General features: G+C 31.6%; 5 protein-coding genes and 2 pseudogenes across 41 annotated transcripts in view; 2 read left to right on the forward strand and 5 right to left on the reverse strand.

Annotated features, from left to right (window-relative positions):
• Positions 1–76, forward strand: part of LOC140176882 (uncharacterized) — a 14515-nt gene extending 14439 nt beyond the window's left edge. Inside the window, exon 3 of the mRNA XM_072208441.1 lies at positions 1–76. This exon is cut by the window's left edge and continues 209 nt beyond it. Coding sequence (XP_072064542.1) covers positions 1–76 — 76 coding nt within the window.
• A 4334-nt stretch (positions 77–4410) lies between these two features.
• Positions 4411–4728, reverse strand: LOC112729443 (uncharacterized). Its single transcript, XM_025779637.2, has one exon. It carries the CDS (start codon positions 4726–4728, stop codon positions 4411–4413), a length of 318 nt encoding a protein of 105 aa, XP_025635422.1.
• Positions 4729–17395: 12667 nt separating this feature from the next.
• On the forward strand, positions 17396–21549 carry LOC112728389 (uncharacterized; annotated as a pseudogene).
• A 6816-nt stretch (positions 21550–28365) lies between these two features.
• Positions 28366–36429, reverse strand: LOC112728390 (disease resistance protein RPV1). 4 transcript variants are annotated; one of them, XM_072209783.1, is made up of 8 exons: positions 36355–36429; positions 35984–36057; positions 35826–35899; positions 33670–35346; positions 30956–32081; positions 30567–30866; positions 29032–30472; positions 28366–28724 (listed from the first exon to the last, which is right to left on the reverse strand). In XM_072209783.1, exons 4-7 carry the CDS (start codon positions 34152–34154, stop codon positions 29066–29068), a joined length of 3318 nt encoding a protein of 1105 aa, XP_072065884.1. In that variant the 5' UTR covers positions 34155–35346; positions 35826–35899; positions 35984–36057; positions 36355–36429; the 3' UTR covers positions 28366–28724; positions 29032–29065. The 4 variants fall into 4 exon arrangements, with proteins under 4 accessions (XP_072065884.1, XP_072065885.1, XP_025634275.1 ...); XM_072209784.1 differs by lacking the exon at positions 36355–36429 and adding an exon at positions 36145–36163; XM_025778490.3 differs by lacking the exon at positions 36355–36429 and having other exon boundaries at positions 35984–36127.
• LOC112730606 (gibberellin 2-beta-dioxygenase 2-like) lies at positions 35215–56738 on the reverse strand (annotated as a pseudogene).
• Positions 56739–60898: 4160 nt separating this feature from the next.
• LOC112730607 (gibberellin 2-beta-dioxygenase 2-like) lies at positions 60899–69224 on the reverse strand. Its single transcript, XM_025780676.3, has 4 exons — positions 69178–69224; positions 65837–66232; positions 62575–62944; positions 60899–61153 (listed from the first exon to the last, which is right to left on the reverse strand). The coding sequence occupies exons 1-4, from the start codon at positions 69222–69224 to the stop codon at positions 60899–60901; spliced, it is 1068 nt and encodes a 355-aa protein (XP_025636461.2).
• Positions 69225–71941: 2717 nt separating this feature from the next.
• The window catches only part of LOC112728392 (uncharacterized), a 4508-nt gene continuing 4360 nt past the window's right edge, over positions 71942–72089 (reverse strand). For all 34 annotated transcript variants that reach the window (XR_003166230.3, XM_072209798.1, XM_072209792.1 and 31 more), the window contains one exon: positions 71942–72089. This exon is cut by the window's right edge and continues 303 nt beyond it. The gene's annotated coding sequence lies outside the window, so the exon portion shown is untranslated.

Below are 72089 nucleotides of genomic sequence, written 5' to 3' on the forward strand. Positions count from 1 at the left end.
CCACCATCAATTTCCTTTTATTAATCCACATGTCAATGAATTTTGTGATGTCTGTCACATGGCAAAACAAAAGTGATTGTCTTTTCCTTTGAGTACAAATAATGCATCCAAACCTTTTGAATTAATACATTTAGACATTTGGGGACCTTTTTCCAAAATATCAATACATGGGCACAAATATTTTTTAACTATTGTTGATGATTTTAGTAGATTTACTTGGATAATCTTACTAAAATCAAAAGGAGAAGTTGGCACAAAAATTCAGAACTTCATCGCCTTAGTCAAAAATCAATTTGACACCAATGTCAAAACCATTAGATCCGACAATGGCCCTGAATTCCTTCTTAATGATTTTTATGCCAAAAAAGGCATTCACCACCAAAAGTCTTGTGTGGAAACACCACAACAAAACGGAAGGGTAGAACGCAAACACCAACACGTACTCAATGTCGCTAGAGCTTTAATGTTTCAATCAAACCTCCCTCCATCCTTTTGGTCCTATGCTGTAAACCATGCTATCTTCTTAATAAACAAAGTTCCCTCACCAATCATTCAAAAAAAAACTCCATTTCAACTCCTCTTCCACAAATCACCTGATTTTCACTCACTCAAAGTTTTTGGATGCTTATGCTATGCCTCCACCCTCACCAACCACCGTTCAAAATTCGATCCCCGTGCTAGAAGAGGTGTTTTCTTAGGTTTCAAAACCGGCACAAAAGGTTTCATCATACTAGACTTAGACACCCGTGAGATTTTCATCTCCAGAAATGTCCAATTCATTGAGTCATGGCTCCCTTTTCACAAACAAACTCAACCTGACCAAAACCCCTCCAACCCTCCCAACATCCTTCCCCAATCACCCACCATCTTTGAAGAACCAATCCACAACCACCACACTTAGTAACATCCCAACCTTCATCAAGCACAATTCAAACACCCACAATGTCTCAAACCAACAATGATGGAACTCCCCTCCCCCACACAAACACAAGTCCAATTCCTTCTTCAATCATTTCCCCAGCCCAAACCACCTCGTCCACTCTTCCCACAACCCCAACCACACTACCCATTCCCGCTGCACCCCGCCGCTCCAACAGAACCCATGCCCCGCCGCGCAACTTGGCAAACTACTATTGCAATCTCTCTCTCACAATGCTGCACCAACCATCTTGAAGATGCCAGCATCCAATCTCACACTCACTCTCGTATACACGAGTCTCACCCCATCACCGACGCTTCCTCTTCTCCGTCTCCACAAAACCCGAGCCACGAACATTCGCAGATGCCAAAACTCAGCCATGTTGGCGTGACGCCATGCGAGCTGAAATTTTGGCCCTAGAACAAAATCAGACTTGGGACATTGTCGACACTCCCGCTGATGTGAAGCCCATAGGTTGTCGATGGGTCTATCGCATCAAACGCCAGCCCGACGGCAGCATTGAGCGCTACAAAGCGCGACTGGTGGCAAAAGGGTATGCACAGATTGAAGGGGCGGATTACCTCGAAACCTTTTCTCCGGTGGTAAAGATCACCACCATTCGAGTCCTCCTTGCTCTCACCTCCATCAATAATTGGACACTGCACCAGTTAGACGTCCACAACGCCTACCTCCATGGTGACCTCCTTGAAACTGTGTACATGAGCTTGCCACCTAGTTTGACACCTTCCAAGCCTGGTCAATGTTGTCGTTTAAGGAAGTCTTTGTATGACCTTAGACAATCAGGAAGACAATGGTATGAGAAGCTCAGCTCCTTTTTACTCTCGTGTGGATACCAGCAGACCCTGACGGATTACAGCCTATTCTTCAAAGTATCTGGTAAAGCATTTACTGCCCTCCTTGTCTATGTTGATGATATAGTTGTCACTGGTAGCTCTGTTTCTGAGATTGAATCCATTAAGGCTGCCTTAGATTCTAAGTTCAAAATTAAGGATCTTGGCACACTTAAATATTTTCTTGGCATTGAGGTAGCGCATTCTGCTGCTGGCATCTACCTTTGCCAACAAAAATACTGTTTAGACATTATCATTGATGCTGGTCTTACCGCTGCCAAACCCTCGTCTACCCCAATGGATGACTCCATTCGCCTCAGCCAAAACACCGGAGAACCCCTTGATGATATCACTGCCTACCGACGGCTCATTGGCCGCCTCATTTACCTCACCACAACCAGGCCTGACATTACTTTTGCTACTCAACAATTGAGCCAATTTGTCCATAACCCAAGCAAAATTCACTTTAATGTAGCCCTCCGCATTCTCAAATACTTAAAAGGATCGCCAGGCAAAGGCATCTTTTTTCCAAGGGACTCCCCCCTCCAAATCTCTGATTTTAGTGATGCCGATTGGGGACGCTGCCCCGACACTCGCCGATCTACCACAGGATATTGCTTCTTCCTTGGAAAATCTCTTATATCCTGGAAAACCAATAAATAGGACACAGTATCTTGTTCCTCAACCGAAGCGGAGTATCGAGCTCTCTCTACAACTACCAAAGAATTACTATGGCTACTCAACTTGTTTCAGGCTCTCAACATTAACTGCATCCGCCCACCCGTGCTATACTATGATAATCAAAGCGCCCTCCACATCGCTGCCAACCCTGTCTTCTATGAGAGAACTAAACATCTCGAAGTGGATTGCCACTTAGTTCGCGAAAAAGTTCAAGCTGGACTTTTGCACCTCCTTCCAGTTTCCTCCTCCAACCAACTTGCGGATGTCTTCACCAAAGCACTGCCACCCCGCCTTTTCACTGTCAACATATCTAAGCTGGGATTGAAAGACATCTTTCAATCTCCAGCTTGCGGGGGGCTAACAAACCACACCACAAGGCCAGTACAAGACAAAAAGAAAGAATCACCCAAAACCAACCTACAACTTATCAGCACAATTCCACCTTTATCAGAAACTGTACCACCATAATTCTAGAAACATCTTTTTTGCCTTGCTGTACAGAAAAGATGTTGCCAATCATAGAATTACCCAAGTTTTACCATTCAATAAGAAGAATATAACATTCTTTTCACTCATTGGTCATTGTCTTTTGCTCTCTCTATTTTTCTACACTTTTAGTATTCTGTCTTTGACACATAATTGATGAAATTGAATTTTCTTATTATTAGAATAAATAATTTCGTACTGCCTATATTCTATTCGGAATGTAAGAAATATTGCCATATGCATAGCTTAAATGTAAAGAGTGAAATTATAGGGATCTCTTATTGAAAAAGAAAAAAAAAAGAATCTAGATTGTAATGCTCTTAAAGATTTAGATAGTATACAATAGACTTTTATTTATAGCCTGTTGTCTGTTTCTGTCTATGAGACTTGAGTTGTTGAATCATGCAAAATAATTTCTTAATAGATAAAAATATAAAGGTAAGCAGTTGCAAAAGCAGGGGAAAAAAGATTAATAAAAAATTTACAAGGATGCAAGTTTAAGTAAACTAACAATGGTAATTAATTGAAGCAAAGAGAAAGATCGGTTTAAACAAGAACGCCCTACAATAATTAAAAATATTTGCGAAAGATTGATAAGCATTTTTTCACCCCTAATGATGGAAGTAAGGGGGCATTAATTCCATAATTTTATCTTCTTCCCATGGCCACCCAGGTTCTTGCATGACCTCCAATTATCGAGTTGGAGTTTTGAATTTCCTCTAGTCTTCCAGATCATCTCACTTTTCAGTGCCTGTAGATTCATCAGCCTTGTGATGGAGTTACGATGAGCGTTCAACCTCAGATCCAATTCAAATCTTCCTTGACAATCAAAGCTTTGAAAGTTTGTCCTAAAATCTTTGAATCATCAACTGCATATACTATTTGCTACAATGTTTGTCAATCGTTGTATATTCAACCATACTAAATATACATTAAAATCAATCATTAAAATTAATTATTAATATAAAATATATATTTAAAATAAATTAAACTACATATGTATGTATTGATATAAAAATACATAATATATAATTGATTTTAGTAAGTAATTTGAATATATAAATAGCATTTTTGTTATAACATTAGGTTACCCATCTTATAGTTCTAGCTATGAAACAAAACATCTTCTACCTCACTCTAATCGACAAGTTCTAGTGTTCCACAATCAAATCTTTATCTTTTATACATTCTTATATTATTTGATGAAACTACTACATAGATTAAACTTTCTTTAGCCATAACCATATGTATGCTCTGGCTGCTGCTTCCACAAATTATTCATAACTTGTATGCAACACTATATAAATGAAATAATAATATGTTGCATTTTATACTCACCTCATCAATACTAAAAGAGTTTCACATTATATATAGTAGCATATAAAACAGTTTAATGTTCAAATGCATATATGACGATTATTACAAATTTCCTATTCTAATAACAAAAGAACACAACTAATAAGACTACAAATATTATGGAGAAGAAGAAGAAGAAGAAGGTGTAATCTTGATGACAAGGCCAGGAAAGACATCATCAGGGTCATGGATATGAGGGTTGTTGTGAACGATGTAAGGGTCACCGCACTTGTCACTTATGGTGTGAAGCGTCTCCCCTTCTCCGACCACATAGATCTCCTCGCAGGGTCGTCGGAGAGTAATAATAGTGCTGCTATTGTGTTCATCAGTGAAGATGGTTAGCATGATTAGGACAGTGGAAGAAACAAGGAGAAGAGCACAGTACCATGAAGCTTCTTCAGCTGTGGCGTTTCCCTTTCTGGACTTCAAAGCCATTGATGTCTTGGTCACTTTTTCACAAAAGAGAGCAAGCTAAGATCGATAGTTGGAACTTGGAAGTTATTAATATTATATAAATGAAGATGAAGATGAAGATATAAGGATGAAATAGGATAAAGAGAGAAAATAGGGGGCACGATGCTTGTGAGGGTCAGTTTTGGCGGTTATTCCGGACAATACAGGGGGTTGTGGAACAGAGCAACAACACATGGAAATATATATATATATATATATATATATATATATATATATGAATTAATTTTGATAAATAATGTTACATAAATTAGTAAGAATCCCACTAGGGAGTCAATGGAGAATATGTATAATGTATACAATGAGCTGTTTATTTGATTCAATATAAGTGAAAAAATGAATATCGAAGATAAAATACCACTAATTTTTGAAACACAATATACCCTTTTGTACATATTATATCTCTCTATACTTCTTCAATTAATAAATATCTTTTAAATAATATATATTGATAAATAAAATATTTAATTTATTTATATAAAAAAAATTTCAGGTTGTCTAACAACAAGAAGGAGCAACAACATATCGAAAATATGGTCACGTATCTAATTTATGGATTCTTTTTACATTATTTTATAGAATAAGTTGTGTGTTTTTTTTTTAAGAAAAAACTACTTTTCTTTAAGTTTTTTTTTTATTTTTTTATTTTTTACGAATAATTTTAATATTTTATGCATTCCTTGCAAACCAAGTTCATTGTTGAGAATAATTTTGTTTAAATTGTTGAGAATAATTTTGTTTAAATGTAAGGGTATTTCAACATTGTTTAATTCATCTAATTACTTGACTTAAACTTGAAAGAGTTAAGAGTTTCGAGCTTGAATTTGAAACTTTTGGTTTGGTAAAATCCTCTTCTTTAATATGGCTTTGCGACTTTGCCGCTTGAGTAGAAACTAGAAAGTCATTAGTCCATTGTTTTAAGTTGTCAGTTAAAAAAAATTTAAACTCGTTTTATTTTATTTTATTTTATTTAAAATTTTGTGTGGTTCTATATATTTTAATATCCAATTTTTTATTTTTCTTTTTATCTTTATATTAGATTATAGTATGTTTTGATAAATATTTTATTTAAAAATTTTTAGGTGACAGTAATTTTTAGTATTTTTATTTATTATTTAATTAGTACAAACACTAAATTGTTCATTTTTTTATTAATTTACGTATACAAACTTTGAAAAAAATAAATATAAATTATATTAATTTATATGTGTAAAATTTTGATAAATATATATATAAATTATATATTTTTTGTATATAAAATATCTTTAAATATGTGTACAAATTGATTATTGATAAAAAATAATAATATTTACTAACCATATAACATTGTTTTATTTTATTTTTAAATACATAAATCATAACTCGCCTAAGTATACTATAGATTACATTTATGTTGACTGATGCGATCATGTAGCTAAGTATTTAATAAATTTAGTGTAGTTTTATGAAATTAAATGGTGAGAGAAATAGCGAACGAGCTCTAGTTCAAATGACATAGTTTCTTCGTTAGAAATATTCTTAGGGTATACTCTGTCCTACCATACCCGCACTCCTAATATATATATATATATAATAAAGAGAATGGGTGTTGAATTCACAATTTTTCTTTTATAAAAATTTGAAATAACTATTAAACTAATTGATGATCATATTATTTGTAATTTTATGTTAAATTTTTTTAAAATTTTATTATTTTTAATTTTAATTTAAACTTAATTTTTTATTTTTATTTTATTTTATTAATATGTATGAAATTTAGAATAGTTGAATTTTATATTTACTTAAAAAAAATTTTATTTTTCTGCGGATAGGATCGGGTAGGATAGGATTTAGAATCTTAGGGTGCAAATAGGATTAAGGTAGAATTTAAAAAATTTTCAACTTGTAAATAGGGTTAGGATAGAGTCTAAACCCTATTTTGCTGTACCCGTTACCAACCTTATAGATAGATAGATAGAAAAAATAAAACTTGGCAATGATGAATTTCTTGAAAATTCAATGGAGGCAGGTTTGGATTATTGGTTGTATTATGTTGGTTTCAGGGCTTGAATGATTACTCAAACCATACACTCATGTCTACTAAATTAAAGATATTAAGATTTTTTTTTTAATGGTAGACATTTTTTATTGTATTATTATATGGTCATTGTTCATACCCTGACCCATCACTAAGGCCCAGGGTCCAAGTAAAAAGGCCCAACCCAGAGAGGGTTGAGCCTCTACCAGCACCGACCTTCCCCTAAGGAAGTCGGCTATCATCACGACTAGCTCTGAGGAAGTCAGGAACGATGATTAGCTGGCAGATAGACACTCATTCAAATGAGTAACTGCCCCTAAGATCTCTCAACCCACTTCCATAAGCTATATCCTAACTTCCCTAAGATAAAGGGACGGTTATCCACCTTAAAAGGCGGAACTACTTCAACGGTGGTTACTGGCTCACCACTATAAATACACTGACACCCTCAGGTATCTCTAAGTTCCAATACATTCTAAACCCGCTTACACCCTTGCTGACTTAGGCATCGGAGTGTCTTTGCAGGTACCACCCCCTTTCACTCATACCCACAAGTCGGACGGAGGCTCCAAGGCCGCGAGCCTGCAGGAAGGCTTCCCTCCTCAGACGATTGGGCCAACCCACCAAGTCCAGCCCAATAATCTCCGGTTACCCATCGTAACATTGGCGCCGTTGCCGGAGACCCGAGAGATCAACCAGTTATGGCGGACAAATCACCAGAAGATGGCCACACGGCATCTGACTCCGAGCAGGAAAATCTGGACACTGGAAACAACGACGCTAACCCAACTCCCCACCAGGAAGCCAGCGATCAGCATCGGGAAGGCACCTCTGGGTTTCAAAATCCAAAGGTAAACTCCTCGGATGGGCGAGGGTCGGGGAAAGAAGGACCACCCCATGCGACCGAGCTGTTGGGGTTAGTCCATGGCCACCAAGGTCGTTTGGAACAGCTGGAACAGGAGCTAGAGCGACAACGGGAGGCCGACCGACTTCTCAGAGAAGAGATAGAGCGACGAAGGGAGTTAGAAGAAAAACTCCTAAAATTAGAATCCTCCCTTAGAAGTCGGAACTCCCGCGGCGAACGAGAAGAGTCGCCCCTGGGAGGAGAAGACCCGTTCAGTGAGGAGATCATGAGGGCCAAAGTTCCGAAGAACTTCAAAAGCCCTGACATGAACCTCTACGATGGAACCACAGATCCGAAGCATCACTTAAGCAACTTCAAAAGTCGGATGTACCTGGCTGATGCTTCTGATGCAACTCGCTGCAAAGCTTTTTCGACTACCTTGTCAAAAGCAGCGATGAAGTGGTTCGACGGCCTCCCACCAAGGTCGGTCACCAGCTTTGAAGACCTCTCGAGGAAATTCCTGATGAGGTTCTCTATCCAGAAAGACAAAGTTAAACATGCGCCAAGCCTCCTAGGAGTTAAACAAGAGGTCGGAGAAACTCTACGAGCCTACATGGAAAGGTTCAACAAAGCATGCTTAGAGATCCAAGACCTGCCCACCGAGGCAGTCATTATGGGGTTGGTCAATGGGCTCAGAGAAGGTCCCTTCTCACAGTCCATATCAAAAAGGCACCCCACTTCCTTAAGTGATGTACAGGAAAGAGCTGAAAAGTACATCAACATGGAGGAAAACGCCAGACTGAGAGATTCGAATTGGCAACCTGGGCACCTTCCCCCAACAAAAGAGAGGGAGAGGGAGCCCAAGAAGAAGGAAGAACTTGGTCTCGATAGACCAAAGAAATATCACTCTTATACTCCTCTAAAGGTTTCCATAGTGGACGTATACAGGAAAATTTGCAACACTGAAAGACTGCCGCCTCCCAGGCCCATCAAAAACAAAAGAGGGGGGGAGTCGCGGTGACTACTGTGAGTACCATAAGATATACGGTCACTCAACTAACGATTGTTACGACCTTAAGAATGTGATAGAAAAGTTGGCCAGAGAAGGCCGGCTTGACAGATATCTCATAGAAAGGTCGGATAATCCCGGGAAGAGAAAGCGAGACGACCCAGACAGAAGAGACCCACCCCTGCAAACCCCGGAAAGACATGTACATATGATCTCAGGCGGGTTTGCAGGAGGGGGACTCACCAAGTCCTCTCGCAAGAGACATCTCAAGAGAGTCTACCAGGTCGGAGGTGAATCATCCGACCGCCCTACCATTTCTTTCACCAAAGAGGATGGGCAAGGAATAATCCCTGGACACGATGATCCAGTGGTGATTACCATGATCCTAGCCAATGCCCATCTCCACAGAACCCTAGTAGATCAAGGGAGCTCAGCAGACATCCTCTAAAAAACCCGCGTTTGACAAACTAGGGTTAGATGAGAGAGAGTTAAGAGCCTACCCCGACGCCTTGTACGGGCTAGGCAACATGCCAATAAGGCCATTGGGATTTCTACCCCTTCACACCACCTTTGGAAAGGGGGAAAAATCCAAAACTCTGAGCATAGACTTCATAGTCATCGATGTAGGGTCAGCATACAATGCCCTAATCGGCAGAGCTACCCTTAATCGACTCGGAGCGGTGGTATCCACTCCCCACCTTTGCATGAAATTCCCGACCCTAGCAGGAATAGCAACGGTTAAGGGAGATCAAAAATTGGCAAGGAAATGCTACAATGAAAGCCTAAGACTGAGGGGAAAAGGCAAAGAAGTCCACACTATAGAACTCGGCGGAGCGAGGGCCAGAGAAGAACTGCGACCACAGCCATGAGGAAAAACAGAGGAAATACAGGTCGGCCAAGAGGAAGAAAAAAATACCAATATAGGGGCCAATCTAGGGGGTTGACTAAGCTCCTAAGGGACAATTCCGACCTCTTTGCCTGGAAACCTTCCGACATACCTGGGATAGACCTCGAGCTTATGTCCCACAAGCTCTCGGTATACCCGGAATCCCGACCTATGCAACAGAGAAGAAGCAAACTCGGCCCTGAAAGAGCCCTAGCGGTGGAAGAGCAAGTAAAGGCACTCCTAGAAGCCGGCTTCATCAGAGAAGTCAGATATCCTACATGGCTAGCAAATGTAGTACTAGTCAAGAAGCAAAATGGTAAATGGAGAATGTGTGTCGACTACACTGACTTAAATAAGGCGTGTCCCAAGGACCCTTATCCACTCCCAAGTATTGATACCCTAGTAGACTCTAGCTCGGGATATCAATACTTGTCGTTTATGGATGCATACTCGGGGTATAACCAAATCCCGATGTACAAACCGGACCAAGAAAAGACATCATTCATCACGCTCAGGGCAAATTATTACTACGTGGTCATGCCATTTGGATTAAAAAATGCAGGGGCCACATATCAAAGGCTAATGAACAAGGTATTTGCTTCCCACCTTGGGAGCTTAATGGAAGTCTATGTAGATGACATGCTAGTAAAGACCAAGGAAGAAGTCAACCTCTTATCAGACCTCTCGCAAGTCTTCGACACCATAAGGTTACACGGGATGAGGCTAAATCCCGCAAAGTGTACCTTCGCGGTGGAGGCTGGAAAATTTCTAGGGTTTATGCTGACACAAAGAGGGATCGAAGCAAATCCCGACAAATGCAAGGCTATCCTAGAAATGAGAAGCCCGACTTGCTTGAGAGATGTCCAGCAACTGAATGGGCGACTTGCGGCCCTTTCCAGGTTCCTGGCAGGGTCAGCACTAAGGTCCCTTCCCTCGTTCTCTCTATTAAGAAAGGGATGCAAGTTTGAATGGACTCCCGAATGTGAAGAAGCGTTCCAAGAGTTCAAAAAGTTCTTGAGCCAACCTCCAATCCTCACCCGACCTCTGGTCGGGGAAGAACTCATCTTATATTTGTCCGTAGCAGACAAAGCCGTCGCATCGGCATTAATACGAGAGGATGAGGTTGGGCAGCATCCGGTATACTTCACCAGCAAAGTTCTGCAAGGCCCCGAGTTAAGGTACCACAAACTAGAGAAGTTTGCCTACTCCTTAGTAGTAGCCTCGTGAAGACTACGGCCTTACTTCCAAGCTCATACAATAAGAGTCTGCACGAACCAACCAATGAAGCAAATCCTCCAAAAGACGGATGTTGCAGGAAGAATGGTCCAGTGGGCAATTGAGCTCTCCGAGTTCGACTTGAGATATGAAACTCGGACGGTGATAAAAGCCCAATGCCTCACCGACTTTATAGCAGAATACGCAGGAGATCAAGAGGAAAAACCGACTACGTGGGAACTATACGTAGACGGATCTTCAAACAAGACAGGAAGCGGTGCAGGCATAATACTAGCTGATGAAGGGGGAACACAGATAGAAGTTTTCCTAAAATTTGAATTTCCAGCCTCCAACAATCAGGCGGAGTACGAAGCCCTGATTGCAGGATTAAAACTAGCAGAAGAGGTCGGTGCAACCAAGGTGCTGGTATTCAGCGATTCTCAAGTAGTGACCTCCCAAATAAATGGAGAGTATCAAGCCAAAGACCCGAACATGAAAAGATACTTGGAAAAAACTCTGGAACACCTCGGGCGCTTTGCGAAAACCGAAATCAGACACATAACTCGAGACCTGAACAGCAGAGCAGACGCCCTCTCCAAGTTGGCCAGTACCAAACCAGGAAGGAATAATAGGAGCTTGATCCAGGAAACTCTCCAAGAACCCTCTGTGACGAAAACGGAGGACAAACAGGAAGTCCTTGAAGTGACAGGGCTAAACCTTGGATGGATGAACCCCTTGGTCGAATACCTAAAGTTCGACATCCTCCCCAAAGAGGAAAAAGAGGCCAAGAAAATCTGGAGGGAAGCACAGCACTACACTTTGGTGAAAAATGTTCTCTACAAAAGAGGCATATCAACACCATTATTAAAGTGCGTACCGACCTCAAACACGGCTGAAGTACTAAAAGAGGTTCATGAGGGAATCTGCGGAAACTACCTCGGAGCTAGGTCACTAGCGAGAAAGGTAATTTGGGCCGGGTTCTATTGGCCGACCTTGCAGAAAGATGCCACAGAATTTGTGAAGAAGTGCCAACCATGCCAGATGCACGCAAACTTCCACGTGGCTCCACCGGAGGAACTAATTAGTATAACTTCTCCTTGGCCCTTTGCAAAATGGGGGATGGATCTGTTAGGTCCTTTTTCCCAGGTCCCAGGACAAGTAAAATACTTAATTGTGTGAATAAACTACTTCACAAAGTGGATAGAAGCGGAACCATTGGCCACTATCACTGCACAGAGAAGTCGGAGGTTCCTCTACAAGAATATCATCACAAGGTATGGGATACCTCATTCCATCACCACAGATAATGGAACCCAGTTCACCGACTCTACTTTCAGAAGCCTGGTGGCCAGTATGAAGATCAAACACCAGTTCACCTCGGTGGAACACCCACAAGCAAATGGACAAGTCGAGGCAGTCAACAAAGTCATACTGGCAAGGTTGAAGAAGAGGCTAAAAGATGCAAAGGGAGCCTGGGCTGAGGAGCTCCCACAAGTGCTATGGGCTTACCGGACGACGCCACAATCTGCCACTGGAGAAACACCCTTCCGACTAGTCTACGGCGTAGAAGCCATGATACTAGTAGAAATCAGCGAACAAAGTCCAAGGGTGATCCTCCACGATGAGGTCGGAAACATACAGGGGCACAAAGAGGAGCTCGACTTGCTCCCCGAAGTCCGAGAACAAGCCCAAATAAGAGAAGCAGCACTGAAACAAAGGATGACCACAAGGTACAACAAAAAATTCATTCGAAGAAGCTTTACCTCAAACGATTTGGTCCTGATCAGGAACGACATAGGAGTCAACAAATCGGGGGAAGGAAAGCTCGCTGCAAATTGGAAAGGACCCTACAAAATTAGTGAAGTCTTAGGAAAAAGGGTATTATAAGGTGACCGACCTAAACGGCACCGAGTTACCAAGGTCGTGGCATGCTTGTAACATGAAAAGGTATTATAGCTAAAAGTGAACTCTACTCCCTGATGTACTCTTTTCCCAACTTCATGATTTTTTTCCAAAAAATTAAAGGGTTTTTCTGAAGAAGGGTTTTTAACGAGGCATCATAGTAGAGGCTAAGGGGGCGATAGATCATTAAACCCTTAGTAGCCGTAAAAGTACCTTCCCCAAGTAAATAAAGATCTTTTTTCATTATCTCTTATAAATTCCTTCTCCTTTACTCTTCTACGAAACGCGCCGACTTAAGCTCGACAAAACGTGAAAATCCCATGAACCGACCTAGATGGTCGTCAGGATAAAACGACGAGGTACAAGTCGGTGTAAAGAGGTTATAAAAGTTGATCGTACAGAAACTCGGAAACAATCCGACTCGTAAGTCGGAAGGAAAAACCGAGTAGAAGTAAAAACGCATCGCAAAAATAACCTAAGCCATAAGAACTCAATAAAACAAAATTGAGTATAAGGAATAACAAAAAGAGATCGAAAAACCTAGAGAAAAAGGCGTAAAAGTCTATCCTAAAGTCTCTAAAGCAAAAAAGCTTAGAAAGATAGACAAACCAAAGAAAAGGTTTTCAAAAAAGATCAAGGGGACTTCAACAAATCAAAAGCAGAAAAGCATGCACACAAAAAGGTAGCTGAAACCCTTTTATACCAAAAGGGATATCTTTTGTCAAATAAAAACCCTTATCCAACAAAGGGCAGTTATAAATACTTTTGTTTACGGCCATAAAAGGCCAATGTCAAACTACCACTACCAACACAAATATAAAGAGTTTTAAAAAAAGGGGGGACCCACAGGCCAGGCCCCCATATAGCCAATAAATGTTTAAAGAAGAGTAGATGGATCACCACCAGATTCAGGAGGAGTAGTCAAAGCGCCATCAAGACCAGGGAGAGAAGCATCCATAGGAGATGGAGAGGAGGCCGGCAGAACCTTTGAAGAACTCGGAGCATCCTTTGGAAGAGGAGGGGACTCAATAATTCTCTGCCCCCGAGTCTTCAAATCTGACTCGGTAACGACCTCGGGAGCGGGGGGATAAACTATGGCACCATCAATAACGACCTTGTCAGGATCCAAAGGAGAAAGATCCAGGTCGGGAGCAATGACTCCGACCTGCTCCTTAAAGATCCTCCAGGCCTCCTCAGCCCCCTCAGCAATAGAGTCCTCCAACTCGGTATAGGCTCTCCGAGAATTCAACAAGTCCTTCCTCATGGCCACGAGATCCTCAAATAAGCTCGAGTAGCTCTCCTGCGCTTTCTTTCTCAAGCCCTCCTCCATGTTGCACTTGGCTTGCAACTTACTCTCCCTCTCCCGAAGCCCATCCCTCTCCTCTTTTAGTTTGGCGACCTCCTCCTTCAACCCCTTCTCATGTTCTTGATATAAAAGAAGTCTCTTCTCCAGCTCTTTAGCCCTCGAGGATGAACCAAGAGAGCTAAGAGGAGTCTTTTCAAAAATATCAAGAAACTTGGTGCATACCGCTGCCGACCTGATACTCTTCTGAGCCAGAATAGTGAGGTGGTTTCGGACAGAAACATCATCCAAGCCTATACGAGCATGAGGATAGATGTACTTCCGGATAAAATCAGGGGCATCCACTTTGGCCTCACCTTCGAAAGAAGAGCTAGGCTCTAAAGCCTTGCGCTTCTTCCTCTCTGGCTCAGGGGAGGATCGGGGGGGGAGGGGACGGCTGAGAAGGAGCAGAAGAAGAAATAACAATAGGTTGAGAAGGGGTCCCCAAACTTCGAGAAGAAGAGGAAGGAGGAGGAAGAGAGGAGCTAGTTACCCTGGCGCCGCCAGTCCTGGCACGGGACCTCGCTTTGGCCTCCTGGACCCTCTGGTAAGACTCATTGGAATTCTTCCTCGCCATCTCTGTAAAAAGAAAAAGCAGTTAGTAAAACAAGTCGGTAAAGTTCAAGTCGGCAGAAACAAGTCGGAAATAAAATAGATAAGTAAAAGCTACCTAGTTGCGACTGGACAAAGGAAGGCGACCCCTGGAGAAACTTTTTAGTATCCAAGTATGGGGCCCTCCCCCACACTTCTCGGAGGAGCCCCACAATGGCTGCTTCCACTTCGTCCAGGTCGTCCAGACCATATTTCTCACAGGGGGAGGCCTCCAACCAATACAGAGAAAAGCGAGGAGAAGAATTCTCATCCAAGAAAAAGGGGTGGTGACCCTCTACAGCTTGAACTTTGAAAAAATAATTTTTGAAGTCGTGGAAAGATTCATCAAAAAGGGTGAAAACCCTCCGACCTTGTATAGCCCGGAAGGACACCCATTGTTGCTTGTTATTTTGCCCACTAAAGGGCTTAGTCATGTGGAAGAGAAAAAAGAAAATCCTCAAGGAAGTCGGAAAGTCTAAAGCATGGCTGATAAACTGGTAAATTTTCAGAAAACCCCAGGAATTGGGATGAAGTTGGGTCGGTGCAACACGACAGTGGCATAAAACAGCAATCTCGAAATCAGAAAAAGGAAGAAAGACGCCCAGACGGGTGAGCATGCTCTCATACATATAAAAGAAATGAGGGGCTGCCTCTGAAGCCCTCCCAAAACAGACCCGGTCTTCTGGATCCGGGGCAAGCAGTTCATACTTCGGCTCATCCTCGTCAGAGGTGCAGAGCCGGTGACGAGTGCGAAGATCAGTAATAAAGTCAGTATCAACCCAAGGTTCCTCCCCCAGGACTGTAACATCAACCCACTGAGCAAGACTTTCTACGGAAGACATTTTTTCTCTCTCTAAAAATGGGTTGGTAAAACCTACAAAGGGAAAAAGAAGAAAATCAAAAACATAGTCTCTAAAGGGGAGTACGGAATCAAACAGAAGCCTACGAGTCAACTTCTCTATCTAAAAGCATGCAAACAGAAAGCACGTAGCAAAAGAGAAGAAGGAAAGACTAACCTTTATCCGGAAATAAGGGATGAAAGCCTTCAAACGCAAGAATGCTTCACGAACGAATGAGGAGGAAAATTTGAAGAATCGCAGAAACGAAACAACGAAAGAAAGGCAAAGCATTTATAAACACGTTAGGGGCATAATGGTAAAAACGGAGCAATCATTAACGAGTGCACCGTTACCAAGGTAATTAATGCCTGCGCGAACCTCTAACGGACGCGACGTTCGATTAGACGTAACCGTGAAAACCAAAAGTCACGAAAAGTCACGTCGGTTCCGCAAAAATCACGTCGGTTCCTCCACACATCGGCTACGACCCCGAGTAGAATACTCAAACCCAACTCTAAAAAAGAAAATTGGGCTCCAGTAAGGGCACTGTTCATACCCTGGCCCATCACTAAGGCCCAGGGTCCAAGTAAAAAGGCCCAACCCAGAGAGGGTTGAGCCTCTACCAGCACCGACCTTCCCCTAAGGAAGTCGGCTATCATCACGACTAGCTCTGAGGAAGTTGGGAACGATGATTAGCTGGCAGATAGACACTCATTCAAATGAGTAACTGCCCCTAAGATCTCTCAACCCACTTCCAGAAGCTATATCCCAACTTCCCTAAGATAAAGGGACGGTTATCCACCTTAAAAGGCGGAACAAATTCAACGGTGGTTACTAGCTCACCACTATAAATATACTGACACCCTCAGGTATCTCTAAGTTCCAATACATTCTAAACCTGCTTAACCCCATGCTGACTTAGGCATCGGAGTGTCTTTGCAGGTACCACCCCCTTTCACTCATACCCACAAGTCGGACGGAGACTCCAAGGTCGCGAGCCTGCAGGAAGGCTTCCCTCCTCAGACGATTGGGCCAACCCACCAAGTCCAGCCCAATAATCTCCGGTTACCCATCATAACAATATATATATATATATATATATATATATATATATATATATATATATATATATATATATATATTAACATATCATGTCCTCTGATAAATATTTAAATTCAAGCAAAACATTTCATATGTAGTAACTTGCCTAATTTGTCAACAAACTAGATGGGGTTTTATTATTAGGCAAACGAAAAGTATATTAAAAAAACAGACTAAATATCTTTTAAGATTATTTTTAAAAGATTAAAGGTTTGTTTGAGAGCTATTAAATCGATAAAAAAGATAACTTTTAATGATTTTTTTTATTATTTTTTAGTATGTTTGGTAAATTTTTAATAGTAAAAGTAAAAGCACTAGAAAAAAAAATATTTTTGAGAAGCTACAATTTACATCTTTTTCCTAAAAAAGAAAAAAAAAATTTTCACATAATAAATAAACAAAAAAATACTTTTATTTTATTTTATTTAAATAATTAATAAATAAAAAAATCTTTTTATATAAGATATCCAAGTATAAAATTACTTTTTTTTATAAATTTTTTTTTAAAAAAATTTAAAAAATATTTTTTTTGAAAATGGCCCAAACAAGCCCTAAAATATACTTGTATAAATAATTTTAATTCAGAAAGATATTTTAGTCTTTTAAAATTAATTTTAAAAAAATATTTTATTTTTTAAAATATGATTAAGAGGATCTTTTAGTATTTTTAAATTGAACTATTGTTTCAAATGTATAATACAATTAAAAAAATAAATTTAAAAAGATAATTTAATATTTAACTACAAAGTTATTTTATCTTAATCTTTCTAAAATCAAATTCAAGTTTTAATTACACTTAAACTACTTTAAGCCTAGAAATTGAAATTATTAAAAATTTAAAATACTCCTAAGTTTAAAACTATACCGCGAGTCCCTAACCCCCTCCTATTTCAATTTTCAGTCTCAGTCTTCCCTTTCTCCTCTAGTCTGAGCTCCAGCAGTGAAGGAATCCTCCCGTCGAGCAAGGCGCGCCACAGTGTCTCCAAGGCTTCTCAATCGCGCCGCCAGGTACTCCCCAGGGTCGTGTTGTTGGTGTCATTCGCCACCTTTGCGTCTGCCTCGCCACCGCCTTTGCCGCCGTTCCTTATCCGCTCTGCTCTTTTCTTCGGAGCTATGCCTCTGCTCTCCTCTCTTTCTCTCTCGACTGTCGCCGTTCTAGCCAGATAGGTACAAAACCTTGTTATTTTTTCCTTATTTGCTAGTTAATTTTTCTGAAGTTCAAAGTTGATAATTCGATATAGCATTTGTTTAAAATTATTCTAATTTTAAGTAATTAGTTAGAATTTGCCCTCACCACATACTGATGTTTTTGGAACCTAGCACATCATCAAGATAATGTAAAACAAGAACTCAACTTAGCATTTGTTATGTGAATTGCTGTTGCTATTGTTATGTGATCTGTGATCTGTGTTGCTGAATTCAACTTTCAATTTATAATTTATAATGCAGCTGGAACAGAGGACATCTGAAGTTCAAACCAGCTGGACAAAGAAATTGTAGCTGACTAAACCAACGCTTTAAATTCCGCAACCGCCATTTTCTTACAGCAAAATCCTTCGTTTTACTGCACCCTTCAACTGGGGCGATGTCTTTGTCAAAAGAAGCAGACTCAACATTGGGTTACCTCACGCTCAAGGACACGGAGGTGAAGCTTCCACCGCCAACGCGGGTCAAGAACAAGACACCTGCTCCGATTCAAATCACAGCGGAGCAGATTCTCCGGGAGGCTGGGGAGCGGCAAGAGGCTGAGATCCGCCCGCCAAAGCAGAAGATCCCCGATGCCACTGAGCTTGGCGAGTACCGCCTCCACAAGCGAAAAGAGTTTGAGGACTTAATTCGGCGTGTGAGACGGAACATTGGCGTGTGGATTAAGTATGCACAGTGGGAAGAGTCTCAGAAGGACTTCGAGAGAGCACGCTCTGCTTGGGAGAAAGCACTGGAAATTGACAACAAGAACCACACCCTTTGGCTCAAGTATGCAGAGATGGAGATGAAGAACAAGTTCATCAACCATGCGCGAAACGTGTGGAACCGCGCTGTCACCCTCCTACCGAGGGTCGACCAGTTATGGTACAAGTATATACATATGGAGGAACTGCTTGGCAATGTTGCTGGTGCCAGACAGGTATTCTATGAGTGAATGAACTGAATTAAATTACTCACACATGGATTACAGTTTATATAACATCACACTTTATATGTCTCTAATGCTACTGCTGCATAAGTTGAAACCATTAATAGCTAACAAATATTACTGATTATATGAAGAGTAAGTAACTTGACCTTTCACAATGGCAGGTTTTCGAGCGGTGGATGAAGTGGATGCCTGATCAGCAGGGATGGCTCTCTTACATCAAGTTTGAGCTTAGGTACAATGAAATTGAGCGAGCCAGGGGGATATTCGAGCGTTTTGTGCAGTGCCACCCTAGGGTTGGGGCGTGGATTCGGCATGCCAAGTTCGAGATGAAGAATGGGGAGGTGGCAAAGGCTAGGAATGTTTATGAGAGAGCGGTGGAGGAGCTTGCTGATGATGAGGAAGCTGAGCAGCTGTTTGTTGCTTTTGCTGAGTTTGAGGAGAGATGTAAGGAGACTGAGCGTGCAAGGGGTATATATAAGTTTGCTCTTGATCATATCCCCAAGGGGAGGGCAGAAGACTTGTACCGTAAGTTTGTGGCATTTGAGAAGCAGTATGGTGACAGGGAAGGGATTGAGGATGCTATTGTCGGAAAAAGGAGGTTTCAGTATGAGGATGAAGTGAGGAAAAATCCGTTGAACTATGATTCATGGTTTGACTATATACGATTGGAGGAGAGTGTGGGCAATAAGGAAAGGATCAAGGAGGTGTATGAGAGAGCTATAGTCAATGTTCCTCCTGCAGAGGAGAAGCGATTCTGGCAGCGATATATCTATTTGTGGTTTGTTTGATTCGAATAACTTTATTCCTTAATGTGTTTTTATTCGGGATTTTTACTTTTTTCATTTGCCCCCTAATATTTGCCATTTGTCTGTGTTACTTAGGATTAATTATGCACTCTACAAAGAGCTTGATGTTAAAGATGTGGATCGAACAAGAGATGTATACAGGTTTGTGCCTTGTAGTACTGAAGTTCAGAAATTAAATTTGGAATTCTTCTAAATTTCAATATAATGTTCGCATCTGTTTGTGGCTCTTGCTTCAATTTATAAGTTCTTATAATAAAATAAAATTGCTCATAAATTTCGTAATTTTGGAATTAGTGAATAGGTGGACTCAAGTCTAAAGAGAATGTGTTACTTCAATTAGCATATGTACTGCATTTAAAGTATCTTATGTGCTTCAAGATACTGTAGACTCAAATAGATTCAATTTTGAACCCTATCAAATTGATTGGTTGGAGTCACCATGATAATTAGCTTTATGATATAGCATAACCTTGTCTAACATATAATGATTTGATTTGGATAATGGTCATAGCACTGCAATTTCAATAATTATGAATGAATATAACATCATCTGTGGTATTGAAGCCAAACTCCAGTGTTGATCTTTTGTATTGTATATTGACACTGCTGCTCCTCTCTGTGGCTTTCTTTCTTATAGGGAGTGTCTCAACTTGATACCACATAGCAAGTTTTCATTTGCAAAGATATGGCTTCTAGCAGCCCAGTTTGAAATACGTCAGCTGAATCTCAAGGGTGCTCGACAGATATTAGGAAATGCCATTGGAAAGGCTCCAAAAGACAAGGTAATATATATGCTGATGTAAATGCAATGATGTCTTTTTATTGAAGCATGGTTATCTTACACAGCCCTGCTCACTGGACAACAGATTTTCAAGAAGTATATAGAGATAGAACTGCAGCTTGGTAACATAGATAGATGCAGAAAACTATATGAAAAGTATCTGGAGTGGTCGCCTGAAAATTGCTATGTTTGGAGCAAGTATGCAGAATTGGAGAGATCTTTATGAGACTGATCGAGCTAGAGCAATATTCGAGCTTGCAATCGCTCAACCAGCATTGGATATGCCTGAACTATTGTGGAAGGTACATTTATTGCCTTGTACCAATCAATGCCTAACCATTCTTGTTATATCATTCTTTCATCATTTCTTTTCTCTTATGTATTATGACATCTTATGTAATGCATACTTTTTCTAATATGCTATGTGCATTTTTGTGCTAACCTGTCTATCAATTTGTGATTTCAAAACAGGCATATATTGACTTTGAGACTGCAGAAGGTGAATTTGAGAGAGCAAGAGCGCTTTATGAAAGGCTTCTTAATAGAACAAAGCACTTGAAGGTATGGATAAGCTATGCGGAATTTGAGGCAACGGCAATAGATCAGAACAGTTTAGACTTGATAGAAGAAGAGCAAGAGAGGGAATGCCTTCAGCGTGCTAGAAGTATGTGATCCCGATGCTTTTGTTGTTTGTTTATTCTTTGATCTGAAGTGGAATGATATCCTGATTCACTCTACTTTTGTTTCGTGCTTAAATCAGGGGTGTTTGAGGAAGCTCTTAACTACTTCAGATCATCAGCTCCGGAACTGAAGGAGGAAAGGGCAATGCTATTGGAGAAATGGCTCAACATGGAGGCTGCTTCTGGCGAGCTTGGTGATGTTAGCTTAGTCCAATCTAAGCTGCCGAAGAAGCTCAAAAAGAGAAGAAAAGTTACTACTGAAGATGGTTCTGCCAGGTTTGTATTTTGTTACTGTCAATATTCTATTTTTGTCATTCTGGTTATAAAAGCCTTTACTAGATTTCATATTAACTCCTGTTCTTTTGATTTGGCAGAATTGGGGAATTCATCGACTATTTGTTCCCTGAAGAAACTCAGACGACTAATCTTAAGATCTTAGAAGCTGCATACCAGTGGAAGAAGCAAAAATTGTCTTCTGGCGAGTGGCGACAACTGAACTAACAATATTTTCATCTTGTCTTGTTTGTAACATGTATATATATGTTGGAGTGATTAGGGATGGGTTATTGTTAAAATCAAAACTGTTGAATACTTTTACCTATCAAAATTTTTAAAAAAGATATAGCTAGTATTAAGTGCTTGTTTAGGCGTCATTATTTTGATAAAATAAGATCTTTTTATAATGAAAAAGATCTTTTTTATTTTTTAATGTGTTTGGCAAATTTCTAGTAGTAAAAGTAAAAGTACTAGAAAAATCAGAAAAATATCTTTTTTGAGATGTAATTTACATTTTTTTAAAAAAAATCTTTTTTCTTAAAAAAAAAAGATGTTTTTCATGTAATAAATAAACAAAAAAGTACTTTTATATTGTTATACGAAAACATAATTCATAGATAAAAAGATATTTTTACATGAGATACTCAAACATAAAATTACTTTTACTTTTTCATAAGTTTTTTTAAAAAAATATAACTCGAAAAAAGATCATTTCTTAAAAACTCACCCAAACAAGTCTTAAGTATTAACCCTTAAATAAAATAAAATAATTAAGTCAACCCCAAACTAATAAGTCACCAATTCCACTATGTAACCAACAAAGATTTTATCAACTTCTGCCAACTCTTGTTTATGATTGTGTTTAATGTAATTGTCTTTGTGGATGTGTTTAATAGAAATGTCTTTTCTATGGCTGTGTCTAATGAGAATGTTTTTGTGGATGTGTCTCCTGGATGTATCAATGTTAATTATAATTAAAATATAATAATTAATTATTAATGACAATAAGTTGGCAGATAATATATTGGTACCATATATTTTTCAATAAGTCAAGTTAGCTTCTTCCACTACTTGCTTTCTCTTTTGTCTTTATGGATTATTATTATTATTATTATTATATTGTTAATTAGTAAATGGTCAAGAATTTGAGATGGAAATAAAACTTAAAAACAACACGCTTATGGCAATTACCAAGTAGTTACCTTCTCTCTCTTCCTCCCTCTCCTTCTCTCTCTCCCTCCCTCCCTCTCCCCCCTCCCCTCTCTCCCTCTCTATCGTTAACTAGCAAATGGTCAAGAATTTGAGATAACTCCACCTATGTTACACTTATGGTACATAGCCGGTCCCAAACCCGGATAAAGGAGGGTTGTGTTAGGTCTTCGACAATCAACATAAAAATTTAGTCAAATCTTCATGACATGAATCAAAGACGTTATTGCGCTAAAGCTAGGTCATTGCCCGGAAGCAACACGTTGTATGGCTCGAGTACAGTGTCAAATGAGCAAAGGCCGCTGCATTGCCCGGATGTAGTGTTAAATGAGCAAGGGTTCCCGCGTTTAAGTGAACGGACGAGGGTAAATAAGCTAGTTCACAAAGTAAAAGGTAAAGGTCGAAACGACAGAAGGTTAAGATTTGGGACATGGAACATAGGCACTCTAACAGGAAAATCCATGGAGGTGGTGGACACCATGACAAGGAGGAGGATTAACATTATGTGCCTACAAGAAACAAAATGGGTTGGTGCGAAGACTAGGGAGTTGAATACTTCCAGATTCAAACTTTGGTATACAGAAAATGTGAAGAATAGGAATGGAGTGGATATTATTGTGGATAAGCAGTGGAAGAAGGATGTAGTGGATGTCAAGAGGGTGGAAGATCGGATCATCTCTATCAAACTTGTGGTGGAGGGAGGTACTTTTCATGTGATTAGCGCCTACGCACCGCAAGTGGGTTCGGACGAACAACACAAGATAAGATTTTGGGAGGATCTAGAGAGTTTGGTCTAAGACATACCTTCGAGAGATAAGATTTTCTTAGGAGGAGATCTAAATGGCCATGTTGGAAGAGAAGTGACCGGGTATGGAAGTATTCACGGAGGCCATGGTTTCAGATTGATCAATGCCAAGGGTAAAACTATCTTGGACTTTTCCTCAACTTTTGACCTTCTCATCGCAAATACATGTTTTAAAAAGAGAGACGAACATCTTATAACCTATAAGAGTGGTATGATAAGCTCTCAAATCGATTTCTTCTTGTTGAAGAGAGTCGACCGGAAATTTTGCATTAATTGTAAATTATTTCGGCAGAGAGTTTAACAACACAACATACGATGCTCGTCATGAATTTTCGCGTTGAACAAAAGTTGAGAAAAAGACATCATACGAAGAACCCAAGGACGAGGTGGTGGCGGATGAAGAGTGAGGAACAAAGAAGCTTCCTAAGACGGGTAGGAGAAGAGGCAAAGTGGGATATGAATGGAAGCGCGGAGGAGATGTGGAGGGAGATGGCAGAAGTTATTAGAAGAACAACAAAAGAAAGTTTTGGTGAATCTAAAGGGACAGGACCAAGAGACAAGGAGTCTTGGTGGTGGAATGCGAGTGTATAAGAGAAGATAAAGGTAAAAAGGGAGTGCTTTAAAAAGTGGTCTTTGTGCCGTAATGCGGAGAATTAGAAAAAATATAAGGCGGCTAAGAAAGAGACAAAAGTGACTGTAAGTGAAGCAAGAACAAGAGCATATGAGGGTCTATACCAGTCTTAGGCACGAAAGAAGGAGAAAAAGGTATATATAGAATCGCAAAGAGTCGTGAAAGAAGAACGATAGATTTGGACCAGGTTAAGTGCATAAAGGATAAAGACGGAGAGGTGCTGGCTCAAGAGGAGAAGATTAATGAAAGGTGGAAGAGCTACTTCTACGAGTTATTTAATGAAGGAAATAAGACTCTTCTGAGCCTTGGTTGGTTATACACAAGGAAAGAAGATCAAAACTTTGACTACTATCGAAGGATTCGAGAATTCGAGGTAAACGGGGCTCTAAAACAGATGAAGAATGGCAAGACAGTATGATCTGATAATATCCCGATTGAAGTTTGGAATGGCATTGGAGGAAAAGGCATCAATTGGTTAACCAAGCTTTTTAATGAGATTTTAATGTCAAAGAAGACACCTGATGAGTGGAGAAAGAGCACCTTGGTACCTATCTACAAGAATAAAGGGGATATACAAAATTACAGAAACTATAGAGGGATCAAGCTCATGAGCCACACCATGAAGTTATGGGAAAGGGTGATAGAACGGAGGCTGAGAAAAGAGATACAAGTAACAGAGAACTAATTTGGTTTTATGCCAGACAGATTCACCACCGAAGTGATATACCTATTAAGACGGATGATGGAGAGATATCGTAGTAACAAAATGGATCTATATATGGTGTTTATTGATCTGGAAAAAAAGCGTACGATAGGGTGCCAAGGGAGGTCCTATGGAAGGTTTTAGAAAAGAAGAGAGTAAGGATCGCATATATTCGTGTAATTAAAGACATGTATGATGGGGCCACAACTAGTGTGAAGACTCAAGGTAGGGTGACAGAGGAATTTCTTATTGGTATAGGATTATACCAAGAATCATTCTTAAGTCCTTACCTTTTCACATTAGTCTTGGAAGTACTCACAGAGCACATCCAAGAACTTGTGCCATGGTGCAAGTTTTTTGCCGATGATATCGTCCTTATGGAAGAGTCAAGAGAAGACTTAAATAAGAAGTTGGACTTATGGAGAGAAGTTCTAGAAGTGTATGGCCTGCGCATAAGCCGTAGTAAGATAGAGTATATGGAATGTAAGTTCAGTTTGCGAAGAGAAAACCCTAATATAGAGGTGAAGTTCGGAGAAAATATCCTACAAAAAGTTAAAAGTTTTAAGTATATTGGGTGCATCATACAGGATAATGGAGAGATTGAACATGATGTAAATCATAGGATCCAAGCAGGTTGGTCAAAATGGCAGAGTGCATCTGGTTTCATGTGACAAAAAAGTGCCTTTAAAACTTAAAGATAAATTCTATCGCACTGCTATAAGACCGGCTATGCTTTATGGTACAGAATGTTGGGCGGCTAAAAGGGAGCACGAACATAAGCTAAGTGTGGCAGAGATGAAGATGTTGAGATGGATGAGTGGTCATACGCGATTGGATAAAATAAGAAACGAAGATATAATGGAGAGAGTTAGAGTAGCATCCATTGTGGAAAAAATGGTAGAATCGCATCTCAAGTAGTTTGGACATGTGAGAAGAAGACCAACAAAGCACCCAGTCAGGAGGGTGGATGAGATGGAAGATGGATAAGGGGTGGAAAGCAGAGGAAGACCTAAGAAGACCATCCATGAGGTGGTCATACGAGATCTTCATATAAACAGTCTCTCTATAGACATGATACATGACAGAGTTGAATAGCGTCATTTGATTCATGTAGCCGACCCCACCTAGTAGGACAAGGCTTTGTTGTTGTTGTTGTTGTTTGTCAAGGATTTGAGATGGAAACAAAACTTAAAAACAACACGCTTATGGCAGTTACCAAGTAATATCTTCTTTCTTTCTTTCTTTCTCTCTTTCCTTCCCTCCCTCTCTCTCATTTATTTATTTTTTGTCATTAATTATAAATAATTCCAGATTTACTACCTTGTCTTTATATTTATTCATTTTTATATTACTATTTTTTTTATAAACATTTTTATATTACTATATAGCTTAGGAAATTAGAATTGAGTTCATATATATTTTGAATACAGATTTATAATAAAGTCCTTTGAACATCTCTATCTGTAATTATTCTCTCTCTCTCCCTCTCTCTCTCGTTAATTAGCAAATGGTAAAAAATTTGAGATGGAAACAAAACTTAAAAACAACACGCTTAAGGCAGTTAGGAAATATACCTTCTCTCTCTCCCTCCTTCCCTCCCTCTTTCTCTCTCTCATTTATTTATTTTTTGTCATTAATTATAAATAAGTCCAAATTTATTACATTGTCTTTATATTTATTCATTTTTATATTACTATTTTTTTATAAACATTTTTATATTACTTATAGCTTAGAAAATTAGAATTGAGTTCATATATATTTTGAATACAGATTTATAATAAAGTCTTCTAAATATCTTTATCTGTAGTTATTACTTATTACCAACAAAATTGCTATGTATGGTATTAGAAATTTATTAGAGACTTATTTTGGTTAGAGTTAATATCTAGAATTGGAATCTGAATTCAAATTTGAGATGAAATATAAAAAAGTAAAATGTTAATAAATTAGATCGAGTGAATTTATATTTAAAATTGTGATGAGAAATTAAACATATATACTCTTTGATTCATTCTAATTGGTATAGTCCTTTTATGTGTTGTTATTTTGTTATCAACTCTTTTAAGGGTCTAATATTTTGATAAAAGGAGATATAAAAGGGAAGATGCATATACAATATTATTGCATTATTATTCACAAAGTGTTATAAGTCATTCCCTTCACAAGTTTCAATTTGGAGAAAGACCAATAATTATAGTGAGTACTTTTTTTCAAAAAATATAAAAAAAAGAATTACATCGATTCAATTGAGTTCTTATTATAAATAAGGCCGTAATATAAATCATTTCATTAAAAAGAAGTGGTGCTTTTCTCACAAAAATAGTTGATTATGGCTTAATTGATAAGAAATGAAGGTGGCAATTAGCATTAAGCATTTAGCAAACGGAGTCCCATTGCAATTAAGTCAATAAGATGTCTGATTCTTAACAATTAATGAATCTGTTTGTCTATTATGATTTCTATGTCTCTATAACCTGATTTAAACGAGTCCTAATAGATATTACCAGAATAAAAACTAAATTTATTAGTTATTTAGTTGTATTATTAATATTATAAGTGACATGCATATTTTATGTTGTTTTATTTATATTAGAATAATTTTAAATATTTTTTTTACTTCAACTTTTTTCTTTGTATTCTATTTTTTTTATTAGAGATGTTATTTTCAAAAAGTGTTACTTAAAAGAATAATTCATTGTCATCTCATAATTATAATTATATAATTATTATACTAATAAAAATTGAAAAGATGTGAATCTAATATGGAAAATGTGATAGACAAACGAATATAAACAAAATGCTTCTCTATAATTGTCCTTTCTCTGTATAATTATTATACTCAATTGCTATGTTCTTTCTAGGTTTATTTTGGGTTCTTTCTATGTTCCTTCTTTATAATTTATTCAATTTCTAATTATACAGTCCCCTAATAACTTCATAGTTATTGCTTATTACAAAATATGTCAAGTGTGTTATTAGAGACTTGGCACTTATTTGAATTTCAAATAAAACAATAAAATTGCACATTATAAGTTGGATCACGTTAGTTGAAATTTTCAAATAAGACTTTGAATAAAAATAATTACCGGGTTTCACATGGTTGATATTTCCTAGTGCTTCTTCATAAAATGAAAGGTTATGAAAGTTAAAATAAAGGGACAAATTATCAAATAGTAAAAAATAGAAATCACATCTAACTATAGAACTTCATAAACTACCACTGCAAATTACAATGCAAAAAAATAGCAATTTGTAAACTACTATAGAAATGCATGGGCCTATAAATATCAATAATGCAGAAACTAAGGTGATAGGTGACAAGAGCTAGTCTTCAAAATTAACCAAGGAGAAAATGCAAGAAAGTACTATGTGAAAACTGATCTAAGGGGCATATGAAATCACCTGGAAGATGCGGATTGAGGGTTAACTGGTTTAGATTCTATTTTCTTGTAATTTCATACTTTTTTAAGTTTCTTCCTCAAATTAGATGCACTAGCTTTCTTTTAGCTATTTTGGTGTTTAAATTACATGTACTAGCTTTAAATATCTCTTCTTGCTTGCTTGGTTTTTACACCCTCATATAATTTCTCTTTCATCAAATGAGATTACGTTTAAAAAGAATGGTATAGTCTTTTGTGCATTCTGTTATCAACTCTGCATGGAAATCATTACAGATCATATAGGTTTCTTAGTTTGAAAGCAAACTGATCTCAAAACTTATTTATTTTAAAATGTGGTGTTTCTACTGGGAATGTGTTGCTCTAAAATCTGCAGCTTTTGTACCTTGATCTGTTTAAAGGTCAAAAATATTTTGGTAAAAGAAGATATAAAAAGGAAGGTGCATATACAATATTATTATTGCATTAATATTCACCGGTTGTTGCAAGTCATTCCTTATTTAACATACATATTCTAATTTGGAGAAAGACCAATATATTTACAATGAGTACTTTTTTCAAAAAAGCAGAATTTCCCTTATACGGTTACTTAAGGGATGATATCAAATGCAAGAATTCCTGAATTGCCTTTGATACTATCCATCCACATTAATGCCCAGTATTCAGACAGCCATTGAGATACACAAAAGTGAATGTAGGTACATCAGTTTGTACTACAAGGTGGAATTAGAGCCATGAAGCTTTTGCTAATTTTGAAAAAGCTAATGCAGTGTTCCCCCTTGCTGCCTCTGCAAATAAATAAGTATATTTCAATAACATCTTAAATGAAATTAGGCGCACTTTATTCAGAAGCAGTTCCCAATCACCAGGAACCCAAATACATACATTTATGGGAGTAAGTATATAGCTTATTCTGATAATTTACATGGAAATCTATCTAGTATGTACTAGTAATTAGTGATGCATGCACATTTTCAAATTCCCTATTTAGTTGAACTTTAAAGGATGGAATAAAAACACCACCATATATGTTGTATATCGCAGGCACTTGCATCGTCCCTAATATATATACAGGGAGGGGTTAATTAATAATACCTTTTGATGAAGTAACTAACTTTCTTTCTTTCTTTCATTCTTCTTCTGAGTCACTCCAACTTGCTTCTTCTAAGTCACTCCAGCTTACTTCTTCTGAGTCCCAGATACTATCAGATTGAAAGCAGATTGATTTTTCTTTAATCTTCTGAATGAGCCTACTTTTCAGTGCATCGAGATCCCAATCTCCAAGAACCTTCCACACCGCAGATTTATGATGAGGGTTCAAGTCGAACTCCAGTTCCAGTCTTGCGATGAGATCAAGGACATCTGAGGCATATATTGGAAAAACCCCACACTCTTTAATCACAGGATCCTCTTGTTCAAATAAATATGTTTTTGCACTGAATCTGAATGTAATGGTTTGGTTGCAAGTGGTGCCATGATCATCACTGCCTGTGTACTTTTCAATGTCCCTCAATATTCGGGTACTCTTTAATAGGTTGAACCATAGAAGAACACGATCAGAGATCCATCTTTTCCCTACACCGAATGGCATAAAACTTCCACCTGGATACTTTACACCATCTCCCAAGTCATATTCACAAAGGATAGAGTGATCGTCGGAGAACTCTTGAGAAAGAACACAGCAGAAACAGAAACCCAACAGCTGGTAGTAAGGTTGTTCTATTTCAACTGTTACTGAAGCTCCTTCTGCTCTCTGACATCTGAACCACTCCGGCACACTACTCCCTGCATGACAAACATCACAGTTGAAGCGACTGTCCCAGTCATCTTCATCAGGAACCCATGAACCATAAGATGATGCTGATGACCACAACAACATATTTCTGAATATTGTGTGATGGGCATCTTCTATAATATCATTCAGTGATTCCTTATCCAATCTCATGCAATTCGTAAATGAGATACGTCTCCTATTTAAACTGAATACTTCCTTTAAACTGAATATTGATTCCAATGATGTGCAGTCAGCAGCAAATAACTTTTCTATAGATGGTGGAAGTTCAGGTATATATCTAAGACTACTGCAACTATTTAGAGTCAAACTTTTCAATCGTGAAAAGGCTTTCAGATTGTGAGGGAGTTCAATTAGCTCGCTGCAACAAGCAAGATTAAGTTCTTCCAGAGTTATAAAGCCGCATAGCTCATTTGGAAGACTCTTAATTCTTGAGAAAATGAAATATAAACAACTCAGTTCCCCTGATGTCACCGAAAATTCCTCTAGGCTTGAGCAACCTCCAAAATCAAGTCTTTTAAGAGACTTGGAATGAATCTCCCCTTTAACACTGTTCAGTTTTTGACACCAAGAAAGACTCAAATTTTTAAGTGTGGGGATGGATAAAACAGATGGGTGAAGTTCACACAACCCTTTACAAAAGGACACGTCTAACACCTCAAGATTTGTTGCCTTACTAAGATCAGGAAGTTCCACCAACTGGTTGCATTGCGAAAGGTTAATTATCTTCAAATTCACAAGATCCTGTAATAATTCAAAGACACATCAATGCAGAAATTCTTAAAAGTTTCAACTTAAAAGAAAAAAGCAAAAAGAGAAGAGATATAGGTACAAATACCTGCACTCCATCCCAAAGTTTAGAAACCTGACTCTGTGGCATGCTAAACTCAACAAGCTTCTCAGCAAAAAATGTTGACGGCAAGGAACTCAAAGGATATCTACACCACTCCAAATATCTTAGTTCATCAGAAAATGCCTCAAGACCTGTAGGAACTAGCACATTCGATGATCTTACACCCAAGAGAGTATGAAGTTTAAGAAATCTTAGGCGGGGCATATTTTTGAAGGTGTTGGCATTCAAGTGTAGATCTTTAGTTTGAGACAAGTCAATCATAATACCTTCAACTAATTTATTTTCCTGAAAATAAAAAAACTTGAAGTAAGAAACTGCTACGGTACAATTAGTTTTAAACAAGCAAAAACAAAATAAATGTACTGTTTTCTTACTTGGCTATTTTTCAATAAATTGTAAAAATCCTCAGGTCTACTTAATCTGCTAAGCTTTCCAGGGTCTCTATTTATTTTTGGTGACTTTCCAGGGTCTGTATTTGATTCTTGACGAACTATTTCCCAACCCATCTGTTGTATCAAGTCATGCATTTCTATTCTTTTGCCCCGAATGGTTATAAGAGCTTTACGTTCAAGATTGTTTATTCCGATCTCTGCAAAGAAATCACAAGAATCTAGAAACCTTATGACATCATCCATGCATTCTCCTTTGAAAAAGAAAGCAATGTCTAAGAATATGCTCCTCTCTAACTCATCTAATCCATCATAACTCAATTTCAACACTTTGAATATGCTTGGATCAGGATGAATCTTGAGTTTTCTTAGTGCACTTTCCCAAGCTACTACACTTCTTGAGCATAAAAAGGATCCCAATACTTCTAAGGCTAATGGAATGCCATTTGCATAATTAACGGCCATTTTTGAAAGCTTTTCATATCCATTTTCAGGATAGCTTTTGTGAAAGGCTTTTAAGCAAAAAAGCTCAAGGGAACTCTTAAAGCTCAATTCTTGGACCTTGTATATTGCATGCACTCTTGCAGCAATTAGTACTTGCTCGTCTCTAGTTGTTATAATGACCCTACTTCCTGGTGCCAAACAGATTTGTTTTATAATTAGATAATCTAATATATCTGATGTATCCACATCGTCAAGCACTATGAAGACCTTTTTCCGACTCAACCTTCTCTTAACATACATAGATCTTGCTTGGGCTGATCCCTTCACAAGGAGATGTTCTTCCTCAAGTAGTTCAGAAATAAGTTTCTCATATAAGCCGTGTTTGCCAGAATTTTGTGATTCTTCTCTTACATTTTGTAGAAAGCAGCAACCTTCATATCGAGAGGCATATCTGTCAAATATTGCTCTAGCAATTGTTGTTTTACCTATGCCTCCCATGCCCCAAATTCCCACAATTCGAACTTCATCAGACTCCATTTCCAGTAGAGGTTGAAGAAATTTTGAATTTTCATCAATTCCAATAAGGCCTTCGGATGCATTTGACAAAAGATGCGGCAATTTCTCCGATATACTCTTGACAATGTCATCAATGACTTCAGATTCATTCCTACTAAAAAAAAATATAAGAAGAAAGAACGAATAATGGAGACTAAACTAAAGTAACAGAAAATGAGCATGTCAATATTTCATGGTAACTCAATATTTCATTTATTTGTGTGGACTAACTTCAACCCTCCTCGTACTTGCAACATTAATAATATTATTGTTGTTTCTTATTCAAATAAAATGTGCATTGACCCATAGAAAACAAAGTAGGAAAATCACAAAACTTGATGGCAGTTCTTTTTTTCCTCAGTTGAAATGTGAATTGCCAACTTAAGGTGAACGCACGACTCTCTTTACTTGGCAATAGTGTACGAAGCTTCTAAATTTAGCATAAAATTTTCGCCATTTACTTTGAAATAGTTGCTAGATCTGCATATATCCTTCTTTGGTGATAAAACTGCTAAGTGCTAACACTTCTAACACAACATAAAAAATTAAATAACAAGTAAATACCAAATTAGTTCTCGTTGGACACATTGATCTATTTTGTTTTCGATCAAATTTTAACAATGAACACTTAAATTCGTCCTCAAGAAATTTTAGATCAAACACTTTAGTTTTTAATAAATTTTTATTCTCTAAAAGTTCTCAAAAATTACTTCTAACGAATAGATTGGTTCCTCTGTCTCATGATAAAATTGGTTAGAAACTCATTTGTTGAATACGTATATTAAAAAATCAATTAAAAACAATAGAGGGATAAATTTGTCCAATAGGACTAATACTTAAAGACTTTTAGATAATAATTTATTTGTTGGAGACAAAAATGTCTAGTCAAAAATTCTTTAAGAACCAATTTAAATATTTACTCAATTTTAATATGCGTATTAGATAACAATTAAATTCCAAAATATCACTATAAGACAAATTAGTCTTCTTCAAAACTAAGAACGAACCAAACTATCTAATAAGAGTAGTTCTCGTCAACTTATAGAGATAAAAATTTGTTGAAGATCGCAATATCCGATCTAACATTCTTTAAGGATGAATTTGGGTGTTACTATTAAATAATTCAAGGTTTAATTATTTTGGTCCTTGTAGTTTTATCAAATTTTTAATTAGGTCCTTATACATTTTTTTTAATTGGGTCTCTACACTACTCTTAATTTTGTAATTACGTTTCTTTCATGTTAAAATTAACATAATATTTTTACCAAAATACATGCGGTCAAAGATTTAATTAAGTTTTTAATTATAAATATTTTTAATTTACGAAGAAATGTTAACTTTAATATTTTTTAGAATGAAAAGGACTTAATTATAAAATTAAAGCAATATAGGGATCTAATTGAAAAGAAAAAAAATATAGAAACCTAATTAAAAATTTGGTAAAATTATAGAGACCAATAAACTAAAGTTCTTATTTAACATCATATCTATAATTTCATGCATATAACATTCAAAATTACATATTTATATTATGTCTAAAATTACATAATTATTGTGAGTTCTAATAATAATTAATAAATATTAAATAAAATAATTTTAGACTAATTGATTTTTTACTGTCTTTCAAATATTATCAAATAATAAATAGTAAAAGAGGCTAAATAAGGAAAGTATGTACATTCATGAAAAATAAATCTTACCGATATTTTGATGGATAATGAATTCCGGATAAATTAGCAATCTTTTTCAAGACAGATCTCCAATTTTGTAGCTTTTCTCTACTGATCTTATATTTCTCTTCATGAACATCAAAAGCCTCTGCAAAAGTTCCTTTCTGATGTCTTACATGAGAAGGATCAACGTTGTAAAAAACAGGTATCACAATCCTTTCATATTCTTCCATACATTCAGTTATCCTCACAAGCTCCTCCATACACCATTTTGAAGAAGCATAGTGTTTCGAGAAGATGACTAATGAAATGTAAGACCCCTCAATTGCTTCAAGAAGTGTGGATGAAATTTCATCTCCAGGATGAACCTTTTCATCGTCAACAAAGAAATCAATTTGGTTATGACGCAATTCTTTTCTCAGGTGGCTAAGAAAATTATCACGGATGTCTTCTCCTCTAAAACTGATGAACACGTCATATTTGATTTGGGGAACATCTAAAGAAGAAGACGGCATTGAATATTGGAGAGAAACTCTAGTGCCTCAAGTAATGAACACAAGTGATTATTATATTGGTGGTGATGTCTGTGTGAAATAAAAGACTCGAGTCATCTTAACTAAAGTCAAGTCAAATTAATAATAAATAAATGGAAGCTACTTCCTTGGTGTTTCTTCGTTGGTTCCTCTTCCTTTCTATTACTCCATTATTCTCCTTATTCTTCATTGCTCTCAAGTTTCCTTTCTGTGAAGTTGGTTAGGTAGCACAACTTTTGTCTTTTGGTGCAATAGGCGTACAAATTAGTTGAGTTTGTCATTATTTATTTTCAAATAAAAATAAATAACAATTAGGCTATTATTCATGATGAAAAATACATTTGGTCTTTTTCTGATCATTCAGTAATAAAAATGGACAGTTTAAAATATTAGACATTACATTTATAACTAAAAAGAAATTTTAAAATCATATTAAGTTAGTTAGGCAAATAATTTGGATCTAAAAAGCTAGATGATTGATTTTCATAATCTAACTCTGTAAGCACCCGGTGAGAATATTTGAAATTAATGATCCTTTTTGCATTGGTATGATGGAGCTTTCTATAGGAGAATCTGTCCTAATATTTTTTATATAATTCGCAATTCACCCCAATTGGATTAGATATTGAATCGTATATCACATACAAATGACAATAATATGAATAAGTTTTGACATAAAATAATAATGAATAACTCTAAACCCTAGTAAAGATCCTGGTTCTTTAAAGACCTTAATATTCTTTCACCACCATAAAACTCTCCCTTCTTAAAGACATAAAGTATCTTCTTTACTTCTTTTTGCCACGAATATCATTAACAAATTAAAAGATACATATATTCATACAGGATAATCCCAAGTGGAAAATGCACAAAGCCCTGTAAAAAAAAGTGTTACCAAATAACTATATGGATAATACAAGATATCAAAACGAGAGGTTCTACACTGTCATTTTCAGTACTGACAATGCTATATACGCAAGAACGCAATTTATAAAAATTAGACATGCACCCATTACAAAAGTAGTGCTTATCACAAACTCTACTAATTGAACGGAATCTCATCAGTATTAATTCCAGCCTCACCAATGTTTGGCAGTGTGTCAATAGTCTCCAAGACTCTCAGACTATTTAATTCATATATGTTTATGCCTTGTCTTGTAAAATGAGAACGAGTCTGCAATGAAAAGAAACAGAAGAGAGATGGGATTATTCTTAACAATGATAGTGAATATTGAGAAAATGGCATGATGGTGTAATCAAATATTCATAAAACAGATCAGAGTCCAAGCAACTTCACTAGTACCCAACTTCGTTGAAAACCACCGCCAACCATCTTTGATGAGCACTTGATACCCAAGAATTGTCCAATAACATTTTAGCAAGAGTAAATCATGAGTGCACACAAAACAAAACATAACAAAATAGGAAAAAAGTTGAAAAAGTTGAGATTTTTAGCTTTCTCTATTCGTACAAACAGCAAGTATTGAAGTTAGAAAGTTTAATTCCCTAAGAGCAATAGAAGTGGTTGAATTAAACAAACAGAGGCATTTTGGGAACAAAGATAGCTGTATCACTCAGAACAATAAAGACAATCAGATCATAGAGAAAGCTCAATCCAAACTCACACACAACACAATGAAGAAAAGCAACTACCTTATCACCAACACCAACAATAGCAAGAAGACTTGAGCTGAACAACATCTCAACAATAATAAAACCTCCAACACCTACGAGATGGAAAAGTTCGTAAATATTTAAGAAGATAGCAGGGCATGTGAAAAATTGAAATATTCATGGAGTTTGAGCTATACATGTTTGGTGACAAAGCCTTCCAGTATTGGTATTAAATATTCTGAATCCATCTCTGGTGCCAATGGTGAGGCAACTGTAGCAAAGAATAATAAAATTAGTGAGAGGGAGGGTTTAATTGAGAATGAAAGAACACGAAAAACAGAGTAAATATTTTTATTACTCAAGTCAACCAATATCCTTTTCCTTTTGATGTTTACAAGTTTTCCTTTATTTTATTCATTTTATCTAAAATAGTTGTTTAGAACCCATGGTCAGACTTTCAGTTGCAGAAGGCAGCATTGGTAATATTAGACTAACAATTGGTTTCCACCAATTTTTTATGCTAGTATCTCAAAACAAGCTAGCCTACTACAATCCAATAAACTCCAACCAGAACAGGCTTTTCTTTCAACAAGGAGGCTTTTTATTTCAATAAGGAGCACAAAACAAAATTCTTTGAAACATAGTCCCAGTGATGCTTGCTAATAACAGTTTGAATATCATCGAGAGAAGAAAGACGAGGCAAGTTGTAAACAATCTCATCTTTCTTTAATATAAACCACAGCGCAAATTACAATAATGCAAAAAAAAAAGCAATTTCTTTAATAGCAATTTGTTTTTTTTTTTAAATTGTAAAAATAGATTTGAATAAAAATTTATTAAAAATATTAATAGTAATAAATTTTCACATTCTCTGTGTTTAGCTTTATCTGATTTTCAAAAAGCATTAAAAAAAAGCTTTATTTCTGTTTTATTAAAACAAACAAACAAATAACTAAAAAGATTAAATAAATACTTATTTTTTTACCTTAGAAGTCAGAATCCTCCATATGTAATAGATATGTTATATGTTAATTAAGATTATAAACATTGATAATATTTTATCTTGTGAGTTATGACATATAAAAAGATATTTAACTTAATTTTTTTTTTTACTATAAATATGATATTTTTATCCGTTAGGCGTTAGGAAACACATTTATAATAAAATCATTTTGAAGATTCTAATATTTGTATGAATGAAATAATTATTGTCCCAGATATTGATATATCTCAAATAATTAACAATCTTAAACTTAGTACATTTAAATTGATAAAAAAAAAGTGATAGTTGAGTCTTTTAAAACATAAAAATCTTCAAATCTTTTATAAATTTTATATATCTTCAAAGGTATTTTTAAATATTTTTTATTTTTTTTACTGAAAATCTAAAAACAACAAATATATATATATATACACGGAAATATTTGATAACCAAAGAAAATTAGCCAAAAACAGCCATAATTTATCTTATTTAACATTTATTAATTGTCGTGACAATTAATGAATGCTAAATAAAGCAAGTTCTGACTTTTTTTTTTCCCTAGCATTACTCATATATATAATATATTGCTTTATATATATGAAACTTTAATTTTAAGTTAATGTATAAAGACATTATAAAGATGAAATATCCAAATAAAGTTTGATTTCTTTAATCTCTATAATTTATTTCAATTAATGTATAGTTTCTTTTGTAACTATCTAGTTACTTAATTAATCGTAAAGAATCATTAATCTAGACATAAGCAACGAACAAAGAAACAAATCTTTAATTTGTATGTATAAACGGACATTTATTTATTGATCATTACTGTTTCGGGCAACAAACTCAAGAGAGAGGACAAGCTAGAAGTTGTGTAATGATGAGTCAGATAACAAAGACGAAAGAATTTTTTTTTTGGTAAATCAAGTATACAAAGCCACAAGATGGTGTTAAAGCTAAACTATATATGATGGTCGGAAAAGAAAGTGTAAGGCTAAAAGATGTTGTTAATTTCCAGACACGATATTTTCTCTATTATTATGTTGTAACTGTATTATAAGATATATTTTAAAGGAAAAAAAATAGTAATTTTATATATTTGGAGTATTTACAATATTCGCTACTCTCAACCAAAATTATATCACTAAAATATGCAGAAACAATAATTAAAAAAAACTGTGCTAATAGTTTTATTTTTTATTTTTTTTTTGTATTAATAGTTTTTATTTTTTTTTTTATTTTCACTTATTAGGGCATCTTATTCTTTTGACCAAGCCGAACAATTTAAAACTAGGTAAACCAAATATTTATTTATTTATTTAAATTTTTTTTAAGAAAATAATTTTTCTTAGTAAAAACTAAAATAAAAAATTAATATTTCATGAACCAAAAAATTAAAAACTAAAATACAAAATTTAAACTTCTATTCTTATTCATTTTAATTTTGTTGATATTTTATTTGAATTCAAATGAAGATATTTTTTTATTGACATTTATGTTAATATGAAATAAATACAATTAACTTAAAAGTAAGAAATATTACGCATAAAACTGTATAAATAATAAATCTAATTAATTCGATTTACATATTACACCCTCCTCTAACAATAAATCAAATTAAATTGATTCGATTTACTACTTAGCATGCTAAATTGAATTTAATTAATTTGATTTGCATGTAAATAGTGTAAATTAAATTAATTTAATTTACGTGAAAATATTTAAGTATGTGTGACAAAAATTAATTTAAAATATTTGTATAGTTTCAAACTTCAAATTATTTTATTTATATAAATTACCTTAACAAATAAGTTTATTAAAGTGATAAAGTCCCTCCTATTTTACCCCAAAAAAAAGTGTACTCAAAGAATTGCATAAGACACTTTATAAAATATTTTTATAAATAAAAAAATTTATTTTCTAAATTTGAATCCAAAATCAGTAACTAAGAAATTAAAGTATGTATCATTTTGAATAATAAAATATTTGTTAAAATTAAAAAGGGCTAGGGAAGGATTAAAAAAAAGTAAATAAGCCATCAAACTATTTTTAAAAAATAAAATAAAAACACTCACTAGGGATAAATAATGTTTACTAATACATGTACTTGGGCACATACTACAACAATAATAATAAGGGAGATTTTATGGTGCTAAAACTCAATTTTATCTTTACCTAATGAAGTAACGTGTCTTCTTTTTTATGATTACGCGTGTTCTATGGAAGTGACGGTCTTATTGCAGTTGTCACAGCTAATTTCAATACAATCAGAATCGGGACCCACAAATTACAGTATTTGTCCCTCAAATTACTTAGCTATAAACTTAAAACGGGTTATAAACACATGTTAAATTGTTAATTATTCATTTAAAAAAATATATTTTATAATGCTTTATATTATTTAAAAAAATTTGTTTGTAGACCTGGTCTTGGATTCTAACGGGGCTTTCACACGATTTAGAATTAGGAGTGGGTGTGCACAGTAAACTTGTTAGTTTGAGTTTGAGCAATAAATAAATAAATAAATTAGAAATAGACCTTTCTTACTAAAATAAGAAAAAAGAAACTTAAGAATGTGTGAACCTTTTCAGGAGTGCAACACCAAATAATAAAAAAAAATCAATTTTTTAGTGTCTATTATTTGATATTGAATTTTCTTTTATAATATTTAAAAATTTATTTATTTCTATATTTAAATTAAATATTAACTATTTAAATTTTTTTATTAATTAAATATCAAATTTTAAAATTCTATACCAAACACCATAAGAAAAAAAATATTTCTCATGTTTTGTTATTATTAATAAATTATGAACAATCTTAAACTTCACATATCACAATACACTAAAGGTCACTATTAGAAGCACCACTTATTAGGTATCCAAGTGTGAGTATCCATTAATATTAAGAGAGATGTATATAGTAGCTAAGTTATCATTATGCAATTGTTCTTATAATTAATATTTTGGCCTTATATTTTTTAGTTGATATTTTTGTTTTATCATTTTTTAAAAGACAATGATGTAATTTAGTTACCGAATTTATAGTCAAAATAGTTTATTTTAAAAGAACATATATAAGTAATTTTTATCTTTAAAATTATAAAAATAATTAGTCTAATTAGTTATTATACAAATCAATCTTATTTATCATGTTAACATTAAATCTGTAATATTTTCTAATAATATCGAACCAATTTGATTATAAATTTTAACTAATTATGTCGAATTTATTTTATAAATGGATAAAAATATCCCAAAATCCATTTTTATATTTTGAATTATGAATGAAACTTTGACGATTTTATATTAAAAATATATTTAAGAGTAAGAGAAATAATCAACATAGACATAAAGTCACAAAAAAATCAACATCGACATAAGTATACTTATGATCCACTCAAATTTTTTTTTGTTTGTTATATGAAAGTAAAAGATCTAACTTTTACAAAACACAATTAATAAAAATGATAGTGATATACCAAACCACAATACGTGTGAGTATATATATATATTTCCCTATAACATTTTTATTTAAGTATTATGAGTTTATGACATGATCGAAAAAAATTTCTTAGCCATAAACTTTTTTCTTTGGATTTTTTTTATTGGCCATAAACTTTCTTTATTTTTTTCCTATTAGTAATAGAGGTCTATTATTTATTTATTGCTCAAATTCAAGCTAAATTGATTAACAATTTTACTGTACACAATCCATTTCTAAATTGCATGAAAGTCTCATCATAATCCAAAGTCAGGTCCATTAAGAGATAAACTAAAATAATATAAAGTATTATCAAATACATTTCTTTTAACGAATTATTAATGTGTTTATGGCTAATTTTAAGTTTATCACTAAGTACATCGAAGGACAAACACTGCCGTCTGTGAGTCCCAATTATACTTGTACTGGGATTAACTGTGATCATTTTATTGGGACAGGTACTTTTATAGGACACGCGTAACACAAAGAGAATGACACCTTATTTCATTAGGTGAAGATAAATTTTAATTTCAGCACCATAGAATAAGAAGAAGAGGATAGTTCTATGGTACTGAGTGTCTAAAATTTCAACAGCTGCTGAAATGCGTTATCATGATGGAGAGAAGGACGCGTGTGGTGTTAAGTGCAACACATGCAGACAAAAACTGATTCCTGTGCAGCAGTGCAGCAGTGACAGGATGATGTTGACACTAAATAGATTATTGTATTAGGCTTAAACAATGGTTAATGATGATTAGATGTTTGGGTTGGACTTTTTGTGAATGTGGCCGTTTGTGGTGTTACTGATGGGCTTCGGTTTATTGTTAAGGGAAAAAAAGATAGGACAACTTTTAGATGAGGTTGGACCGAAAAGTTTAGTTCGTGTAATGGTTTAGGCCAAAAAGATAGAACATGCTTTTGTACGATCTTTCAACATCATTAATTCAAATAATAATCCAATAGCATGAGTCTCAAAAGAAAATGAAAATGCAAAAATATTAAGAGTAAGAATATCATGTGTCCAAACAGCACTCTTTGTAGCAATGTATTCTTTTTGATAATATTAAATAATAATAAATCTACTATAATACGGTGTATATGTTAAGAATAAAATATTATATTTTTTTATTAATATTAAATATTTTTATGTTAACAACAAATAATAAAACTAATATGATATTGTACAAAAGATAAATAGTATATGATATATTTTTTTTTATCTTGATAATAAATAATAATGAATATGTTATGCTACTGTACAAATAATAAATAAAATATTTAATTTTTTATGTTTAATATTAAAGTACTTTATGTTGGTAATAAATAATATTAAAATTACTGTAACCAAATAACAAATAAAATATGACATATTTTTTATTTGTATTATTATATTTTTCATGTCAATAATAAATAAAAAATTATATTTGTTAGGTTTAGTATCGTTTTTTTGTCTTAATGTTAGATAATTATTAAAAATTTATTTTAGTTGTATTATATTTTTTTATTTGGAGAATTTATTTGTTTGTGGTTACCTTAATTATATTACTTGTATGCTAAATTGTTAAGAAAATTAGAAGAAGTATCATATTAGTTTTATCATTTATTGTTAACATAAAAATATCTAATATTAATAAAAAAATATAATATTTTATTTATGATATATACACCGTATTACAGTAGATTTATTATTATTTAATATTATAGAAAAGAAAACATTACTACAAAGAGTACCGTTTGGACACATAATATTATTACTCTTAATATTTTTGTATTTTCATTTTCTTTCAAGACCTATGCTATTGTATTATTATTTGAATTAATGATGGTGAAAGATCATTCAGAAGCATGTTGTTCTATTTTTTTTTTTTTTTTTGCCTAAATCATTACACGGACCAAAATTTTCAGCCCAACCTCCTCCAAAAGTTGTCCTATCTTTTTTTTCCTTAACCATCAGTAACGCCACAAACGTCCACGCTCACAAAAAAGTCCAACTCAAACATCTAATCATAACTAACTATAACTTAAGCCTAACACAATAATTCATCTAGACATCTAGTGTCTAATCATTAGGGGTGGCAAAACGGGTCAAGCCCGTCGGGCCGATCCGCTAAACCCGCTAAAAAAGGCGGGTCGGGCTAGGATTTGGAACCCGCCAAATTTAAAAAACCCGCCAAATTGGCGAGTTTTTGCGGGGCGGGGTGGGCCGGTCCGCCGGGCCGAAGGTTTTTATTTTTCTTTTTTTTAATTAAATAAAAGAGTGATTACTATTATAAAATTAATAATTATAGAATTTTTTAAACACTTTTTTTTATTTTTTTTGTTTTTATTCTTCTTTTAGTTACTAACTTTATTTATTTTATTTTACGATTTTGTATATATACTCAAATTATGTGACTTATTTTTTAAAATAAAGATAATTCTATTGACAATTATTATTTTGAACAATTTTATTGAAGTTAAAAATTAAAAAAATAGTAAAAAATTATATTATAATTTGACTATTTTTATTTGTATTTAATTTTTTAATTGTTATTTTTTGGATAATTTTAATGAATTTTATTTTTCAAAAAAAAAAAAAAAAAAAAGAGTGAAGCGGGCTAGCCCGCCAACCCGCCAATCCGCCATAAAACGGGGCGGGCTAGCATTTTGAACCCATTTTAATTGGCGGGGCGGGCCTAGGCGGGGCGGGGTGGGTTGGGCGGGCCGGCCCGCTTTGCCACCCGTACCAATCATCCTGTTACTGCTGCACAGAAATCAGTTTCTGTCTGATTAGACGTGAAAGGAAAGGCATGGTAAGAGAAGGGTTAGTTCACGTGCACTCACACATAATGGAAAGGAAAGGCTGATGTGAGCAAAGGCAAACATTGATACATATAATTGGAAGTGCTCCTCACGTGATCAAAGGACACCAATAATTGTATCCTAATCTTTTTGTTTTATATCTTTATTAATAAAATGAAAACAAGATTGGAGTAGCACATTCATCACCATTATTGGCGCCAAATTCAAAGTTCTTTCTGCTTTTTTTTTTTTGGTCTTCTTATGTCTAATCATAGCATCATATTTTCTTTTCTCCCATTAAAAAGGAGACAAATTTGTATATGTTCCAAGAAAAAAGGAGACAAAATATGCAGAAACATTGAGAAGCAGATATGACATTTTCTAATAATAATAATAATAATAAGGCCAATTATAGTGTACAGTTGTAGTTGATAAAGAGACGCTTTCTAAATCATGAAACTAATGACACATGATTGTGATGACTTCATAGTGATGCATGCTGTTTTTTTTTTTAAACAATCATGCTTAGCTTTGTAACCGAATCTAAATATATTAGGGAAGGAAGCTATGGCGAGATTCTTCAATGGTTCAAAGGATAACTGAAGAGGATGCTAATTCATAAGGGAGAAACAATTTATTATTATTATTATTATTAAGTTTAATTATTCTGTTATAGTTTTTTAAAACTTTTAATTAGATTTTTGTACTTTTTTTTTATTGAGTCTTTGCATCAATTTTTTTATATTGGGTCCTTACATTTTTTCTTTTTATTTGGATCTCTGCACTAATTTTTTTTAGTTGGGTTTCTATAAAGTTAAGCCAATTACTACCAAGAGAAACCTAATTGAAAAAAAAAAATTTGGTACAGGGACCAAATCAAAAAGAAAAAAAAAATATAAAAACCTAATTAAAAATTTTGCAAAACTATAAGAACCAACAAAATAATTAAACCTTATTATTATTATTATTATTATTATTATTATTATTATTATTATTATTATTAGATAAAAAAATAGGTAGTACATGGCATAATAACTATGTGCATATATATGGTAAAAATTATATTTGACAAAAATATAAATTATTTATTATATGAAATTTGTGGCATAAACAATATCATTCTAAAAAATAGAATTTTAAGAACAAAATTCAACCTGGCATAAAAAAAATAGTTATAAGTTTATATTTTATAATTTAAATGTCACCAAATTATTATAAAAAAATAAAACATTAATTTTAAGATAAATAAAATAAAATGATATAACAAAATTTAGAAAACATATTTTTTTTTCAAGAGATAGTTTAATTCCACTCTTATTCTTTCTATTTATAAAATATATTTTTTTTATTTTTATATCTATTATTTACTTTTTTAGGAAAAAAATTCGAATGCAAAATTAACTCATTAAGGATCATAATGAAACTTTATTTCTCTTTAACAAAATAGAGCGATTGTTTGTAATTTAGGATTTTGAAATAAATCTTAAACTATATCATAATAAAATTTTCGGTGATGTTATATGATTAAATTATTTTAGTAATCAAGTTTAATTAATTGAGTTGATCAAATAATTTAACGATTAATAATAAAAAAATTTAGTTAAAAAAAAGGAAAAAAAAAGAGAAACACAAAAAGAAGATTTAGTTGAATTTAATTAAACAAATAATTTGTTTACCGACCAACATTTCTCTAAAGCATTAAAGCTTCATTGGCTTTTGTATGCTTGGTATAAAGGTCATGAAGTAATAAAAGCCAATTTATTTTTTAACTTAAATAAAACTATATTTTTTTATTATAAAACAATATCTATTATTTTAAAATATAAAAAATAATTAAACAAGTACGGATAATAATTTATCATATATATAGGGATTAGGGAATTTTCTTTTATAGCCTCCAACTATTTTTTTTTCTTTAAATCCCCTTTTTTATATATTTTTTTTTAAAAAGTATTCATTGTTAGTTAAACTTAAACTCAAGACCGTACCATTGGTTAAAAAAGCAAAGTGCTTATCATCTTGGTAATTTTATAGTATAGTTTTTAAAAAATAAAATTAAGAAATTATTTAAATTAATTTTAATAGTTTAGAAAGAATATATATATATATATATATATATATATATATATATATAATTGACGAAAATAATATTAATTTGATATTAATTGATTTTTTTATATTATCAGTGAATTAATTTAGTAGTTTTCTAAAAATTATACTATAATATGCACTAGTATTCACACAAAAATCGATTTTAAGTTTTTAATATAGTCATATGTAATTTTTGTGGAGCAACAGATTGATTTTAAACAATAAAAAAATATTAAACATCACACATAACAATGTCAATAAAAAAAAATTGAGAGAATTATTTTTGGAAGGTACACATTTGCCCATTAAATAAGATTTGATAGATACTGAAGTTATGGTGAGAAGAAACAAAACCTGGAGGGCATCGCCGACTATGACGTAGAAGTTAGGCGGGTCATGAGGGACAGTGAACCAGATGCCGTGGTGGGTGGCGGCCTGGAGGCCCGCGACGTCGTTGGAGCGCATGATGGTGAGGATCTGAGGGTCAGTGTGTTCCCCAAAGCCAATGGCATTGTTGGTGTTACCTAGTTTTGAACATGAGGTAGCACATGGGTCCATGTCCGAATCCGTAGTACTTTGTTTGGGAGTGTAGTGAGTCACTTTCCACGTCTTTGATTAGTTTGCTAAGTGCAAACTTGTCTTGGACCCCCAAACCCTCTACCAACAAGATCAAGAATCTCACATGCTACTTCTTTCACTCCTTCTATGTAATCATTCACAGCACCGCTGCAATTCATCAATCAATTTTCATATTAAGCCAGTAATAACTTTCACTTTTTGCCCAAAAGAAAATATCATTTAAACCTTAAATAAAGTGTGTTATAGATAAGGGAAATATTAGGTGATTAATATTTTTTATGTTATATTTGGATTAATATTAGTTTATTTTCTATTTTTTTACACTAAAAGTGTTGATTTCATAGTATTTTCAATTTTTCATGTGTTATATTAAATAATGGGTAATGATATCTGTATAAATTTAAAATTTTATCAAGCAAAAGAAATCATTTTTCAACCACATGCATATTGTATTATTATAGTAAAAAGACTATAAATGTACGATTGAAAAGAAAGTTTGCTAACCCTTTGTTTGTTAATAAAGTTGCCACTTAATAGAAATATCATTCCTCATAAATAATGGACATCACATCAAAATACATAAGTGATAAAGCATAGGAAAGTTTTCACCTGTACCAGCCACTTTAGTGGTACTTTGGTAAACCAAGTACGGATTTGGTGAGCAGAAGGATTTTTGTCTTTTTCTGCTATATGAAATGGCAAAAAAGTATATGAAAGGACATGATAAAGACGGTTGAGGGTAGTTTTTTTGCAAGGTATGTGTGGGTGTAGAGTCGAGTCAGCCATATAAGTATGTGAAAACTTTATTTTGTTGGATCTCAACTTGATAGACTTTTACAAACGTATTTTTAAAACAAAAAATAAAATAAAATTCAAGTAAATAAAAAATCAAAATAAAACTAAAAACAAATATAAAATATAAAAAATTCAATCATTGAATATTTCATATATATTATATTATTAATAAAATAAAAATAAAATACTAAATTCAAATAAAAATTAAAAATAATAAAATCTTAAAAAAATTTAACGTGATACAAATAGCATGATCATCAAGTTCTTAATAAAATTAAAATAATATAAATAAAGATAAATTAATTATTTATTTTAGGTTAACTTTATAAAAAAACAAGCATACTAAATTAATAATTCAAATTATTATTTTAGTAGTTACTTTGAGTTTTTACAAGAAAAAATTTTCAATATCCACTTTTTTCACTACACATATCATTTTTAAATATATATTATATAATATATTAGGGGTATGAATAGAGTATGATATACTATACCATAAACCCACACGATTTAATTTTTTAATTATTATTCTAATACGTTATAATGACCCTAACAGAATACATAAGTTATATAACTAATTATTTACCTATTATGCAGAAAATAATAAATTGAGAATAATATAGTAAATTCGTTTTTAAAATTTTTTGATTGAAAAATTTAATTTTCAACAAATTTTAATTATTAAATCAGTTACTAAATTTATTGCATAAATTAATTTTCATCTTAAATTAGGTAACAAATAGACAAATTAACTTTTATTATTATTTAGAAAAATGTTACAAAATCATCAAAATTTATTATTTTTTATCATTATTTAGTTATTGGCTCAATTATTTTAGTTTAATCTTTTTAATCTAATAATCTAAAAACATATTTTACTTTTAGATATTAATGACTAAATGATGACAAAAAATATTAAATTCTGATGGCCTTTTAGTATTTTTTTATTAAATAATAAAAATTTGAATATATATATATATATATATAGAATAAATAATTTAATATAAAAATTAATTTCTTTTAACAAAATAAAAGTTTAAACAGTGATTTGATAATTAAAATTATTACAAAACTAAAATAATGTTTCATAAAAATTTTCTTAAATATCGATCCAGTCATAAATTAATTAACACTAATTTACTATGATTAAGATTAGTAATTTTGTTCAATCTAAGGTAGGGTATGCCTAAAATAAGCACAACACTTATATGTTTATTAGATGTGCCATATTTATATAGACCATTAGATTTTATTAGATGAAAATCAAAGGCTAATATAAAAGAAGAGTATTGATGGACTCTAATAAATACAGAATATTTTAGTACATAAAAAAATACTTTAAATGGCAACTAAATCTTTTATTCTTAAATAATTAAATATAAAATATATAAATAGAAAATACATGAATATTTTTTATTCATTAAGATTAATTATTATACAATTTTTTTATAATATTAAAAAATTATATTAAAATAATATTTTAAACTGTAACATAAAAATATAAAATAATTAAAATTTGAGTAAAGTATCGTTTTTGTCCCCAACGTTTGGGGTAAGTCCTAAAGTTGTCCCTAACGTTTCAATCGTCCTATTTAAGTCCCTAACATTTCAAAATTGACTTAATGTTGTCCTGCCGTTAGGGATCCATTAACAGAATTGACGGCGGGACAAAATTGAGACGATTTTGAAACGTTGGGGACTTAAATAGGACGAAAAAGTTAGGGACAAAAATGATATATAAAAATAAATTTTAATTTAATTTTATCTTTCAATAATATTAATTTTTTACTGTACATAGTATTCAATTATTTTATAATTACATCTAAATAAATTACATTTGATCACATTACTTTCATTTTAAATCATTTTTTTTATAATTTTAAAGAATTTTGATACATTAGAGACAAAGGTATAATATATATATATATATTATTTTTTTCTTTTCTGCAAGTTTATATACTATTCATTCTACAAACATTTCATGATAACTAAAAATCTTTAAGAGTAAAATTATAAAAAAATTAATTTATTTAAAATGAAAGTAATATGATTAAGTATAATTTACTTAGATGTGATTAAAAAATAATTGAATACTATGTATAGTAAAAAATTGATATTATTAAAGGATAAAATTAAAATTTATTTCTATGTATCATTTTTGTCCCCAACGTTTTCGTCATATTTAAGTCCCTATCGTTTCAAAAATGTCTCAATTTTGTCCCGCTGTCAATTCTGTTAACGGATCCCTAACGGCAGGACAACATTGAGTCAGTTTTAAAACGTTAGGAACTTAAATAGGACGATTGAAACGTTAGGGACAAAAACGATACTTTACTCTTAAAATTTTATTTTATATTACTTGACAAATAATTAGATTGTTATATTCAAAATTTATTAACTAATTACTTTTGTTAAAAATATTATTATATAATTGTTCATACCCTAGCCCAATGTCCAGGCCAGACCCAAACACCTTAAGAAGGCCCCATCAGTAAGGTTGGCCTTCCCCCGCAACTGACCTCTGCATAGGAGGTCGGTTCTAGCGCTAGGAAGTCGGTAAAGAGTGTTAACTGGCAGATAACACTCATTCAAATAAGTAACTACCTCTAAAATCTTTCAACCCACTCCCCAAGTCAAATCTCAACCTCCCTAAGATAAATGGACGGTTATCCTCCTTAAAAGGTGGAACCATCCCAACGGTGGCTATGGGTTCACCATTATAAGTACACTGACAATCCTCAGGTAATTAGAAGTCCCATACTCTTAAACTTGCTTAGACCCTTGCTGACTTAGGCATCGGAGTGTCTTTTCAGGTACCACCCCCGTTCCCTTGCACATACATAAGTCGGACGAGGACTCTTGACCGAGAGTCGGATCAAAAGCCTCCTCATTCATCCGATTGGGCCAACCTTGCGAGTCTAGTCCATCAATCTCCGGTTACCCAACGTAACAATAATATAATTTTTTATCAAAATATTTTAAAAAATAATTTATTTAAAATATTATATATAAGTATATAACACATAGAGATATTAACTTTTTTATTTTTTTTAAATTAAAAAAAAGCATAATAAGTATTAAAATTATATACAAGTCGGAGTATTGCAGAAATATAATCACATAAATGCAACGTGAATCACCCTAATCACATCTCTATGTAAATTAAATGAGTCAGACTAGATTTAGCTTTCTATATAAATTAAAACAGTCTGGTTCAATTTATACGCATATTTGCATGTTATCCTAGTAAATCTAATCAGGTTGTTTCGATTTATGCATGCATGCATGCTATCCTAGTAAATCTAAACAGAGTGATTAGATTTACACATGCATAAATCAAAACATAGTGATTAGATTTATATAGAGAGCTAAATCTAGTCTAGGTCATTCGATTTACTTAGAAAAGTGATTGGGGAGATTCATATAACATTTTTTAATAACCATAATTTTTTATTCATTTGATAATTTAAATAATTATCAATAACTTTATACTACTCACATACGGTTTCTACCTTCTTCGATTCTCCATATTTATAGTTGCACTAAATTTTCGTATCTTTTTTTTTTGTTTTAGTTAAGTTTAAAATTTTAAACATTATTTTAGATTAGTAACATACACGAACAAAAAATTATTAATTTCTAAAAAAATCGATGTGATTTAAAATTGTTCATTTGAAATTAACACATTATTTTTATAAAAACCAACACATTTAAATTAGTATTCAAGCAAAAAAAATTAGTATTAAAAAAGAATAAAAATTTATTAAAAAATTAAAAATTTTAATAAATTTTATTTGAACATATATAATTAAAAATTTAAATGTGTTGGTTTATATAAATATAATGAGTTGGTGGTTTTAAATGGACAATTTTAATTCACTAATTTTACGTAAATTCATATATTTTTCTAAAAATTAGTAATTTTTTACATGTACACTAATAATTTAAAATTGATGTTTATCTCTATTGTAATTTGAAACCATTTATTTTAAATTGTTCAGTACAAATAAACATGAAAAAGTTATTAATGGGATCAAATATTATTTTCTCCAAGAGAACCTTATTTAGTTTATTTAATGGGATAAAATATTATTTTGGTTCTCAATGTTTTGGCCAAATCCTAATTTGGTCCTTAACGTTTCAAACGTCATACTTCAATAAAAAAAATTTAAATCTCCTATTTCAATCCCAAAAAATATTTAAGCAGGTTTAATGTTGTCCTACCATTAAATTTGACACAAGCAATTCGCATATTGAATAGCCAATAACATTCGATTTCAGTATATAAGTAATATCGATCCACCAACGGTTACTAATATAAAAATTTTTCTTTTGATTTTGAAGCGTTCATGATTGATTATTAAGATTTAAAATTTTGTACCAAAAAATGAGAAAAATGTTATAAAAAGATTTTGACTATATATATTTTTTTAATATATAGAAGAAGATATGACTTAATTAGTAATATTATTAACGTCTATATCAGTCATTTTATTAACTATTAGTGTTAAATTTAATAGTAAGACTATATTAAATCTGTTTAAAATTTTTTGGAATGAAAATAGTATTAAAATGTTAAAGACTAAATTAAAATTTGTTCCAAATATAAAAAACCAAAAATACTACTTTATAAAGAAAAGAGAGTGTGGCACGTTTCTTTACTATATTATATTAATACTAAATAGATGTATAAGACTTAGTTCCATTTGTTATCTGTGGGTCGGATTTCTCAGCCTAAATAATGAACCAAAAAAAATAAAAAAAATTGTCAATTTAACAATTATGGTTTCAGAGTTTGTAATCTCATAAAATAATGCTAGCCAAAAATCATACAAAAATGATGCACTTAAAAAGTTATTCATTATCCTTAAATTAATATAAGAAAAATCATGTACCAAAAAGGTCTATTAACCGTTCAATAAGGAAATCAGCCAAACCAAAACAAAAGGTCATGACAAAAAAAAATCGAAAATATAAGGTAAGCCATCCAAGAAACCAACGACTAAGCCACCAAGCCACGCCACCAACAAGGGAAGCTTGTGTCAAGAGGCAGCAGGATGTAATTTCCATAAATCATACCTCGTTGAACGCAAAATTTGATACAGACCTCACAATGCTTTCCATTATAAACACATGTTACATAAAAAATCACATCCATCTATATTTTTAAATTAATATTTTGATGGTATAGATTCAATATACACCAGTGTACCAATAAAGTACACTGGCACAGGTGAAATTCTTCCTAAAGCATATGTTGGTAAAGAATTTTTTATAGCTTAAATGTTGAATTGAAAAGCATTTTTTCTTAACCCAAAAGGCAGGCTATATGTATAGCTAGCTAGGTTTAATGGCTTATGGTAAACCTTATAGGTAACGTTATACTTTAATTTGTTTTTATGTATATTTTACCTTTTTTAGGAAGTAGGCTCCATGTTAACAAATCAATTATCTCACATATTTTGCCAATTTAAGATACAATATAACTTAAAGGTTCTAATTTCATGATTATATGCTGCTTTCCGTCAAATATAGTTTGTTTTTAAAGAATCACATCACTGACCCATCAATTTAATAATGTAGAAATTAAAATATAAATTAAATTAAGGAAAAAAATCAGAAAATAACTCATTATTTAATTAGTAATCTATAGAAGTACTATAACACTTTCAGTAGGTTAATTAAATTGCTGGACCAAATTAAAATTGTTTTTAAAAGAATAATTATAATAAATCTATAAATAGGATTACAAAAATATTATATATGTACACTAAAAATTAATTATTATATATATATATATATATATATATAATTTAATTTATTTTTAATATATATATTTTATAAATAATTAATTTAGTAGCTGTTATATATATATATACATATAAGGTCAATGCGTGGATCGGAATATATATATGAAAATAACTACGTACATACACTATATATTGATTTGTGAATGCTAATATATATTTCCTTGTTTTAGACATACTTATAAATACCATGCATATAAGATTTATGTTTGACCTAATTTTAAAAGGAGGTGAGGACATAGATACCTGAACTTGTTTGGGTGATTGGAGATGGATTTGGAAGATTGAGAGATGAAGAGAGGATTGGTGTGAAGAAGGAGATACTCAAGGTCACCCACATCGCCATTGTTGCCAATGTTTTTGCATCCATAGCCACAAGGCTTTGCTATTGGTAGGCCAGCTTGTTGCTTCTCGGAGCTGGTTTTGGCAAACTATAAGGACTAACAGAATAATTAAACCTTATTATTAGATAAAAAAAAATAGGCAGTACATGGCATAATAACTATGTGCATATATATGGTAAAAATTATATTTGACAAAAATATAAATTATTTATTATATGAAATTTGTGGCATAAACAATATCATTCTAAAAAATAGAATTTTAAGAACAAAATTCAACCTGGCATAAAAAATAGTTATAAGTTTATATTTTATAATTTAAATGTCACCAAATTATTATAAAAAGATAAAACATTAATTTTAAAATAAATAAAATAAAATGATATAACAAAATTTAGAAAACATATTTTTTTTCAAGAGATAGTTTAATTCCACTCTTATTCTTTCTATTTATAAAATATATTTTTTTATTTTTATATCTATTATTTACTTTTTTAGGGAAAAAATTCGAATGCAAAATTAACTCATTAAGGATCATAATGAAACTTTATTTCTCTAATCTCTTTAACAAAATAGAGCGATTGTTTGTAATTTAGGATTTTGAAATAAATCTTAAACTATATCATAACAAATTTTTCGGTGATGTTATATGATTAAATTATTTTAGTAATCAAGTTTAATTAATTGAGTTGATCAAATAATTTAACGATTAATAATAAAAAAGTTTAGTTAAAAAAAAAAAGAAAAAAAAGAGACACACAAAAAGAAGATTTAGTTGAATTTAATTAAACAAATAATTTGTTTACCGACCAACATTTCTCTAAAGCATTAAAGATTCATTGGCTTTTGTTTGCTTGGTATAAAGGTCATGAAGTAATAAAAGCCAATTTATTTTTTAACTTAAATAAAACTATATTTTTTATTATAAAACAATATCTTTTATTTTAAAATATAAAAAATAATTAAACAAGTACGGATAATAATTTATCATATATATATAGGGATTAGGGAATTTTCTTTTATAGCCTCCAACTATTTTTTTTTCTTTAAATCCCCTTTTTCATATTTTTTTTAAAAAAAGTATTCATTGTTAAACTTAAACTCAAAACCGTACCATTGGTTAAAAAAGCAAAGTGCTTATCATCTTGGTAATTTTATAGTATAGTTTTTAAAAAATAAAATTAAGAAATTATTTAAATTAATTTTAATAGTTTAGAAAGAATATATATATATATATATATATATATATATATATATATATATATATATATATATATATATATATATATATATAATTGACGAAAATAATATTAATTTGATATTAATTGTTTTTTTATATTATCAGTGAATTAATTTAGTAGTTTTCTAAAAATTATACTATAATATGCACTAATATACACACAAAAATCGATTTTAAGTTTTTAATATAGTCATATGTAACTTTTGTGGAGCAACAGATTAATTTTAACATCGTTATTAACATTGAATAATCACACACATGTAAATGTCACCGTTGTACACAACAATTTTATTTTCTCGCTTAATTGCTTCTTAGTTGTTTTTTTTGTTAGTTCTGTATTAATAGAAAAACTAAATAATTTCGTTGTAAATTTAAATAAATAAATATTACAAGATTGAATAAATTTTATTAGAGCACTTATTTATAAAATTTTTCATTAAATTAAAATTTTGTTTATTGTTAATAAAAAATGCAATGTGCAAAAAAAATCAATAATTATATACAATATAAATTAAATACATATAGTGTTTAACTCATTTTCAATGAGTATTTTATATTCTAATATATTTTTTACATGAATAACTGATTTTTAGCATACATATAATATAATTGATTGTTAATTATATTGATAAAATTTTGTTATTATATTCGAGTAATATAGCTATATTATGTATTTGTATATATAGATGCTTCACACAATTTTTTAATAAAGTAATCAATCACCAAATTACTTTTTTTTTATAACAACATAATCAAACTTTTTTATAAACACCAAATGTGTACTTTCTTATAATAGCTGATATATTGTGGATATGCAATATAATTGAAAATTATTTGAGATACCTGTTTTATATATCAAAATTAATAGCATTATAAATTTTATAACATACATACATTTAAGTTGGTAGGTTATAGTTTTATTAAAGTTCAATTTTAACAAAATTTGGTATAATTAATTTTAATAATGGTGATTATAGTTAAGTGGTTGGATAAATAAACATAATTGTTTAAACTTCATTTATCTTAACTCCTTTTATAATCTTACTTTACAATCAAACTTTTATTACATTTTTTCATTTTATGTATACTTCATATTATAAAAATATTTTTTCAAACATAATCATAATATTTTCAATTAATATTTTAAATTATTTTAAATTTAAATTCTCAAACAAAAATAAATTTATGTAAAAAATATTTTTCTATTTGACTGACTTCACTTCACGCATACTCATTTAATCTTAGCATTGTTTGTACTATTTTAATTTAGTTTTTATCTTTAGTAAATATTCTCTTAATAATGAGTATTAATTATTGAAAATTACTTTCATACTAATTATATTTAAATACTTAATTCAAATTAAATTTGTTTACTATGATTATGCCATATTATATTTATAGAATATCCAAAAATATAATATATAAATACTATTAAACATACAAAAGTTGTGAGTAAAAGAATTTAAATACTATTGAACATTTATTATCAAATGACTAATTTACTAGAACAAGCACGTCAGAGAAGTGATATTTCTTTCTAATCAGTACTGATATAAGACAATGCCATTAACAAACTTAATTATTGGTAGAGTGCTATACCATACGTTTTATACAACAAACGTGTCACAATAGAGGGAGTAGTGCTAGGGAGCCAATGGCCCAAGTGTATAATGTGTATAATGGGCTAAATCTTTGGTTATCTTTGGTTTATGAATAAAATGAACATTACCTATACTATGCAGAATAACCATCCAGATACCAGGGATAATCATCCGGATACCAGGGATAATAAACATCTCATGTTATAAAAAGTTAATTTTGGATTCACCAAGGTCCAAACTCTTGACCTTCTAAATCTGAAACTCTAATACCATGTCCTGAAACCACTCATCCCAAAAGCGTAACCTGACAGGATAATGTAACACTAATAATCATATCTCTAATACTTTCTAAACCTTCATTGTACACATTGTACGCTTAGGTCATTGGCTCCCTATACTTTCTCCGATAGAGGTCACACAAGAGTTAACTTCCCAGTTCAGTTTTTTATCTCGTTCTTTATGGCCCAGATTGTTTAACGAAGTAGGCCAGAAGATCTGGTACGTCCAATGGTGCCACTTCCTGCAACAGATGTACAGAGAAAAAGTTAATAATTATAACACAAGGAGAAGAATGACAATGATACCCTTATCATGAAAACAACTATTTGAAGATAGCATTTTTATCATGCTTGAGTTTCTCATCCCCTATTTCGTTTTGCACCTCTTTTATTTATTTAATCTTTTCACAACAAATCCTAATGGTGTAATGATGTCTCAATTAAAGATAGCCCCCCTCACATGAATACGATACCAGCTGAAAACTTTATGCCCATAAACATAAGAGACATTTTTGGACACAACTAAAAAAAATCCAAAGAATAATGGGTTTTAAGGGAACATGAGCTAGTGTATTCTATGAGGTATCCTACATTCCTATATATGCAAGGAAAGGTAGAACTTCCCAGTTTCCAGTTACAGGATTTTCTAATGGTGGGTACTCCCATGAAGATATTATAATTGTCTTCATGTGATGATTTTTCTTTTTGACCCTTAGATGATGGATTGTAGGGTTAGATTTTGATATGTTATAAAAGTGTTGTTTTTATTTAAAGTGTGGCCAAATTAATAAATCACACTATTATACAAAGCATCTTCATAAAAAGATGTTTTTTGCATCTTCATTTGAGTAGCTTCCTTTTCTAATATCCTTCCACAAAGTTACACAATATTTAACATGAACATTTATATAAACAAAAGAAATTAAACGCAAGTACTCATCACAAACCTTTGAGTCTTGATGATCCCAGCGCATTAATTTCTGCAACAAAAGAAGAAAATAGTCCTTAGAATGAAGCAGTCATCAAATTGATGTTCAAATGAGCAAAATCCAACTCTGAGGAAGTTAGTTAATGACATTCACATGTATATACACTTGACATGTTATTTACTAAAAACTAAAATGGACTAAGAAAAAGAAAAATCACAATATCCACTCCATCCCAGTCAACAGACGCATTGAACTCACTAATTGCATGCGAATGGATAATAACAAGAAATAATAATCCTTCTAACAGTAAAATTAATCTAACACTACAGATAATTTTCAGTAGAATAGCTGCTTTGATGAATACACACATAAAGACATAAATTAGAAAGTCGACAGACCCTCTATCGAATTCTCCTTGCAAAAACTACTCTCAGACAAAGGATTATATGAATATCTGTACCCCATGAACAAAAAAAAAAAAAGAGGTGCATATAGAAATTGTGAAAAGCTAAACAACAGCCTGTTCCTAAAAATAGTAAGTGTGAAAATAGAAACAACGAAACTGGAACCTACTTGCAATTCAAGCTGAAATTTAACTAAACAAAGAAAAGAACAGAATAAAGAGCATAAATTACAGTATTGAAGTTGCAGAACCTTCTTCAAAGCAGGGGCACCATAAAAGCATGGCCATTGATCTTTTTTGCCACGCTTTTGAAGCGTAACAATAAAAAACGTGACCAAATTTCGATTCAAATGCCACCCTCACAAAAGCGTAGCAAAAAAAAGCGTGGCCATAGACTTTTTTCTTATAGTGTAAGAATTTGTAATGTCATTTTTATTTGAAAATATCATCACGTAAATTTTTTTTTTAATTCATATCTTGAAACTTTTGGAAATAAATTAAGGAGATTGACGGCAAATGTTTTAGAGATGTGAAGAAAAATGATTTTATAATAAAAATAAATTATCATTATTTATATTATATTAAATATTTTATTTGACTTTAAGATATTGAGTAATATTATAAACTTACCTTTTTTTTTAAACGGTATAATTCATGAAGATCAAGTTACAAGAGCCCTTATTTTCTGGGTTTAACCCAAGTAGTGAAATATAAGAATTCATAAAGCGAGTGTGACTAAGTCTGTGTTAATGTTAGTGTAAGACCAAAACATGGATATACATTCGTATTGTTATGAGTATTAGTGACACATTAATGGTATAGATAAAGATAATATCAAATTGTCAAAATATGAATCTTTTAGATATGTTATTTATATTTTTGTTTGTTTCGAATTATTTGATGGGACATGAGAGTTTTAGAGACAAATTTTATATCCAATCAATTATAGATCAAAAAGTTAATGCATGAAATAAAATGAATAAACAGAATATTTCGTATATGTTCTCATATGAGACTTATGCCATAAAATTGATGAATTTATAACTAATTAGTTTTGATATTTTTTTGTTCAGGCTCTATCTAATGGAATTTACAAGAGTTGCATGTAGAGGAGAACATCACTTGTTTTCTTTTAAAGTCTAAATGCAAAGTAGTGACTGCTCCAAAAGAACTTATCAATAATGAGAATTCAAGAATGTATATAGATTTCACATGGTCAAGAGTGTATTTAGATTTAAGGAGGAACTTGGGTTAGTTTTCTGCTATGGAACAACTAAAACAGTAAATGATAAAGTTATATAGTTTTGGGTTGATATTATTAAGAATATGGGTTATAATTTTCAATCGATTGAGTTATGCAAAAACCATGCTTCCTTGCAATTTTCAATCAATTGTTTAGTGATAAACTGTAATTCAATCGATTGAGTTATAATTCAATCGATTGGAGTTTGATAGTCCAATTGATTGGTTTTCAAGGAAACACGATTTTATGATTCCTCACGAACGTCACGGATCAAATTTAATTTTTTAATCTATTGGAATAGCCAAAAAATTTATTAGGATCAATGGAAGATCTAATTCGTTATTGTTTTTGTTCTTGATTGTTAATAAACATGATAAATTTATGATAAAATAATTATTTATAAAATAAAAAATTGTTTTTATAATTAAATAAAATATATGGGGTTAATTTGTAATTAAATTAAAAAAATGACTATTTAGCAATTATTAAAAAAACTTAAAAAACATGTTTTGTTATGGGACCATTTAATGGTCCAAACGTTCTTAGACCACGAATCCGGTGCTTGTTTGAATTCTTTAACATGCTTTACGGAAGAAAGGATATCTATTTAGTATTTTAAGCAATTTAAATTCTTCTATAATAAACTTTATACTGTATATGTGAATAAATTAAGTAGTTTTGATGATTTTAAAATTTGATTATGAAAATTTAAATTAAGGTTCGAGCTTTAGAGTTTTGTATATTAACCTAAGCAAATTAAGCGGAATGATTGAAGGTGATAAATTGAGCTAAGATGAACGGCACATAGTGTCTCTAAGGCAGGTAGAACTGCAAGTGCAAGTGAAGGTTGAGTGAATGAATGCTAAGACAAATATAGAGAAATTTTGAGCAGATTTATTTTCCATTAAAATCTCAGAATGTGGTGATTTCAAAAAAGAAATGAAATATTGGTCTAAATTTACTTACGAAGATGGTGCTATGATATCATAATAAAATTGAAAGAGTACATAAAGATTATGTAGAAATAAAGAGTGAAATACAATAAATCTACATTTGGTCCAGAAGAAGATTAAACCTTTGAGTCATGTAGATTTATTTTTTTAAAAAATTTACACGTGTATTTGTCACTTAAATTTTGAACATTAAAAAATATGTAATTGTCTTTATTAATTTTATACAGAACTCATATTTTTTTAATAGATCAAACTAAATAATATAAAGACAGATAAATATCAACTTATTATGGGTATACAAGTTTATGGAGTATCATATGTAAAGGATTTCATTTTAAAAAATGAATCTAACCTTTTATTACATGGCGAAAATTAAAACTTATATAAAAAACAACAATAATTTACAATAAAGTTGTTATAGATATTTTTAAATAATTACATCCATATTAGTTTCTTATGTAATATTTTTAATATTTTCTTTTTTACACTAAATTAATCTTAATATTCAAGGCCTTCAAATAAATAAGTACAATTCTTTCATTCAAATAACACAATTTTTTTTATTGAATTTTAATTGTGTTTGAATTTATTTTAAATGAATGTTGAATATTCAAATTATACTCAAATGGTATATTCAAATAAACTAGAACAACAAAATTTTCATAAATATTTAATAGATACAAGACAAACAATTTTGTATTATTTAGCTAACATAATTAATAATTTATTTTATATTATATACTATAAATTTATACTTGATCATATATTCTTTTCTAAATTACAATTAATCTTTAGTTATTATTTGAATCTACTATTAAATGCCTCATATATAATGAATAAAAAAGTAAAAAAATTATATAAAAACATATAATAGTAGATTTTATATTTTTAAGCAGCACCGGATCCACTTAAAATTTTTTATGATTTTAAAGAGATCTTAATCTTAAAAAAAATATGTGTAAATTTGTAGAGTTTTATCATATTACTGCAAGTTGTCAAAAAAATTTTTTATGATAGTAATTTTTGTTTGGAAAGTATGAGTTTTTTATTTTAACTTTTAAGTACAAATTAAATTGAAATTTGGTTCTTTAAAAATAATTTTTTTATTTTCGTGTTGGTATTTATATTTATTTAATGTATCATGTTCTAATTGCTATGCAGAAAGTAATTTTATGCTCTAATTCATCATACATAAAAGTATTTATAGACAAAAAATGTTGATATAAATGTGACTTTACAAAATTGATTATGATTAAAAATTATATTAATGTAATATAATTTATGTTGAGATATTTTTTGCACTAAATATTAACGTTAGTTAAAATCATATTGAAGTGTAACTTATAATTCATTTAAAAATAATCAATGAAACAGATTTTAACATACACATTTTTTTTAATTAGATGTTAATATGGGCAAAAAAAAAAAAATTAAGATCAGATTATTAGACCTCTATAAATATAGGCTAGAACAATCATATATATTGAATAATAGATTTTTATTCACAAAATTTTTTTAAGAATAAAAATAATTATTAATATTAACGAACATACACTAATAAATTTTTACAATTAATCTACATTTGGCCTTACGCCCTGGTTTTACACTAGTCATTATGAACCTTAAACGGGTCAAGCCTAGAGTCCCCAAGTCTACAAGAGTACATAGCTTTTTTGTAATCATCCCATGTAAAGGGCTTATATCGACTTGGGTTTTGTGGTGGTTTCACCATCTCTGGCAGCGGAGTGATCAAGCAGTTTAATGGGGGTGCTCCGAAGTACATTATTGAGGTTCGAGCCTTCAATGTATCAGTGATCTGCACCCTGTGTCTCACGCTTGTAAATCTTTCGTTTGTAAAAACCTTCATTCATGTAACCATATTTAGTCATTCATAAATAAATGGCATAATAATTTATCACTCTATATTTTCATGCACGTTACACCAATTAATATAAATAGAATTTAACTATGAAATGTCCTTGAAAGAAAAGGAATTTTTCATTGAAAAACAAAAATGTTGGAGGTTGAAAAATAATGTTTTTATTTTATGCTTCCTTACCTAAACGCCAATTTAAGAATATTCATTTAACAATGTAATTTGTTGTCTTTATGTAAAGTTTATGTAAAGTTTATATTTGAAAATGCTTAATTTTTATTTTTTCAATTAATTGGTGCGGTCTTTTACCATATATTTTTTAAATAGGACAAAAACAATAAAAAAAATATTAAATGATTAAACATCACACATAACAATGTCAATCAAAAAATGAGGAGTGCTACACATACAAGTCTTTTTGACTTACAAGTCTTACAAGTTACTAGGCATTTTAATGCGTTATTCAACGTTTCCTATTTTCAAAGCGCTACAATCAGAACGGTTCTTCTTCTTCTTCCTCTTCTTCTTCTTCTTCCTCTTCCTCTTCCTTTCCCTCTTCCTCTTCCTCTTCGTTTTTTTTTTCGATTTTCATAGTTTCTGAAATCAAGCTTTGAAATTATTTTGAAGAAGAAGAAGCAGCAGAAGATGAGGAGAAAGAGAAAGAGTTCTGAATTATGCAACGAATTTTGGGTGTATTTTCTTAAATACTTTGGGTGTATTTTTCGTAATCCTTTGGGTGTATTTCTGTAATCCTTTTGAAGATAATGGAACTTCAGAAATACACTCAAACGATTACAGAAGTACACCCAAAATGATTACAGAAATACACCCAAACAGTTACAGGAATTTACCCAAACGATTATAGAAATACACCCAAATGATTACAGAAAATACACCCAAAGGATTTAAAGAAATACACCCAAAATTTGTTAAAATACATCTTATGCATAATTCAGAACTTTCTCTTTCTCCTCCTCATCTTCTACTGCTTCTTCTTCTTCAAAAACGATTTCACCATGAAAAAAAAAAAAAAAAAGATAAAACAGAGAGAAAGAACGTAAATGAAGAAGAAGAGGAAGACGATGAAGAAGAACGTGCAGAAACGAAAGAAAAGGAGAAGAAGAAGAGTAAGAGGAAGAAGAACGTGCAGCAAGAAGAAGAAGAAGGAGAAAGAGAAGGCAAGAAACGAAAGAAAAGAAGAAGGAGAAGACGAAGAGGAAGAAGAATGGTTCGAAGCATGTTTTGATCGTTAGTTTTAATTGAACTTGTAAGGCTTACAAGCCTTAATCACTTGTATGCCAAGAATTACTCTAAAAAAATTTAGAGGATTATTTTTGAAAGGTACACATTTGGCCCATTAAATAAGATTTGATAGATATTGAAGTTATGGTGAGAAGAAACAAAACCTGGAGGGCATCGCCGACCAATGCGAAGAAGTTATGCGGGTCAGGAGGGACAGTGAACCAGATGCCGTCGTGGGTGGTGGCCTGGAGGCCGGCGACGTCGTTGAAGCGCATGATGGTGAGGATCTGAGGGTCAGAGTGTTCCCCAAAGCCAATGGTATTGTTGGTGTTACCAGTAGCACATGGGTCCATCTCCGAATCCGTAGTCATGCTGGGAGGGTAGTGATTGATCCTCAGCAATGAGTCACTTTCTACGTCTTTGATTAGTTTGCTAAGTGCAAACTTGTCTTGGACCCCCAAACCCTCTACCACAAGTTTAAGAATCTCGCATGCTACTCCTTTGGCTCCTTCTATATAATTATTCATAGCATCGCTGCAATTCATCAATCAATTTTCACATTAAGCCAATAATAACTTTCACTTTTTGTCCAAAAAAAAAATATCATTTAAACTTTAAATAAAATGTGTTATAGATAAGGAAAATATTAGGTGATTAATATTTTTATTTTATATTTGGATTAATATTAGTTTATTTTCTATTTTTTTACACTAAAAGTGTTGATTTCATAGTATTTTCAATTTTTCATGTGTTATATTAAATAATGGATAATGATATCTATATAAATTTAAAATTTTATCAAGCAAAAGAAATCATTTTTCAACCACGTGCATATTGTATTATTGTAGTAAAAAGAGTATAAATGTACGATTGAAAAGAAAGTTTGCTAACCCTTTGTTTGTTAACAAAGTTGCCATTTAATAGAAGGGCCTTACTAATAATGCGTAGAAAGAAAAGATCTTCTACACAGATGTCACTTCCTTGGTTAAAGTTTTTGCAATTGACAAGTACTCTGGAGGGGACATTTGCTGGAGTGGTTCAGTTGATGCAGAAGTTAGCCATGAATTAGTGCTATAGTCATGGTTAATTAATGTTTGGTTTTAGTGTTTTTTTTTTTTTTTGTGACTAAACAAGGAAAGAAACAAAGCAAAAACTATTCTAAATTCGAGCGGATGATTCGTTGAAGATCAACACCAGGCTCAGACCAAATAACATGATTAGAGTTACTCTTGGCACCATATTTAGCCATCCAATCCGCAGCTCTATTTGCTTCTCGGGACACCCATTCAACGTGAACAAGCCAAGGACGAGATAAAAGCTCCTGAATCTTGTGAACCAAATCTGTTACTTCAGATGGATACCCACTTGTAAGCTCATGCATGATGGGCAGAATGTCAAGGCAATCTGTTTCACATATAATATCCCTCAAACCGCAATCCCAAGCTAAAACCAGCCCCCTCCAAGCAGCAAATAATTCACATCTGATTATAGACCAAGGGGAAATGCTTCCAGAGCAGCCCGAGATCCAATCTCCCTTAGAATCTCTAATAATACACCCAAATCCCGCTAAATTTGAATCCATATACAAGCTTGCATCACAATTAACTTTAAAACTATTGCCTACCGGTGGTTCCCAACACAGGCAATTTCGGAGAGACCTAAAGGCATTGCTTCGATTCCTGTAAACCTGTAAGTCCTTGGTGGTAATTCTGGCCAAGGCAACAACCTTATGGTCTGTCCAAAGATTATCAGTGTTGAATATGTCATTGCACCTAGTTTGGTTTTAGTGTTTAATATAATCAATACAAATTTCATATTTGTATAATATATATGTGGGGCCGGATTTAATATAACAGACGGATGTTAGTCTTTTATGCCTTGGGTCTAATATAAATGTTTATTTTAAAAAAAATTATTTTGATGACTTTGAGACAAAACTATAATATAATTTAATAATTTTTCGATAAAATATTAGAATAAAAATTAATCTTATTAACGTTTAAAATTGCATGAATAAAAAAATATTATTAAATAACTAAAAATATTTAACTAATAATTATTCAATTGTCTTAACTAAATTTTTAGTATATAATTTCTTACTTTTAAATTTTTCTCAAATTTATTGGTTTTTATTTTTTATCTTATTTGTTAACTTAAATTTTTATTAGATTAATTTTTTTTTACTGTTTTTTCAACATTTAAATTGAAATTATATATTAAAATTTTTTATAGAGACCGATCTCTAATAATACTATAATAATTACAATATTAATTTAACTCTTAAAATCTTTTCATATTATGATTTAGAATAAGTAAATTAATTTATTTTTTAATTTATATAATTTTTTATTTTTCTATTTTCTATAGCACTTCTTAAATGTGTGGCTTTTATATATTAATATTAACTTAAATTTATCTTTTTAGACGTAAATTTTGTTAATGTACGAATATATAGAAAGATTTATTAGAATTATTTTTTCTATAAAAAAAGATACTCTAAAATAATAATATTACTAAAATAATAAAGTAATATTTTAATTACTTTTAAATTTGTAATATTTACTATTTGTGAGTCTCATTATCTTAATCTAAAAATAACTAATAATATAAATTAATTCATTTTTTTATTAAAGACTAATAAGAGATTAATTATTTTAAAGTAATGATTAATTAACCTTTTATTAGTCTTTAATATAAACAGTGCAAATTTAGTATTTATATAATATTAATATAAGTCCGGTTTAATACGAGTAGGCGGATCTTGATTTTCGAACGATTGAGTCTAATATATATAGAAGTGTTGCATGTTATATTTTTTTGGTGTCTATGTTGCAAGTTATGATATTTATATTAATATTGGTGTAACTTGTACCCAAAAAAATAATATTGGCTTAATAAGGAAATACTATGATGGCTTTAGGATATCAAGAAGAGAAAGTCTAGGGGGCCAGCAACTTTTGTGTTTTGTGACCAGCACTTAACCATCAAAAGAAAAGTGAGTGATCTCCCACCATTGAATATAATCTCACACCATTAAAAACATCATTGATGGCCAATTGATGGTTACAAAACACAAAAATTGTTGCCCCCTAGCACTCCTCTAAATGAATAATAAGGTATCGAATAAATGAATAATAGTATAAATAGTTACTTTTGACATCTAAATGTAAATAATTAGTTAATACATCAACTTCTAAATTTTTTTATTAAATGAATTTTTATAGAAAAAATATATATATATGGATCGGAAGTGAAAAACATTCATGGATCAGAGTGTGCGTGTATAATCAATATATAGTGTATTACGTAGTTATTTTCATATATATATAGTGTATAATTGTCTGTACATCAAAATTAGACATACTTATAAATATGATGCATATAAGATTTTGACCTAATTTTAAAATGAGGTGAGGACATAGATACCTGAACTTGTTTGGATGATTGGAGATAGATTTGGAAGATTCAGAAATAAAGAGAGGATTGGTGGGAAAAAGGAGATACTCAAGTTCACCAACATCGCCATTGTTGCCAATGTTCTTGCATCCATAGCCAAAAGGCTTTGTTAGTTGCTTCTCCGAGTTGCTTTTGGCAAAGAACTCAGCACCTTCCTCTTCCATTCTTACAACCACCTCTCTTGGAACATTGTGATTAACAACTTTGAAAATTCCAAATTCCTCACAAGCCTTCACCACTTGTTTGGACAATTCTATCCTATTTTTCATGGATAGATCAATTATTGGAATTTCCATTGTTGTTTCTTCTTTTGTTTTCTGTCCTAGTTTGTCTTGCTTTTTGTGGAGCAAGAGTGGTTCACAGTACCTACAAGATCCAAGTATTTATTCTTTTAGCAAGAAAGATACTAGCTGAAGACCCATGCATGCAGTTGCACAGAATCATACAATTTATCATATCTAAAAATATATTTTATCTATAATATTTTTACTTTGTAATAGTAGTAAATTTTATTCAACTATATTTAGAAATTTTTAATTGTCATTTTTGTTTTATATTCTTTTTAAAATGTCAAACATTATTTTTACAATGACATTAATCATTCTATTAATAGCAAAAAATATTTTTTAAAGTTAAAATCTTATACCTTAGAACTTCGTTTCCGAAAGTGAAAATATTATAAATATAACATATATTGAAATTACAATAAAATCTTTAAAAAATCAAAAAATAAATCTATACAACATACTAAATCATAAAATGAAAACTCCTAAATCTTAAACTCAAATATTAAATAAAGTATTAGATATGGAGCAAAAGATATCATCTTGAAGAATATTAGCCAACAACTTAAAGCATTAGATAAAAATTCAAAACCAACTTACACAGTTAATTACAGTGAATATAAAAGAAAAAGCAGGATATGAAATAAGAAAATTTCAAAAAGCATATAAAGACATTGTTAACTTTTAACTTTGCACCTAAATATTGTTATCTTCTAATTCCTTCGTTGATCATATGATATCACAATTAAAATAAAGATCTACTCTAAAAAATATAGATGATGTGATGGAATATATTTTGTAGGATATTTAAACTTCTACACCACAAATGTTTATAGGAAGTATATATATAGAGGAGGAAAGGGTGCGTGGTATCTATTATGCACCCTCCGCAGATATTATGCATACTAATAGTTGTTGGTCATTGCTAATTATTATTGTTCAAAGTTATAAACGTCTCGTCTATCACATCACTGCTAATTATTAGTATTATTTTTTGTGATGAATGTATTGGTCTTATTTTTTTTTTAGTGTACGTAGTATACACTGGCTTTTTTTCCGCTCGGTACATGCATGGACAAGTTTTTCGGCACATTATGCAGTTAGCTCATAAGTATCAGATATTTTGGAAAAGAAAAGGGTATATATGAGGATAGGATAATAAGTTGAGAAATTTTAAGATGGAATTATAATCTTTTAAAGAAAATAAAGTATTAAGTAACTTCTATCAAAATTTAGTGATAAATTTATAAGTTTATGGAAAAAAAAATATTGAATAAATTTTTAACAAATTAAAAAATTTGAGTTTTTAGGCCCTTAAAAAGTATAATACTAAACATGATTCATCCTTTTTTTTAGAGATTTACAAGTTGATGACTTTTTTGGGTTTTTCTTTTTCTTACTTACAAAAAGGATATGCTCCTTTGAAATTTTACTTGTCCATAAAAATAGTCAAATACTTATTAAAAAAAATATTAAATATTTTAATAATTTTATTTTCAGTACAGCATATGGTAGTTAAGATTAACAAATAAAAATAAATTTAGATTAGTCTAATAATTAATTTATTATTTTATTTAAATAAATATCATAAAATTTGAATTTTGTCTTATATATATAATAATTTATTAATCAATAACAAATTTTTATATGAACATCAAATTTTTGATAAATTAATTCTTATAATATGTCGGGTTGAGAAGTGCTATACTAATAATAATTAAAAAAAACATTAACAAATAACATTGCAATCACGCGTTTAGGTTATTTCACTCATCAGAGAGAGAGAGAAAGGAAATACATTTTATTCATAGAATGATAGAATTCAACTAAAAAATTTTAAAAAAAGAGGTTAAATTTTGAGACAAGCAGCAAAACGATTCAAAGAAGTTCATATTTCCTAGTATTAGGACAAGTATCTAATTATGTGCCTTTAATATAGACACCAACTAAGACCTTATATTGATGAATATTGCCTAATTATACGTACACTTGATTATTACTATTATGTACATTCAAAATTTGAAAGGCTACGTAGACTGACTCGCATTAGAAGCATTTCAATTTTAGAAAATTATATTATCTCAGCATCAGCAGGGAGTGTTTGTCCTCACACGACGGCTTGGTTTGATAAAGCTTTTGCTTTTTAAAAGTAGCTTATGAAAGCTGTCTTTTAAAAGATAACTTTTTAAAAGCTGCAGCACTTACGTTTGGTAAAATCAAATTAAAAATAATTTTTAATAACTACAAGCACCACAATTATGTTTAGTAAAACAGCTTTTAAAAGTTAAAAAAAATTATAATAAACATATTTATAATAAAAAATAATTTTTTTTTCAAATTTTTTAAAAATTTATACAATATTTTAAAATAAAATAATGTTAAAATAAAAAATTCATAATAAACATAAATATAATAAATAAATTCTTTTATTTTTTAACTTTAAAATTTTATATAAGTATCATAAAAATTTATTTTATCCTAAATATCATCACTAAAAATAAAAAATAAAAAAATATATGAAGATTAGGTTGAAAAATAAAAAATATATGAAGATTGTGTTAGAATTTGTGAAGGTTAGGATGAGAAGTTAGAAATATATAAGGATTTCAATGGTAATATTTTTTTTTTTTTGTGACTATTTCAATGACAATATAATAGCGAGAAATATGTGCGGGAAAATAAAAAAAATTTGGTAAGCATAAGCCAGCTTTAAAAAGCTCCTTCCTAGATGCTTTTAAAAGCACCCCTAACTTTTAAAAGCCGTAAGCACAAGCACTTGGGCTTTTTAGTTTACCAAATACAAAATGACGTGCTTGTGCTTTTTAAAAGCACAAACACCTCTTGAAAAAGTTTTACCAAACTCAGCCGACATGATATGAAAGCATATTTATAATAGTATATTAGTTCGTTTTATACGTCACTCACGTAGTGCCTTAGAAAAATTATTATCCCACCCAAATATCTAGGAATGAAAGTATATGCACTTTTTTTTTCAGAGTTCCCTTCAATGCATGGTTGAGATGGAACCTTACTTCCAATCTGAGCAGCAACCCCAACGAAAACTGGATTACCATCTTCATGGTGACTTGCTGGTGGATGTGGCGGTGGCGAAACAAAGAAATTTTCAACTCTCCTTTCCGAAGACCTAACGACGCAGAAAGAATAATTCACTCATATGTCTCTGAAATTTCTCAAGCTTTTAAAAAAGAGAATTTGATCAAGCCAAGGGAAAATAGAATTGAGAGGCACACCTCTTGGTCACCACCAATGGAGGGATGGATCAAAATCAACACAGATGGAAGCTCATTGGGGAACCCAGGAATAGCGGGATGTGGAGGAGCATTGAGGAATAGCGACGGGAGATGGGTTGCGGGTTTTGCAGTTAATCTGGGGCACTGTACCGCTTACCAAGCAGAACTTTGGGGTGTACATCACGGTTTAAAAACTGCTTGGGATTTGGGTTTTAAGAAAATAGAAATTGAAACTGATTCTAAATCAGTATTCGAAGTACTAAAAAGGGGGAAGTATAATCAAGAGCATCCTAATCCTATCCTCAGAAGCATATTTGTGTGGATAAACAAACAGTGGCAAGTGACTATTAAGCATACTCTAAGAGAAGGAAATAGAGTGGCAGATTGGATTGCAAAAAGGAGCACTAGCAAGGAGTTGGGATACCACTTTATTGACAATCCACCCATAGAGCTTAAAAGAATTCTGGCTGATGATGTAACAGGGGCTATCTTACCCCGTTTTGGCTATGATTTGTAATTCTTTTCCTTTTTGGGGCTGTTAAGCCCCCTTCCTTTACCAAAAAAAAAAAAAAAAAAACAAAACAAAAATGGTCATAATTTGAATCGAGAAGTTAAAATATTATTCGTGATTAATTTATAGCAATTATATGATTTAATGTATGTTAAAAAGTACGAATAGAATCGAAGTCAGCTGGCTTGATTTTAATATCATATACATATAAATATTCTTCTTTCTTTTTTATTGATGATTAGGTGATATACGTAAAAATAATAATTATTGTTGTGTATATACAATAATTAATATTCTATTCTAATAATTGTACCAAAACTTGTTAGTTTGTTGCTTGCATGAGTTGCATGAAAGGATCATCACCAAGCTCATCATATCATATGGAGATTCCTATAATGGTTTAGTATAAATACTAAATACTTATATTAATTCATGATTTGTTGATCAACACTAATGAACAGTAGTACACCAATTATTTTTGATACAACGTAGTACACTAATTATTTTGCTACGTGTCGATACCCCTTTTATGTATGGATATTGGATTCTCTGTACTTGTCGAATTTTACTCATAGCCCAACCAAACATAATTCCATTTTTCTTATAAGATCATCATTTTGACCAGTCATCACATCTGTATGTCCATTTTCAAAGCCCCATTCAAGTAATTAATTACTTTGGAATTTATCTGGTCCCGCCAATTTAATGTAAAATATTATTAATTACACCTATTATATTATCGTTAATGGCATTCATTTTCAGTACAACATATGGTGGTTAACATTAACAAATAAAATAAATTTAAATTAGTCTAATAATTAATTTATTAATCTATTTAAATAAATATCATAACATTTAAATTTTGTCTTATATATATAATAATTTATTAGTCAATAACAAATTTTTATATGAACATCAAATTTTTGACAAATTAATTCTTATAAAGTATAAATTAATTTTTATATAAACCAAAAATTTATGAACAATTTATTTTTAAAATTACAAATATCGATTCTGCTAAAGAATTAATTAGAAGTGTAGCCAATTAGAACTAACTAGTTAAAAAATAAGAAACTTAATATAAAAAAATAAAATAATTTTTTACTGTTCTAATTTTTCGAATTTTAAAATTAAGAATATAAAAAATTGACTTGAGTTGACTTATGTTATAGTTAGCTCTCTATATTTTTTTTATATATATATAAAAAAAAATTGACAATACTATTTTTAATTAGTGCTAAGTAATATGAATATGAGTAGTATAAAAAATTAATCTCGTATTAAAAAATTATAGTAAATAAATAATCTATAAAACAAAAATTGTATTAATTTAATGTGTTAAACTTTTAAGTTGACATGATATGGTGTCTTTTTGTGTTATATTTTTTTATTTAGTTCCTCCTTAATAAAATCTCTTCAGTGATGAAGCATTTTTCAAGTTATTTAAAAAAATAAAATGACTAAATATTATAAAGTATAAATTTTTTATTTAACAATGATTTTTATAAAAAAAATTATATGAATAAAAAGTTATTATTTGTAATTTTAGTAGTGTCACTTCATTATGTGTATATATATATAATAAAATCGATCTTCGATTTAAATCTTAAAATTTAAAAAAAAAATTTATATTTTTTTTAGAAAAAAACCAACAAATTATGAGTACACTACTAAAAAAACTAATCTTAATATTCCAAACTACTGTTGAATATATAAGCATCAGGCTTTATATATTATTTTTTCTAAAATTTGTATAGAGGCAACGATTTATATAAAAAATGGGAGGACAAAATTATTGTCCTTTCTAATTCAGTACAATCTGATCATTTTTACTCATTTAGTTTTGTTAAATAATTTACCCTTATAAATATGAATAATTATTCGAACATTTTTTCTTAGAAATATATTGGTAGACGTATATGTATAAAAGAATCATTATATTCTCTCTGTTCTCTGTGTACACGTGTTATATGAAATATGAATAGGAATCTAAGTAGCAATAATAGAATGAAGTAACAAACCCTCGACATTTGGAAAAAGATCTCACTATGGTGTAGAAGTTTATATTATTATACACATGTAAAAAACACATGTTATTTAATCTTTTTTTATAGATGATTCCAATATATTTCCTCCATATATTATTTGACAGGTGAGGCCAAGATTTGGGAGGCAAA

This window comes from Arachis hypogaea, chromosome 12, assembly GCF_003086295.3.
Source record: "Arachis hypogaea cultivar Tifrunner chromosome 12, arahy.Tifrunner.gnm2.J5K5, whole genome shotgun sequence".
Classification (NCBI taxonomy): domain Eukaryota; kingdom Viridiplantae; phylum Streptophyta; class Magnoliopsida; order Fabales; family Fabaceae; genus Arachis; species Arachis hypogaea.

Excerpts from the sequence above, each read along its gene's own strand:
- LOC112729443 (XM_025779637.2), bottom strand. The coding sequence starts at position 4,728 with ATGGCTTTGAAGTCCAGAAAGGGAAACGCCACAGCTGAAGAAGCTTCA.
- LOC112728390 (XM_025778489.3), bottom strand. The coding sequence starts at position 34,154 with ATGCCGTCTTCTTCTTTAGATGTTCCCCAAATCAAATATGACGTGTTC. Across the intron at positions 30,867-30,955 it reads ATTTATTGAAAAATAGCCAA|GAAAATAAATTAGTTGAAGG; the intron begins GTAAGAAAACAG and ends TTTTATTTTCAG. Across the intron at positions 30,473-30,566 it reads AACTTTGGGATGGAGTGCAG|GATCTTGTGAATTTGAAGAT; the intron begins GTATTTGTACCT and ends GAATTATTACAG.
- LOC112730607 (XM_025780676.3), bottom strand. The coding sequence starts at position 69,224 with ATGGTAATCCAGTTTTCGTTGGGGTTGCTGCTCAGATTGGAAGTAAG. Across the intron at positions 66,233-69,177 it reads CTGCTCAGATTGGAAGTAAG|GTACTGTGAACCACTCTTGC; the intron begins GTTCCATCTCAA and ends TGGATCTTGTAG. Across the intron at positions 61,154-62,574 it reads TGGTCGGCGATGCCCTCCAG|GTTTTTACAAACGAAAGATT; the intron begins GTTTTGTTTCTT and ends ACATGAATGAAG.